Source organism: Mytilus trossulus, chromosome 11 (assembly GCF_036588685.1).
Source record: "Mytilus trossulus isolate FHL-02 chromosome 11, PNRI_Mtr1.1.1.hap1, whole genome shotgun sequence".
Classification (NCBI taxonomy): domain Eukaryota; kingdom Metazoa; phylum Mollusca; class Bivalvia; order Mytilida; family Mytilidae; genus Mytilus; species Mytilus trossulus.
This window is the reverse complement of record NC_086383.1, coordinates 49373737-49442582: the sequence shown is the minus strand read 5'-3', so window position 1 is coordinate 49442582 and position 68846 is coordinate 49373737. Positions and strand designations below refer to the sequence as shown.

The 68846-nt window shown below is 31.7% G+C and overlaps 3 protein-coding genes across 3 annotated transcripts in view; 1 reads left to right on the top strand and 2 right to left on the bottom strand.

The window, feature by feature from the left end:
* Window positions 1–11593: 11593 nt before the first annotated feature.
* Window positions 11594–36585, bottom strand: LOC134690117 (adhesive plaque matrix protein 2-like). Its single transcript, XM_063550089.1, has 16 exons — window positions 36259–36585; window positions 29246–29333; window positions 27750–27860; window positions 27041–27148; window positions 25514–25621; window positions 21944–22051; window positions 20898–21005; window positions 19557–19772; window positions 18723–18830; window positions 17979–18086; window positions 15047–15154; window positions 13678–13785; window positions 13301–13408; window positions 12972–13079; window positions 12339–12452; window positions 11594–11767 (listed from the first exon to the last, which is right to left on the bottom strand). The coding sequence occupies exons 1-16, from the start codon at window positions 36583–36585 to the stop codon at window positions 11763–11765; spliced, it is 1941 nt and encodes a 646-aa protein (XP_063406159.1). The 3' UTR covers window positions 11594–11762.
* A 9831-nt stretch (window positions 36586–46416) lies between these two features.
* On the bottom strand, window positions 46417–51583 carry LOC134690444 (uncharacterized). The gene is made up of 3 exons (XM_063550412.1): window positions 50563–51583; window positions 49349–49672; window positions 46417–47854 (listed from the first exon to the last, which is right to left on the bottom strand). The coding sequence occupies exons 1-3, from the start codon at window positions 51574–51576 to the stop codon at window positions 46640–46642; spliced, it is 2553 nt and encodes an 850-aa protein (XP_063406482.1). The 5' UTR covers window positions 51577–51583; the 3' UTR covers window positions 46417–46639.
* Window positions 51584–62362: 10779 nt separating this feature from the next.
* Window positions 62363–68846, top strand: part of LOC134690443 (von Willebrand factor A domain-containing protein 2-like) — a 9090-nt gene continuing 2606 nt past the window's right edge. The window contains exons 1-7 of the mRNA XM_063550411.1: window positions 62363–62415; window positions 62635–62698; window positions 63909–64054; window positions 65573–65684; window positions 66057–66170; window positions 67471–67584; window positions 68267–68550. Coding sequence (XP_063406481.1) covers window positions 62635–62698; window positions 63909–64054; window positions 65573–65684; window positions 66057–66170; window positions 67471–67584; window positions 68267–68550 — 834 coding nt within the window. The 5' untranslated portion in view covers window positions 62363–62415. The remainder of the gene's footprint in view (window positions 62416–62634; window positions 62699–63908; window positions 64055–65572; window positions 65685–66056; window positions 66171–67470; window positions 67585–68266; window positions 68551–68846) is intronic.

Sequence of the window (68846 nt, the reverse complement as noted above, 5' to 3'; positions counted from 1 at the left end):
GCCAAACCTCCCTCTTTTATGACCATGTGAAATATAACATAAAAAAGACAAAACAACACCACAGGACTAAAATATAAATCAATTGAAGAACACAATTGACAAAGAAACACACGAACAACATCCAACAAAAGGCAACAAGTTCAACATTTTAATACGCCAGAAGTGCATTTTGTGCACACAAGACTTACAAGGGACGCCCAGATACAAAAGTTTGAAAGCCGAAACAAGTACAAAGCCGAACAGCATCGCGGAACAAAAGATAAAAAAAAAGTTGTGCCAAAAACGGCCAGGGTTTTCTGTTAGTTACCAGAACATCCCTATTATTTAGAATAATTCATACTTTTGCCAACAGTAAATTTTATAAAATGACTATACAAAAGATGTACATGATAAAACTGAAGTATTAACTAATTACAGGAAATATCTGAAATACATTACATAACTAGACATTTGAAACACAAAAAGTAGATACATTCGAATCAGTTTAAGGTCAAGGAACAGTAAATGCGCTATGTCGCAGATTTTGCTAAAAATTGCATACAACCTTGGCTCGTTGAACTACAACTCAAAATCGAAAAAATAATACCTTTATCTCTTTTATTTTCTGAAAAGTTGCAGATTGATTTCTCTTAATATGGGTGAACATTTGTATAGAAAGCACATAAAATCGTCGAAAAACCTTCTAAAATTTGTCTTTAAATCGCCAAATCTCTAATTCTACACCATAGATTTTTCTCAAAAAACTATATATTGTTGACACATAAATTTCTGTTTTAATGATATAAAATAATCATAGGGTCACCGACTTCGTTTTTTGTCTAATAATCAATTTGTTACCTTACTGGTAGTGAAAAACGTCAAGAGTCAACGTTTTACGGCCTGCTGCGCGATAACGTTACGATTATTTCGACGTTTTGTAGGATTTTTTCACAAAGAACGCAACTTTGAATGATGTATACCGTGAAAACGAAGTCGGTGACCCTATCTTTATTTTGCATAATTATAACGGAAATTTATGTATCAACAACATATAGTTTTTTAAGAAAAATCTATGGAGTAGAATTAGAGATTTGGTGATTTTAAGACAAATTTTAGAAAGATTTTCGCCGATTTTATGTGCTTTCTATACAAATGTTCACCCATTTTGTAAGAATTCAATCAATAATATTTAAAATGATAATTGAGATAAATGCATTATTATTTCGATTTTCAGTTGAAGTTCATCGAGCCAGAGCTGTATACCAAATTTTACTGAAATCTAAGACATATCCCATTTACTGTAACTTGACCTTAAACCTCAACACCAAGTGATGTCATATTTGAAATTATAAAAATTGACAAAAAATGACGAAAAAATTACGTCATTTGAATTTGTAAAACAGATCATCAAAAAATGAAAAAGGACGTCATTTGAATTTGTAAAACAGATCATCAAAAAATGAAAAATGACGTCAATTGAATTTGTAAAACAGATCATCAAAAAATGAAAAATGGCGAAATTTTACAAAATCATCAATCTGTCCTTCTTTCTTTTGGTATCAACACCAAAAAAAAGGAAGAAAACTTGCCTTCATTATACTGGATACCTAAATTACACAAAATTCCAAATAAAGAACGATACATAGCTGGGTCTTCAAAATGTTCGACTAAACATCTTTCTAAAGTACTGACTACTATTCTTTCGACAGTTAAAGATGGACTTCAAAAATATTGTGAGGAGATATATTCTACCAGTGGTGTTAACCAGATGTGGATTCTCAAAAATTCGAAAGATCTACTGCTTAACCTTCGATCACAATCTTTGCAATTGTGCACCAACATAAAATATCTTTTTATTTTTCTACGCTATATACTACTATTCCCCATGCTAAGTTGAAAGATAGACTACACTATCTCATAAAACAGAGCTTTTTTCTATAAAAATGGAAATCGTAGATACACATTTCTTGTTTTGGGTTACAATAATTCATATTTTGTGAAGAATCACACTGAATCGTCCAGAAAATATACTGAAGATGATATTATCAAACTGCCGGACTTTTTGATCGACAATATACTTCTTGAGTTTGGAGGATTTATATTTCAAACAGACAGTGGGTATTCCAATGGGTACTAATTGTGCACCTCTGCTGACTGATTTGTTTTTGTACTCGTATGAAGCAGAATTCAATCAGAACCTTCTAAAAGACAAAAAGAAAAAGCACCTTGCGAAATTCTTTAATTTTACTTTCCGATATATTGATGATGTTCTATCATTGAATAACCCATTATTTCAGCCAATGCATCCCAGTGAACTTGAAATTAGGATACTACTGATACTAAAAGGACTTTTCATACCTCGATCTTTTTCTCAATATTGACGTAGATGGACGACTTCACACGAAAATCTATGATAAACGGGACGATTTCAACTTCCCAATTATCAATTTCCCATTTCTCAGCAGTAACATGCCCTCTGCCCCTTCGTATGGTGTTTACATATCACAATTGATACGTTATTTTCGTGCTTCTTCACACTATACGGACTTCATATACAGGAGTGTGCTCCTTACGCAGAAACTGCTCCAACAAATTTATGGGGAGGACAAATTAAAATTGACACTCCGTAAATTTTATGGACACCATCACGAATTGGTGGATCCAAACGATGTGTCTTTGACCAAACTAGCTAATGACATTTTTACCACATGGTAGATTGTGGTTTGTCATTATGTCGTCTAATCTTTAAATTACCAAACGTAACTTATTCCCGATTGTGACTGTTTTGCTGAGTGTGAATTCGCATTACTATAAGACGCGGTACAGTACTTGTCTATCCCAAATTCATGTATTTAGTTTAAATTTTAATGTTATATTTGTCATTCTTATCGGATTTTGTCAAATGTGTTGACGTCTTTTTTCTATTATATTAATGTGTTATGGTAAAGAAAATGAAGGTGGTGATTGATTTTCATTACCATAACACATAAATATAATTGAAAGACGTCAACACATTTGACAAAATCCGATGAGAATTACAAATATAACATTAAACATTCAAACTAAATACATGAGTTTGGGATAGACCGTAACACGTCTTATAGGAAAAGCAGCTGATTGGTAGAACTCCTCTGACAAAGCACATGCAATTAAATACCCTAGCACACACGAATTCACTGTTTAGAGTAATTTCATGAATTATGCCGAACTCATTACAAATCTTAACGTTTCTGTCCTCTTGAGTTTTTTGTTTTGTTTACAAAACAGTAAAATCAAAAGGCTATCTTTTAAAGAATACTAGAAAAATGTTGCTAAATGACATTTGACAAACATTGATATACAAAATAATGTCTGTGATGATATAATCATGTATTTTTATTTCAGTGGTTTCTGTGTTGAAATGAGTGCTGTCTTCACAATATTTACCTACTCACATTTATTCATGGTACCAGTTAGTATCACATATTGTAAAGTGGTCGCCATGGCAGCAGTCGGAATTGTGAATAATATATTTAAATGGAGTTTGTTTAAGAAAATTATAATTCGTTGGTTGTTGACCATTCCAGTAACTGGATTAATCAGTGGTTTGATACTGAAAATTATGTTCTAAGAAATAGCATGTTTCTGTTTTAAAACACTAACGTTTTATGTGACATTGCTTTAAACACCTCTTTGCAACTGAAAATGTAAAATAGTATTGGATTGAACGAACAAATATTCAGGCGCGTTAATTTTGTGGCAATTAAATCCTTCAAAATAACAACATTAAGCGTCTTACCGTCTGCGCATTACCGGTAACCGTGCATAGCATATCATGTCATATCTTGCTACCTCTGTACAAAAACTAATGCTTAATATAAATGTGTAAATTATTAATCTGTTTAACTGATGTATATATGTTTGTTAGATAAACAATAAACCAAAGTTTTCTAACATTCATTTTGTATTCATCAATTACATGGTTCCAAAAATCTAAAGTATGACATATGATATTGTCAGCCACAAAACATGTCGATTTGTATTTGAGATAAGTTAAAACCGTCAGCCATCAAACACGTATCAAGGAAAAACGTGTCTTGCTACAAGCTAAAAGCGATAGTAACACTAAAGCTAGCATGTTCTATAATTGACTTTAACATGTTTAAACCGCCAATTCTGTATGCATATGCCTGTCAGGAGCTTGTAGTTCAGTGGTTGTCGTTTATTGATTTGTTACATATTTGTGTTTCTTTCATTTTTTGTACATAAATAAGTAAGTTAGTTTTCTCGTTTTTGAATTGATTTAGAATTGTCATTTCGAGGCCTTTAATTTGCGGTATGGTCATTATTGTAGGCCGTATGATGACCTATAGTTATTAAGTTCTGTGTCATTTGGTCTTTTGCGTAGAGTTACAATTGGAGACAATTATACCACATCTTTTTTTTGTGTATTTATTGTAATTTTAAACTCAATAACAACAAATTAAAAAAAAGAAAGCTAGTATTGGTCCCCATGGCAGCTTTGGCGCTAACTATGATGTTATAAAAAGAATATCGATTATTAGAACGTTTTTATATTTTTGCGACATTTGGCAAGAAGGATGGTTAGGAAGGGTTGTTTGAAAGAAGATGCGGAATATATCGATTATCGATATTTGAGTAAAAGATGACAGTGCCATGACAAAAAAACCTTCTAAATAATCTACAAAACAAGAACATAGAGAACTTTAATTTTAGGATTCTCATAAATTCTATGTATAACTTTTGGACTAGTTTGAATCTCGGTCTATTTCTGTAATTTATTCTTACATACTTTTGATTTTTTAACCCTGTATGCGTACATTGCCAATGTAAATTTTAAAATTGTTTGTATGCACATTGAACGACAAATTTATGTGACGTATATAATTTTTCTGACGTCAGACACTCAAATCAATCCATGTGTTCGTAGAAAGTAGATGTCTTTGTGTCCTGTTAAATTGTTCCTTTTTAAATTTTTGGATTCTCATAAATATCTATGTATAACTTTTGGACTAGTTTGAATCTCGGTCTATTTCTGTAATTTATTCTTACATACTTTTGATTTTTTAACTCTGTATGCGTACATTGCCAATGTAAATTTTACAATTGTTTGTATGCACATTGAACGACAAATTTATGTGACGTATAGAATTTTTCTGACGTCAGACACTCAAATCAATCCATGTGTTCGTAGATAGTAGATGTTTTTGTGTCCTGTTGAATTGTTCCTTTTAAAATTTTTGGATTCTCATAAATATCTATGTATAACTTTTGGACTAGTTTGAATCTCGGTCTATTTCTGTAATTTATTCTTACATACTTTTGATTTTTTAACCCTGTATGCGTACATTTCCTATGTAAATTTTAAAATTGTTTGTATGCACATTGAACGACAAATTTATGTGACGTATAGAATTTTTCTGACGTCAGACACTCAACTCAATCCATGTGTTCGTAGATAGTAGATGTCATTGTGTCCTGTTAAATTGTTCCTTTTAAAATTTTTGGATTCTCATAAATATCTATGTATAACTTTTGGACTAGTTTGAATCTCGGTCTATTTCTGTAATTTATTCTTACATACTTTTGATTTTTTAACCCTGTATGCGTACATTTCCTATGTAAATTTAAAAATTGTTTGTATGCACATTGAACGACAAATTTATGTGACGTATATAATTTTTCTGACGTCAGACACTCAAATCAATCCATGTGTTCGTACATAGTAGATGTTTTTGTGTCCTGTTAAATTGTTCCTTTTAAAAATTTTTGGATTCTCATAATTTCTATGTATAACTTTTGGACTAGTTTGAATCTCGGTCTATTTCTGTAATTTATTCTTACATACTTTTGATTTTTTAACCCTGTATGCGTACATTGCCAATGTAAATTTTAAAATTGTTTGTATGCACATTGAACGACAAATTTATGTGACGTATATAATTTTTCTGACGTCAGACACTCAAATCAATCCATGTGTTCGTAGATAGTAGATGTCTTTGTGTCCTGTTAAATTGTTCCTTTTAAAATTTTTGGATTCTCATAAATATCTATGTATAACTTTTGGACTAGTTTGAATCTCGGTCTATTTCTGTAATTTATTCTTACATACTTTTGATTTTTTAACCCTGTATGCGTACATTTCCTATGTAAATTTTATAATTGTTTGTATGCACATTGAACGACAAATTTATGTGACGTATAGAATTTTTCTGACGTCAGACACTCAAATCAATCCATGTGTTCGTAGATAGTAGATGTTTTTGTGTCTGTTAAATTGTTCCTTTTAAAATTTTTGGATTCTCATAAATTCTATGTATAACTTTTGGACAAGTTTGAATCTCGGTCTATTTCTGTAATTTATTCTTACATACTTTTGATTTTTTAACCCTGTATGCGTACATTGCCAATGTAAATTTAAAAATTGTTTGTATGCACATTGAACGACAAATTTATGTGACGTTTGGAATTTTTTTGACGTCAGACACTCAAATCAATCCATGTGTTCGTAGATAGTAGATGTTTTTGTGTCCTGTTAAATTGTTCCTTTTAAAATTTTTGGATTCTCATAAATTCTATGTATAACTTTTGGACTAGTTTGATTCTCGGTCTATTTCTGTAATTTATTCTTACATACTTTTGATTTTTTTAACCCTGTATGCGTACATTGCCAATGTAAATTTTAAAATTGTTTGTATGCACATTGAACGACAAATTTATGTGACGTATATAATTTTTCTGACGTCAGACACTCAAATCAATCCATGTGTTCGTAGATAGTAGTTGTCTTTGTGTCCTGTTAAATTGTTCCTTTTAAAATTTTTGGATTCTCATAAATATCTATGTATAACTTTTGGACTAGTTTGAATCTCGGTCTATTTCTGTAATTTATTCTTACATACTTTTGATTTTTTAACCCTGTATGCGTACATTTCCTATGTAAAATTAAAATTGTTTGTATGCACATTGAACGACAAATTTATGTGACGTATAGAATTTTTCTGACGTCAGACACTCAAATCAGTCCATGTGTTCGTACATAGTAGATGTTTTTGTGTCCTGTTAAATTGTTCCTTTTAAAATTTTTGGATTCTCATAAATTCTATGTATAACTTTTGGACTAGTTTGAATCTCGGTCTATTTCTGTAATTTATTCTTACATACTTTTGATTTTTTAACCCTGTATGCGTAAATTGCCAATGTAAATTTTAAAATTGTTTGTATGCACATTGAACGACAAATTTATGTGACGTATATAATTTTTCTGACGTCAGAAACTCAAATCAATCCATGTGTTCGTAGATAGTAGATGTTTTTGTGTCCTGTTAAATTGTTCCTTTTAAAATTTTTGGGTTCTCAAAAATTCTATGTATAACGTTTGGACTAGTTTGAATCTCGGTCTATTTCTGTAATTTATTCTTACATACTTTTGATTTTTTAACCCTGTATGCGTACATTGCCTATGTAAATTTTAAAATTGTTTGTATGCACATTGAACGACAAATTTATGTGACGTATAGAATTTTTCTGACGTCAGACACTCAAATCAATCCATGTGTTCGTAGATAGTAGATGTTTTTGTGTCCTGTTAAATTGTTCCTTTTAAAATTTTTGGATTCTCATAAATATCTATGTATAACTTTTGGACTAGTTTGAATCTCGGTCTATTTCTGTAATTTATTCTTACATACTTTTGATTTTTTAACCCTGTATGCGTACATTTCCTATGTAAATTTTAAAATTGTTTGTATGCACATTGAACGACAAATTTATGTGACGTATAGAATTTTTCTGACGTCAGACACTCAAATCAATCCATGTGTTCGTAGATAGTAGATGTCATTGTGTCCTGTTAAATTGTTCCTTTTAAAATTTTTTGATTCTCATAAATATCTATGTATAACTTTTGGACTAGTTTGAATCTCGGTCTATTTCTGTAATTTATTCTTACATACTTTTGATTTTTTAACCCTGTATGCGTACATTTCCTATGTAAATTTAAAATTGTTTGTATGCACATTGACCGACAAATTTATGTGACGTATATAATTTTTCTGACGTCAGACACTCAAATCAATCCATGTGTTCGTACACAGTAGATGTTTTTGTGTCCTGTTAAATTGTTCCTTTTTTAAAATTTTTTGGATTCTCATAATTTCTATGTATAACTTTTGGACTAGTTTAAATCTCGGTCTATTTCTGTAATTTATTCTTACATACTTTTGATTTTTTAACCCTGTATGCGTACATTGCCAATGTAAATTTTAAAATTGTTTGTATGCACATTGAACGACAAATTTATGTGACGTATATAATTTTTCTGACGTCAGACACTCAAATCAATCCATGTGTTCGTAGATAGTAGATGTCTTTGTGTCCTGTTAAATTGTTCCTTTTAAAATTTTTGGATTCTCATAAATATCTATGTATAACTTTTGGACTAGTTTGAATCTCGGTCTATTTCTGTAATTTATTCTTACATACTTTTGATTTTTTAACCCTGTATGCGTACATTTCCTATGTAAATTTTATAATTGTTTGTATGCACATTGAACGACAAATTTATGTGACGTATAGAATTTTTCTGACGTCAGACACTCAAATCAATCCATGTGTTCGTAGATAGTAGATGTTTTTGTGTCCTGTTAAATTGTTCCTTTTAAAATTTTTGGATTCTCATAAATTCTATGTATAACTTTTGGACAAGTTTGAATCTCGGTCTATTTCTGTAATTTATTCTTACATACTTTTGATTTTTTAACCCTGTATGAGTACATTGCCAATGTAAATTTTAAAATTGTTTGTATGCACATTGAACGACAAATTTATGTGACGTTTAGAATTTTTCTGACGTCAGACACTCAAATCAATCCATGTGTTCGTAGATAGTAGATGTTTTTGTGTCCTGTTAAATTGTTCCTTTTAAAATTTTTGGATTCTCATAAATTCTATGTATAACTTTTGGACTAGTTTGATTCTCGGTCTATTTCTGTAATTTATTCTTACATACTTTTGATTTTTTTAACCCTGTATGCGTACATTGCCAATGTAAATTTTAAAATTGTATGTATGCACATTGAACGACAAATTTATGTGACGTATATAATTTTTCTGACGTCAGATACTCAAATCAATCCATGTGTTCGTAGATAGTAGATGTCTTTGTGTCCTGTTAAATTGTTCCTTTTAAAATTTGTGGATTATCATAAATATCTATGTATAACTTTTGGACTAGTTTGAATCTCGGTCTATATCTGTAATTTATTCTTACATACTTTTGATTTTTTAACCCTGTATGCGTACATTTCCTATGTAAAATTAAAATTGTTTGTATGCACATTGAACGACAAATTTATGTGACGTATAGAATTTTTCTGACGTCAGACACTCAAATCAATCCATGTGTTCGTACATAGTAGATGTTTTTGTGTCCTGTTAAATTGTTCCTTTTAAAATTTTTGGATTCTCATAAATTCTATGTATAACTTTTGGACTAGTTTGAATCTCGGTCTATTTCTGTAATTTATTCTTACATACTTTTGATTTTTTAACCCTGTATGCGTAAATTGCCAATGTAAATTTAAAAATTGTTTGTATGCACATTGAACGACAAATTTATGTGACGTTTAGAATTTTTCTGACGTCAGAAACTCAAATCAATCCATGTGTTCGTAGATAGTAGATGTTTTTGTGTCCTGTTAAATTGTTCCTTTTAAAATTTTTGGATTCTCAAAAATTCTATGTATAACGTTTGGACTAGTTTGAATCTCGGTCTATTTCTGTAATTTATTCTTACATACTTTTGATTTTTTAACCCTGTATGCGTACATTGCCTATGTAAATTTTAAAATTGTTTGTATGCACATTGAACGACAAATTTATGTGACGTATAGAATTTTTCTGACGTCAGACACTCAAATCAATCCATGTGTTCGTAGATAGTAGATGTTTTTGTGTCCTGTTAAATTGTTCCTTTTAAAATTGTTATACGATGATGACTATTTTATTAATTGTGACTGTTTATTTAACGCATCATGTAAATGTAGCGGAATTTGATGAGACTGTTATAAAGTGAGAGGGTTAGCGCTATAGAACCAGGTTTAATCCACCATTTTCTACATTTGAAAATGCCTGTACCAAGTCAGGAATATGACAGTTCTTGTCCATTCGTTTTTGATGCGTTTTGTTATTTGATTTTGCCATGTGATTATGGACTTTCCAAATTGATTTTCCACTGAGTTCAGTATTTTTGTGATTTTACTTTTTAAACTTGGTAACGACAAAAAACCGGGTGAGATTTCATATGCTCCAGAAGGGTATGTAGATTTTACACCATAAAAGGCTTTCGCCCTGTTACTCCTTTAAAATACGTTGAAATGGTAAATCAATTGATTATACATCTAAAATGAGCAGACTGGTAATCAGTTTAGATTAAACTCTTAGACATCACCAAAAGACTATATTAGTTTGATTAACTTGAGTCTCTTCCCTTTTGTATAATTAAGTAAATAAAATATGTTTAAACTTAAAACATTAACACATTAACACATCAATAAATCGTCGATAATGCAAATTTTAAAACTTTGAACTTAATCGAAGGTGAAATTTTAAATTTGTGACGTGCTATTTTTTTGTCATGGCACAGGATTGATACTTCTTCATCTTGACTGTTAATTTCCGGTGATATCATCTTCTCAGTAGTCAGTACCTCGGTACTATCATGATTTGAACACTATTTTTCTCAAGTTTCCCGTTGATATATCTAGACATTATTAAGAAACAAATGCTTCCTTAGGTAAAAGTTACCTAAAATAAGTTTTAATAACGCCGCTTCTACACATTTTATCTAATATTTGGCTTTTTAAGTGTTTGGATTTGAACGTTCATGATGCCGGTAGGTCAAGAAAATCAGTAGAATCCTGCTATCATCATCATTGGAAATTTAAAAGAGCCTATACTAGATTTTTGATTGATTTTTATATTTTCTTTGGTATGCTGGATTTCAAAGTAAATGTATAATAATTAATTTCTTTTTCAAACAGTTAATGTAATATGAGTTACTAACCAAATTGATAATTTGTGGTCGTTGTCTGTGAGGACAATACTATTTTTGTCATTGAGTCACTGGAGCTAAGCAACATTTTCGTTTTTAAATAGATGTACCATGCTGGTTATGCATCCATTATTTTTTTCAAATTTTGAACTGCATTAACATTGTCACAATCATAATATATACTTCTCATGTAGACGATTTATGAATGGGGAGTGAGTGAGCATGGGTGTAATTTGAATTTGAAGAAGTCAATAATGTGATCCTGCAACGCGTGATTGTAGTTGAGGCTTCACAATAAGCGTGGTATAAAAAAAGGAATAATAGAAACAGAATACTCAGTAATGTATGGGACTGGTTTATAATAAAGGTCAGAGCCAAAATTGAAGGAAACTATGATAGTAGTCCCAACTTACATCGAAACACGTATATTAGGTAGGAAAATTAACATATTCCAGGTCAACTCATAATTATAAATGTTTTCATGGATAATCTTAAACACTCAATAGAGAAAAATTACAATCGTAAAACCTTAGAAAAGTTTAAAGAGTGCAACTCAGGAACTGAAATGTGTGCTTTTATTCACGCATGAACCAACAGAAGGTTTACACACAAGTTGTAAAATGTCACTGAATGCACTGCGTGGCATACTCATTCATGATCGCATACTGCCAACAATGATTTATCGTCTTAGATGGTCTTCTTCTATGGAATAACACAATTGTAGTCTTTACTAAGCTGTAATATAAATACGCAATGTAGTTTTTGCAAGACTTTCAGTTTTGTGTATTAAAATTTTATATTTTTTCCCAGTTTTTCTTTATTATTTCTTCTATGCATGAAATGATTTAGACCAAGCAATTTTTTAACTTTATTTTATTCGAGCGTCACTAACGTGTTTCTCATTTCTCTTTTCTATCATTTTTAGCGGATAAGATTATTATATCTTCGCAATTATTACCCAACAATCAAAAATCACATGTGCATTTATATATTTATATATGTATATGACAGTAAATAGTGCATGTTAAATAAGTCAAACTGCAAAGTTGAACTACGAAAAAAATAAACTATGCCATTTTTTCAAAACATACCATTAAGGTTGATGTATATCACCTGATCAACTTAAAATTGTTATAGCTTTATTCAAAAGCAAATCAATTAAAAAAAAACTTTGTTAAAAACTAAAAAACTTTGTTAAAAAATAAAAAATATATTGTTTTAAAATGACGGGACCATAAAATAATGACGTTTTTAAAATCATTGAATATGATTTTTTTTTATACAAATGTTATTTTGGTTAAATTACCTTCGCAGTTAGTCCCAGAAAAACCATTTGCACACGTACAATAATAAGTAGAACCGGAACCAGTTACTGTACATGTTCCATTATTCATACACGGATTTCCGCTGCAAGGTGTAACTATATAAGACAGCAATAGAAGAATTAATAGTTTTAAAAACATGTAAGACAATGGAAAGAAAATAAGCATCATCATTATTTAGATAATTTTTCAAATTTTTTGGTTGACAAGCTTTCACAATAAGTCATATAAACACGTTCTGGATAACACATATTCTCTGGTATTTAGAAAAAAACCAGTTACTGTACATGCTTCATATTTTGGACCCATCTCTTTATTGAATAGGGTAAGTTTAAACAATACTTAGTATTCATATAAATCATCATAATAAAATGGAGAATGGAAATGGGGAATGTATCATCAATAAACCAATATAATACACCTTCATAAATATCTAGAAATCACAAACAAGCAATAATGCTTTTACAAATCTTGCCCTCAGTACACAAAACAATACACTTATTGACCTTAACATCAATATGAATATTGGCATGCTTTGCAACAAATACATGAAGATGCAAAAGGTGAAAAATGAATATAAACATATTTTTTTTCTTATTATTGTAGATTTTATTTACCTTCACAGTTAGCTCCAGAAAATCCATTTATGCATGTACAATAAAAGCTGGAACCGGAAACAGAACATGTTCCATCATTTAAACACGGATCCCCACTGCAAGGCGTGACTATAAAAAAGAAAGAATACATTAAGAAGTTGTATTTCCATAACAGTTTTAAAAAGGGTAAACATTTGAAGATCCTTCCGTAAATACTCTGAGATTAAATGCATCATGTGATTTTATATTCATGTAAACAATTTTAATTGATGATTAAATATTTACTAAATCTAAACTTAAAACAAAAGATTTATATTTTTTACATTCAAATACGTCATCACCAGAATTACCTTCGCAATTAATCCCAGAAAATCCATTTACGCATGCGCATTGATAGCTGGAACCGGAAATAGTACATGTTCCTGCATTCACACATGGATCACCAGTACAAGGTGTAACTGCAACAAAGAAATAAGAAAACAAGACATATAAACACAGTATAATAACTCATGTTCCGTTCTCATCCATCAAACTAAGAAAATGTAGAAAGACATTGATTAAATCTTGACCTATTTCCTTACATTGCAAGAAGAAAATGCGGAACAAAATTGAAGAATTAAATCTAGTACTTTTGTATTAGAGAAGTGTGTTTTTCGGGTTTTGTTTAAAACTTTTAACATGAATGTTTCTACACTATTTTTTTTTATGTATTAAGCAATTTGTCTACCTTCACAGTTAGTTCCAGAAAACCCGTTTGCGCATGTGCATTGGTAATTTGAACCGGAAACACTACATGTACCACCATTTGAACACGGATCCACACTGCAAGGTGTTACTATACAGAAACGAGAAGAAGATACATGCATTTATAAAAAAATTATATTGAATTTAAATTTATAAAATACACATTTAAGAGAAACAAATTTTGTTAATGAAAAGTGAGAAATTGACCTTTAAAATTATATTTCGTGTTTTTAAAAATCCTTTGGTACAAATGTGTCATTGTAAATGTTTGTTTAACATTTTCCAAGTTAATAGTTTCACGGTTAGTTCCCTGGAATCCCGAGGAACGTATCTAAATGCAACTTTAACCAGTTCATGTTCATTCATTCCGACATGTACATCGCTGCAAGGTGTTGATTTAAGAAAATAATAAGTGAAGTAGATTAAAATGAGGGTTCTTTATGTATTATTACGCAATCATCTTCGTCATAAACATTATAAAACAAATACATGTTTTTGTACGTTGAATGAGGAGGAATGAATAGAGCGAAATTGAATAAAACATCGTGTGAGTTTGTTTTTTGATATTTTTTGTTTATTTTCTTTAATTTGTATTAAAACTTTTTCTTTAATTTGTATTAAAACTAAACATCTACCACAATTGCTGTTTGGATTTCCAAATTTTTTTATACAGGAATTAATACACGGATCCCCACTACACGGTGTTACTATAAAATAGAGGAATCAAAATAAAATTTATATAAACGGAGCATAAATCCTGTTCCATTCACATTCGTTTATACAGTGTGTTGTTTCATTGATATATTTTCACAATGCAAGACATTACTATAAAGAAAGCATAACAGTAGTCACATATTGGTATATTTATACGTTGTACTATAAAATAAACAATAAATCATTTGAATGGGGAATACAATTCACATTATCTCTTTTGAACTGATCTTAGTCCATATTTTTTTTTGGTATTTAACTTGAAAAGTAATATAACAAAATACCGAACTTCGAGGAAAGTTCCAAACAGGACACCCAAAATCAAATGGCAAAATGAAAAGCTCAAAAAGAACAATAGTTATCAAAAGTACCAGGATTATAATTTAGTACACCAGACGCGCGTTTCGTCTACACAAGACTCATCAGTGACGCTCAAATCGAAAAATTGATAAAGCCAAACGAGTACAAAGTTGGAGAGCATTGAGGATCAAAAATTCCAAAAAGTTGTGCCAAATACGGCTATGGTAATCTATGCCTGGATTAACAAACGATGGATAACAACTGGCACATTCCTGACTTGATATACTAATTTTCATTTGTAGAAAACTTTCAGCACAATAATACTATGATATTTGAAATACCTTCGCAATTGGTTCCAGAATATCCATTAGAACATGTGCATTGATAGCTGGAACCGGATATAGTACATGTTCCTGCATTAAAACACGGATCCCCACTGCATGGTGTAACTGTTAAGAAATAAATAAAAAGTAAAGATGTATAGATTTTATTACTACTCCTTTGATTTATTCATCGGTATTCAGTGTGTAACTTTATAGAAACAAAGATCGCGATCAGAAAGAGATTTTTCGGCTCCTCTAGCCTTTTCTCTATATAGTACATTCTTGTTTTGTTGGGTGTTATAACGAATACAATTTGCGTTATAATATGGGCAAAAGGAAAACACTGTAAAAAGGGTACAATTTGAAACAATCAGTCTAATAAATACATTCAAAAGTAAAACCTCATGAATACAAACTGACGTCCACAAAACACTTGACAGGAAACTTAAACTGTCGGACATAATTGCTTTGTGTTTATTGATGCTACTTTATAGCTTAACTTGGAATGCTGGTTTTCTGTTTTCTGCACATTTAGTTTCTTGTTGGGATGTAATTTATAGTATCGATTTATCTTGCTATTTGCGGAATAATTTAATTTTGGATGTAACGCGTCTTCTGATTGGCTGACGTTATTTTGTTATGAGCCCATAAACATAATTTAGTCATGTGACCGTGACGTCATTAACGTTTTTCCATGGCTTTCTACGGTTTAAAATGGAATTTAGAATTAAATTATAAGAAATTACTGTAATATTTTTTCTGTCTATTCGAAATAACATAAAAAATAATACAGTCATTCCTTAAAGATCTTAATGCTGCCTGTAGATGATCACATCATTGGTTATCTTAGACTCTTAGTGTCATTTACAATAACCCACATCTTTTTTAAATTTGTCAAGGGAAATAACCTTTAAAAGAATGAAATCCAATTCATTCCTGTTCTACAGATGGCATCTTTCGTGTTACCAGTAACAAATAAATTTTCTGGCATATCATATCAACTGGTTGATAGATATAGGAAGATGTGGTGTGAGTGCCAATGAGACAACTCTCCATCCAAATAACAATTTAAAAATTAAACCATTATAGGTTAAAGTACGGCCTTCAACACGGAACAACAAGCTATAAAGGGCCCCAAAATTACTAGTGTAAAACCATTCAAACGGGAAAACCAACGGTCTAATCTATATAAACAAAACGAGAAACGAGAAACACGTATATATTACATAAACAAACGACAACTACTGTACATCAGATTCCTGACTTAGGACAGGTGCAAACATTTGCAGCGGGATTAAACGTTTTAATGGGCCCAAACCTTCTCCCTTTTTCTGAAACAATAGCATAACATCACAACATATAAAAACATACGATAAAATATCAATTGGCAGACTTAACTCAATCAGAAAACGTATGATTACACAATGAACGAATAAATTTGATCTGCGATATCTGAATACAAATGCACAGTTAATTAAATATTAGAGACAAACATTCATGACCAAAAGGCTAACAAACAAATTCAAACACACTGAGAAATATATAACCAATCAATGTTCACTTTAGAAAAAAACCCGTTTTTTTATAATCTTGAAGTTTATACAAATGTTGTAAGAATAAGTGAAAAATTGAAGATATTACAAATAATCAAAGCTGGTATACAGCCAAGATCCATATAAATAAAAAATGACAAAAAAGCATTATAAACAGTATCAACAGGTTACTTACAGCTAGTTAAAAGCCAAAACCAATTAATAGTAAAAAATCATGCATCAGAGACTAAAATCGACTAAAACACATCACAGGGATTTAGTATTTTAACGTCATTAATAGTCAAAGAAGACATGACTTGTGCAATGCCAAAAATAAATGTATCGACAGGTAGTAGTATGGTGAAGAGCGACTTCTATAGAAATAAAAGTTAACGTGGCTGTGTCCCCTATACATCTCGCCTCAAAAGATAATGAAATTTAGTTATGTTTTAATTTGCTAATGACAAAATCAATATTAGTGCCAATGTGAACTATATTCAGAGATCTAATTACAATATTGGTACGATAACCCTTACTTATAAGTTTGTTTAAAGGTTCGATGAGTTTACAAGGATCACATAGTGATTTCCTCGCTTTAAGTACAATATTACCATAAAATTTAGGATGAGAAATACCATTTTTAATAAGCTTTCTACAGGTATAGCCAAATTTACTAATCAAATCTTTGTATCTATGAAAGAATTTAGTAAAAGTTTTAAGTAATTTATGGTATCGAAATCCCTGACACAACAATTTACCAGTGATGCATTGATTACATTTGTACGTTCGTTAAAATCTATGACATCAGAACACACACGGGCAAACCGAACGAGTTGCGATATATAAACACCGTATGATGGAGCCAAAGGCACATCGCCGTCTAAAAAAGGAAAATTAACAAAAGGAAATGAAAAATCGTCTCTTTTGTCGTAAATTTTAGTGTGAAGTTTCCCGTTTGAAATTGAAATCTCTAAATCTAGAAAAGGACAACTGCTGCTGTTTATGTTAGATTTAGTTAAAGTAAGTTCGTTTGGGTAAATTTCTGAGCGTCACATAAAAGTCTTTGGTAGATATATAAGAAAAGATAAAATTTAAATTTGTCTAAATTAAAATTATAGGACTGTAACCAAAACATCAAATACTGGCTATGCATAAACATACAATCATAATTATGTCTGTCCACAATAATATAATTTTATTATATTTATACTCTCTGCTAATTAGGTGGTACCACAAAGTTATTTATAACTCAATAAAGTATTTCTTGAATTGTACATATCGCTTATGAATTGGTAGACGAAACGTGCATCTTGTGGTCAAAATTTAAACATGTTATAAATGATAGGTGAACTCATCAACGGATACTTTCAAGTATGAACTGTATTTAATGCATTAATAAAGCTATTCAAAGAAATTACCTTCACAATCTGTTCCAGAAAACCCGTTTGAGCATACGCATTTGTATCCAGTTGCAGTAATAGAACAACTACCACCATTTAAGCATGGATCATTACTGCATGGGGGATCTGGAAATCAAAATACTATAATAAGACTATTCTAAAATCGTTCATTAATACCACTCAAACTTGGAGCATTTTTTTTCGATTCTTCAATAACATTCATTTGTAAGTTAGTAACGTCATACGTGGTCATTAGTTTTTGTATATCTTTAGATTACACCTGCTTTTTATTGATAAATGAGTTTACTTAATAAAAAAATATTTCAAAATCAATAAAGGACATAAATCGTAATAATAAAAGGTGTCAAATCGGTCAAAGTTATACTTCAATCAGTTTTTGGTGTATGCCATTATGTTTAAATGTAAAGAGGATTCGGCCAATCGGTAATTTGGGTTCAAAAATACTCTCCTTTGACATGTATTTATTTTAAAAACATAATCCTCAAACAGGAACGTGTCCTATAAAATCTCAGCCGGCCTAATGATATTTAGACCTTTATACTTTATCAAATTATAATCATGTCTCTGATCAAACGAACGACTGCAACAGCATACCATTAACATAAAATCGTAATCGTCATTTTTAAAATTATCCAAATTAAACGAATTTTTTTAAATGAAATATTATGTTTTAATTTTAACCATGCAGAATCAAGCACAATTAAGCATTTTGCAAAATAATACATATTTAAAGATACAAACCTGCGCAGTTCACTCCCAAATAACCATTCACACATGAGCATTGGTAGCTTGAACCGGATATTGAACAAACACCACTGTTAAAACATGGATTGACAGTGCATGGCGTTACTGCAAAAACAATCAGTTAAAATATCAAGACAGAGATAGATGGTTTCTATGTACCTGTTTGTTTCTTGAACATGATTCATATCGAATTGTAACACGAGTTAAAATTAGAGGCAGTCAGACACATCCTACTATTATTCATGATTGTCAGCAAGTTGAATCTCTTGTGCAAATAAAATAGAATACTGGCAGTATGATTAAGTTAATAAAGAGAGAAAGAGAAGAAACAAAAAAAATAGATTAATGGAATTATATAATTTAACTAAAAATTGGAAATCATCATATTAAAATCGAAATATTCAACGGAGTATAAATCATTTTAATGCGATTCATTTGTAATAATAATTTTTTTTCAGGGACGCTCGAATCCAAAAAAGTTAAAAAGGCAAAATAAAGTACGAAGTTGAAGAGCATTGAGGACCAAATTCCTAAAAGTTTTGCCAAACACAGCTAAGGTAATCTATGCCTGAGGTAGACTTATTGAAGTTAAAATATTATTCTAAATATGTGGCATTAGAATGGAGATAACTGTATTGCATTTTAAGCTTGGAACTCGTAAAACTTCATTTTACTGTTGCAAATATCCGTTCACATAGCACTTCTATACGTCGCTAAGTAACCTCAATTTGCGACAGTAAACTCTACATTTTACGAAGGCCAAGCTTAATATACAATACAGTAATAAATCACGTGATTTAAAGAAATAAGTGAATACCAATGTTCACATACCTTCACAGTTTGCGCCAGAATACCCATCTGCGCATGAGCAAGTGTAAGCAGCACCGTTTATATTGCACGAACCACCATGTAAACAAGGGCTGCCACTACAAGGAGTAACTTCACAATTTGTTCCTGATATTCCAAAGGGGCACGCACACAAATAGTCAGCTCCATTAATGGTACAAGTTCCCGAATTTAGGCATGGAGGACCGGTACATGGAGTCACTGTTATAATAATATGAAAAATGCAAACAATAATACGTGAATGGATGACATTTTCTTATTCTAAGTTGAAAACATTTGAATATCGAAATTAAAAAAAAACCAACATATATGTAGCATTAACAATTCGAAAGAAACAATCAATAGGCCTTTTTTTATATTACCGATAGTGTTTGAGTTGGTCGGGTTGTTAATGTTGTTGTCTCTTTGACAAACTCCCCGTTTCCATTATTAATTTTATTTTGACTCCACAGTATATATTGTTTCGATATAATCAGTGTTAAGAGATTCTGGTACTCGGTCAAGTAAGCAACAAAATAAATCAAAATCAAGTTAAAAATCGGGGCAATTTCGGAATCAAATTAAATCTTTTCTGGTGATTTTTTCGAGCATGTACAACACGAAACAGTTTTTACGTTTATTTTAATTTGACGTTTTGCATATCATCAAGTAGTCCAACTAATTAAGACGTCTTAGAAGGCTATTTTAAATTTTTGCTTTGACGCCAAAGGCGTCAAAAAAATGTTTTATAATAACCTTTCAAGATGTCATAATTATTTGGACTAATCATCAAGTTAATGTATAAGTAATTTAATAAAATTCTCATTTAGCCGCAAATAACAACAGCGTGAATGGAATATTGTTAATATGCATACCAAACTTAAAGAATATTGTATGCAACAGTTCCATAAAGTGTTAAATAAACTCTACGCTAAAGACGAAATGCATGGCGAGTCAAAAATTACAAGGCCATGTTCTTTCCCGAAATAGCTACTCTCAATATAGATAAAATCTATTTAAAATTGCTAAGATAGCTAAGATAAAAAGTTTGTTAACGGTTGACTTCTCAGTCTTACTGACAGCATTGACATTCTACTTGGAAACTATTTTTATAAACAAGAAAATATTCAACGAAACATGTCTATTTAGGTTTGATTTCTCCCTTACAACATACGGGTATCTGACTCAATATTGCCTTCAGAGTTAAAAAGATAAAGAACAGGGAACCCGTTCAGAAACATGGAGAGGCTTGTATTCTCCCTTGCAACATACGGGATTCTGAGTTCCCCTTAATATCGTCAGAGCAAAACAGATAAAGGAGTGATCCAGGTAAGGGGCATAACTTACCTTGACAGTGTTTACCAGAGTAACCATCTATACAGGAACAGATATACGAGACTCCAGACAGTGAACATGTACCGTTATGTGTACATGGATTTACGTCACATGGTGTCACTAAAAAAAAAAGAACAAACACAGGTGTATACAAACATGGTCTTCGTTTGTAGCTATTATGCCTTTTTTCTATTTTGTTAAAATATTTGGCCGTTGTTTTCTTTTTTTTTTAAATTATAAATTTTACATAGTAAAGGCTCTGTGTGCAACCTTTCAGACAAACATCAATAAAAAACGTAAACGAATTTGCATTTTATAAGTTTTTATGTGTGTCATCATAAAAATGTAAAATATTTGGTTAGTTTTAAATTCTCTTTTGGAAATAACAGTGTGTACAAAAGGCTCTGTTTGATATCCCTTTTAGACCAAAAACCAAAACAGATCGAAAATCCTTAAGTTTTTATGTGTTTCATTATTTTAAGAGTTGAATGCTTCTTTTTGTAACTTCATTGGGGTGTAAAAGCGTTGCCCGAAATACATTTTGTATCATTCTTAAAATGTGCACACGGTCAACGCCCTTACAACCCTATGAAGTTACCCAAAAAAAAAGCATTCAATACTTATAATAACATTTTTTAGCTAGGATCATCAAAACACGAATTTTATATTTTTTTTTTATTTAATTCACCTTAAGTGCACTTTATTGTCGGACCTCTTGTTATCATGAATGAAAGGTTTTATTGAGTAATGCAATTGCTTTGGGAATAACACGTGATTTACAGTAAGCCAATCATAATAACGTATGATAGTGAAACATTCATCTAATGTAATTATAATAATGTAAAAAGTGCGGTTAAATTAAAATTCGCTATTGGACATAATAGTGATTTGTGATACTAAATATCATAAAAATATCATGAAACCTTCAAGAAACAGCAGGAAAGAAGAACCAATAAAATATGACAATGCAGTCATATCATTACCTTTATTTTCATTTATAGAACGTTTTTGTGAACGTTTTTAAAAATATTACATAGAATGCATATGAATATGAGTACCTTCACAAACCGATCCTGAAAATCCATTATGGCATCCACAATTATATCCATAACCATCAATATTGCAGGTTCCACTGTATAAACATGGCTGAGAAGTGCATGGTGTAACTAGAAAATAATCATTTAATTGTGTTATACATATAGAACTTTTCAAGCAATATACGTTAACTGTTATTCATTGTGTCATTATAGAATACCCAACATTCGGTTTATAACGGTCGACTTACTTTATATATGATATATTAGTAAGATATAAGAGAAGAATTATTTCTTTTCAGGCACAATTGTATATTAATGATGTTTATCGGTGGAGACTTTATTTATTGTTGTGTGTCTGTCTTCTGAGTTATTGAATCGTTGGATAGCTGATTAATGAATGTCTTCACCTCATCGCATTTTATTCACATGTTTACTTTATCATCACATAACGAATATAGTCCCTAGTGTGAACAGTGTATAGCTAGGTTTTTAATTTGATACACTTTCCTAATTTATTTCTTGATATTATATGCATGTAATATTAAGTAAGGGGATGAAATGTTAAAAAAATTTGTAGGTCCCTCTCGGATTAATGTTTTGTATTAGTCTTGTATTATTATTCTTAACTTAAGTTTCTTGTGTATAATTTGGAGTTTAGTATGGCGTTCATTATCACTGAACTATATAGTATATATATTTATTTAGGGGCCAGCTGAAGGACACCTCCGGGTGCGGGAATTTCTCGCTGCATTGAAGACCCGTTGGTGACCTTCTGCTGTTGTCTGTTATATGGTCGGATTGTTGACTCTTTGACACATTCTCCAATTCCATTCTCAATTGTATTTGTTAATGTTAGTATCTGTATTGTGTTTAATTAAGAAAATTGGCCCTATATATTTAAGATCTTGAATCTTTATTTCACAGCAATAACTCCTCAGATCGTATTAATGAAACTAGAACACACCCGCGAAATCGCAGAATTCAGAGCGTAGTTTAAAGTATGTAAAGTGTTGTTGGAAGAATTTTGTAAAATATTGAATGACTGGAGAAATTCAGCAAAAGTATCATAAGTCATAGGTAATTGGGGACAGGAAAATGCTTTTTTTTTTATCCTCCTTTATTTCCATTATTCCAATTTTTTGGTTTTCTATCAATTTCGATATGAACATACATTTAGTATGTTATAAACATTCAAGTAAGGAGCCTGTAATTTAGTGTTTGTTGTTTGTTTATGTGTTACATATTTGTTTTTCGTTCATTTTTTGTACATAAATAAGGCCGCTAGTTTTCTGGTTTGAATTGTTTTACATTGTCAGTTCGGGGCCTTTTAAAGCTGATTATGCGGTATGGGCTTTGCTCGTTGTTGAAGGTCGTACGGTAACCTATAGTTGTTGATATATGTGTCATATTTGTCTCTTGTAGAGAGTTGTCTCAACGTGGCAATCATACCACATCTTCTTTTTTTTTTGTAATCAATGAATTTTGTAAAAAATTTAATGACTGGAGAATTTCAGAAAAGGTATCAAAAGTTCACATGAATATTTTTAGCGCTTATCTGTATATTATGAACATTCATTACTATATAAATATAGTGTATTTACTTTTAATTCTAAGTTTACTAATCGATCCATAGTGGTCATTGATATAGTATACAGACCCTCTCTATTTAATAAACTCTGTGACTGCCGTGGATAGTAAACTTGAAAATGATAGCAGATAGAATGAAAATACACTTTATTCTTTGTATATGTATGTTCAAGCTTCAAAGTATACAGAAAAACGTAAACCGGTAGTCTAATCTTACTTAAAATTTTGTCCAATGACGGGACAATATCCGGATGCCTTTTTTCTCGTTTTTCTCCAAAAATAACTCAATCTGAATAATCATATGAATGGATGACAAATGGCACTATGCACTGTACCTATAGGACACAGAGGCGTGTTGATTAATTTATTGTGGAAAGAAGAGAAGCGACACCCAAAATGAGGTCTTCTCGTTTAATACTAATCGATCCATAGTGGTCATTGATATAGTATACAGACCCTCTCTATTTAATAAACTCTGTGACTGCCGTGGATAGTAAACTTGAAAATGATAGCAGATAGAATTCTGAAAATACACTATATTCTTTGTATATGTATGTTCAAAGTATACAGAAAAACGCAGACCGGAAGTATAATCTGACTTAAAATTTTGTCCAATGACGGGACAATATCCGGATGCCTTTTTTCTCGTTTTTCTCCAAAAATAACTCAATCTGAATAATCATATGAATGGATGACAAATGGCACTATGCACTGTACCTATAGGACACAGAGGCGTGTTGATTAATTTATTGTGGAAAGAAGAGAAGCGACACCCAAAATGAGGTCTTCTCGTTTATACTTAAAATTTTGTCCAATGACGGGACAATATCCGGATGCCTTTTTTCTCGTTTTTCTCCAAAAATAACTCAATCTGAATAATCATATGAATGGATGACAAATGGCACTATACACTGTACCTATAAGACACAGAGGCGTGTTGATTAATTTATTGTGGAAAGAAGAGAAGCGACACCCAAAATGAGGTCTTCTCGTTTAATAGTATAGATGCTTTATCTCCTCCCATGTTTTAATTGTTCTATGACAAGCTATTGCAGGGTATATGATAGTGCACTAGCATAATATAAGTTTATAAATTTATTTTAAGTGGGTTGAAGTTGAGGACAAACAAAAATAAATCATATTACCATGACTTTTACTGTGAATAAAGTGGAAAATGCAATATGGATAAATGATATATATATATATCGTCTAAACATCAACCCAACAATGTTAGGTCTGTAAATTTGCTTTCGCAAGTTTTTTGTTCTTCTCTCGCCGGGATTCGAACCCATGCTACTGAGATATCGTGACACCAAATCGCCTGCACTGTATCCGGTGCGCTAGACCACACGTCCACCTTGGCTTCACAATAATAAAGCTTTCGGTAGCCGGGTGTTACCTTTCCTTGTCAGTTTTAATCTAGCGACGTAATACTGTACATGATATATAAGGCATGGAGATGTTATTGTTACAGATCAGCTCAATTATCTATAGTAAAGGATCCTACAAATTAATGCAAGATACAGTCACAGAAAATAATTATATTTATAAGTACGTCTGAGTCAGTGACATCTCTACAACAGATTTATCCATCCGGTCACCAGCAATGATGGTGATACATGGCTGTGTACATATATATTGATAATTCCTTAACGTTCTCGCTGTGTTTAATGCAACATTGAGAATATCTTACCAACATATATTTACACAAAGGCAGTGGTTTATTTTACATTAATTTTTGTAATTTTCGTTTTTTAATTGACTGGCGGCAATCGCGGTATTTTTATGCATCTAACGATAGAATGACCTTGCTATTACTCAAGTAGAAAAAGTTACCAAAAATTAGCTCCTGAAAGCAGATATTTAGACGAACAAATGGCATATAACAAAACGTGTTAAATTTATTTATATCTAGTTCAATCCGTATTTTTTGTTTGGGAACTGTTCAGACATGGAAATAGAATGCTTGGATCAGTAGACTATCTTTCTGACATGATGAATTACCTTCACAATTAGTTCCATTAATTCCTGCAGGACACGTACAATTATATGTTGCTCCGTCTATTGTACAAGTACCACCGTTTAAACACGGCACAGATGTACAAGGTGTCCCTGGAATTACAATTGTATAAATAAGTCAATGTAAGAACTTGAAAAAAGCTCGTACCAATAATATTCCTTGAATTATATAGAAGGTATGATAAATATGATATTACAACTGCGCTTTAACATTTGTAATCTGGGATGAATATATCTACCTAAAGGTATTCGTTTACATTATACAATATGCAAATCAACGAAACTAAATACCAGCTTACACTTCGTGGTAACCAAATATACGAAACTAAACAGCTAAATACCAGCTTAGAGTCGGTGATAAGCAAATCTATGTAACTAAATACCAGAATACAGTCTATGATAAGTAATCCAACGAAAACCAATGCCAGATTTCAGTCTGTAATAAGCAAATCTCCTAAACTAAAAACCAGCTTGATACTAAAATATATCGAAACAACAAAACTAAATACCAGCGTACAGTCTTTGAAAAACAAATCCAAAGAAAATGAATACCAGCTTAATCAAATGTAATTAACTAAAATGCAGCTTGAGAATGATATATCGAAACAACGAAACTAAATACCAGATTACAGTCTTCGATAAGAAAATCTGCGAAACTGAATACCAGATTATAGTCTTCGATAAGCAAATCTACGAAACTAAATACCAAATTATAGTCTTCGATAAGCAAATCTATGAAACTAAATACCAGCTTGATAATTATATATCGAAACAACGAAACTAAATACCAGCTTATAGTCTTCGATAAGCAAATCTACGAAAGTAAATACCGGCTTATAGTCTGTAATAAGCAAATCTTTAAAAACTAAAAACCAGCTTGATAATGTAATATCTAAACAACGAAACAAAATACCAGCTAATAGTCTTCGATAAGCAAATATACGAAACTAAATACCAGCGTATAGTCTTCGATAAGCAAATATACGAAACTATAAACCAGTTTATAGTCTTCGATAAGCAAATCTACGAAACTAAATACCAGCTTATAGTCTGTAATAAGCTAATCTATTAAAACTAAAAACCAGCTTGATAATGTAATATCGAAACTACGAAACTAAATACCAGCTTATAGTCTTCGATAAGCAAATATATGAAACTACATACCAGCTTACTATAGTCTGCGATAAGCAAATCTACTACACTAAATACCAGCTTGATAATACATTATCGAAATTACGAAACTAAAAACCAGCTTAATTATGTGATATCGAATCTACGAATTTGAAACTAAAAACCTGCTAACTTAACAAACATATGAAAACAATTACCGGCTTACATTCTGTGATTTACAGAACAACGAATATGAATGCAAAACTATTCGATTTCTGGTTGTCTTGTATTTTGTGTTTTACTGTTACTGTTATTTGTTATACTGTGTATAACAATCGTTTTAAGATATATAAGTTAATAGCCACCATCGCTAACCATTAATGTTCGAGTAATCACACTTACCACCACATCTCAGACCATAGTATCCCGAATGACAGGTGCACGTGTACGAAGATCCAGCTAGTACACATGTAGCATCGTTGAAACATGGCGCACTGGTGCAGGGTGTAACTACAAAAAAGCTCTTACGTGTAAATAAGATGCATAATAAAATTGAGAATTGAAATGGGGAATATGTCAAAGAGATAACAACCCGAACAAAGAGCAGATACCAACCGAAGGCAACCAATGGGTCTTCAACGGGTCATAAGAATACATAAAGTTAGTTAAATCAACAAAAAGTGTCTTTTTGAGAGCGCAATTGAGAATAATTAATTTGTAGAGGAATTGATTTGTGATATAAAGTTGTTCGGAGTTGCTTTATAACACACAAAAAGAAATTTGATTCTATATGCTCTCATTTACTTAAAAAAAAATAGTAACTGTAAATTAAACAACAACAAATATTAATATTGTATTGTAAATTATTGTTATTCGGAGCGGACTTCATAAGTATGGCGTTCTTGTGTCCAAAACCATTTTACTTTGAGTAGATAAAATAGTTTGAAACTAAAACAAATATTCCGTATGTGTCAAAGAGAAGAACTTTTTTTTTCTGTGATACTGTGAATTTAAATAAAGGATGCTAGATTTTTCGACGGTGGTCCTGGTGTGAGATATATTCAAGGAAGATTATGAACAAACAGATATGAGGCTGTCAGTATTCTATTACCTTCACAATAATCCCCAGAGTATCCGCTAGGACATATACATCGGAATCCATCACCGACAGCATTACGACAAGTACCGCCATATAAACATGGATGAGGTTGACATCGGTCATCTATCGGGGAACAAAGGTATTATATGAATAAAGTGTAAGAATGTTAGATACTTTGATTCAAAAATAACTAGCTTATTATAAATTGACAGTTTATAAATAACAGAACTAAAATACCATTAAAAATGTGCCGGAGCTATTAAATCAAGATTTCAAAAATGGTGAAGTTAAGATCACCCCTTCGTAAATTTTACGAACGCCATCACGAGTTGGTTGACCGTTATGGAATAACAGTTTCACTGGTGATATCGAATGTGTTCCTTATGTCGTAACTACAATCCCCTTCCCTTTTAACGAATATCACCTTCCGAATAAGACTATTTACTGGGTTTGTAATTACACGAGCAACACGACTTAGTACCCTTCCGGATCACATGAGGTCACCCCAAGTTTTGTGTGGGTTCGTGTTCATGAGTAACACCACTTTGCCACATGTGGAGCAAGATCTACTTAGTTCCCTTCCGGAGCACCCAAGATCACCCTAAGTTTTTTGTGGGTTCGTGTTGCTTAGTCTTTAGTTTTTAAAGCTGTATCTTGTGTACTATTATTTTTCTGTTTGTCGTGAATTTTTTTAGCCATAGCGTTGTCAGATTATTTTCAATCTATGAGTTTGACTGTCCCTCTGGTATTTAAATTCGCCCCTCTTTTACAAGATTTTAAGCCATTGCATATTTGACAGGAAATGATACTCTCTAGATTTCCGTACTTTTCACAATGGCAAGAATATGAAAAACTAACATAGATTTTATAAGATTTTCCTCAAATATGGATTTTAAAACTATATGTTAAAAATTATGAAAAAAGAAGGGTTAGCGGGCTGAATGTTTAATGGCACTTCATAGAACAAAATGAAGGATTTCGAATATCTGACAAAAAGTCTAAAGCAACTGTCCTTTCGACAGGTTAAGCACAACGTTTTGGAACTTTTGGTTTTTAATGCTTTAAACATCGTTATTAAAAAAATCTGTTTGATTCGGCCGTTAATTTGTCTCTTGTAACGGAAACGAGAGTTTGGTGTTGTAAATTATAAGCCTGGTATATTTGTTGACGATTTATTTTGCAAAATTTACTGTTTGGTAGATTCATTAATATATTTACTGTATGGAAAAAGGTGGATTGAGAATTTCACGAATAAATAGAATAACGATGCTTGCTATGTTCATTTGTTTAACATCATTGTTCCATTGATTTAGATAAAAACAAAAAAAGTTATAGTACTTGTAAAATAAGTTGTCGTCATCAAATTTGACAAGTTTTTTTTTATATGTCCAGTTATTGACAAGCAGACGATCGATCGAAACATGCGACATGGTTACAAGTAGGACAACATTCGATTAAAAAACCCCAGTTCAATTTAACCATTGGAGCAAGTGTAAAAAGCAACTTACCTACAGGGATACAGACATGATAACCATATTTGGCAATAACACATTCCTCTCTATTAGAACATGGATTCGGCCAGCATTGATTAGGTTTCTGAAACATGAAATTTAATCGTTTAATAATTACATTAGATGTATGTTTCATTATAATACGTTATTCTGATTGGCTAACTAGCAATCTCGTGCTATTCCTTAATCAATTGTATTACACAATGCAACTTTTCATTCATTATGACACGAGGTCCCACAATGAAGTGCACAGGTAAATGAAATAAAAACTTGATAAAAGGCGTGTTTTCATGATCCTATAGGTAAAAATGTAATTATAAGTATTGAATGCTTTTTTTTGTAACTTTAAAGGTTGTAAAAGCGTTGACCGTGCGCACATTTTTAGTATGAAGCGCTTCCGCGCTTCATACAAAATGTACAGTGGAGATCACTTCTAACCTCTCATTAGAACTGTCAGGAGAACTGTCATAGAACTGTTCTAACCTGTCCTAGAACAGTTCTACCTAGAACAGTTCTACCCTAGAACTGTTCTAAGTAGAACTGTCAGAATCAGTTCTAGGTAGAACTGACTAAATCAGTTCTAGGTAGAACTGTCAGGATCAGTTCTAGGGTAGAACTGTCTAAATCAGTTCTAGGTAGAACTGTCCAATCAGTTATAACCGTAGAACTGTCAGCAGAACTGACTTAATCAGTCAGGACTGTAGAACAGTTCTAAATGACGTCACTGAAGTAAGGGCACTTTAGAATTTAGAAGAAATAAATTACTTCCAAATACTTTGCTATATAATAGGAGATTTTCTATATTTTTTACTGATCAAACGTTACATGTACAAATATCGAAGTGAATAGGAGGTTATCCAACTCATCGGAGAAATATTTTTATAAGATTGCATAGGAAACATCATTGTTTACGTTCCTTCGTTCCCCGTTTTTAACAGTCTCTATATAAATATAACTCTGCATTTAATTCATGGAATTTTAATCGTAATTTATCTTGTTTGCCTTGGATTTACATTCATTTAAGATTCTGTTTTGACAAATGTTCATACGAAAATTGTACAGTGGATGAATAATGAGATATGAAAAAAAGTGTTGTATTATAACGTAAAAAAACTAAGGGCTATGTTTTTTTATGGAAAAAAAGTTTGTTTCCAGTTTTTGGAGAAAAAAATTATTTGTTTTTGACCCTGAGAAAAAAAATTGTTTGTTTCACCCTTAGCTGCCACTATATGTAATGCTAAAATTGAAAGAATTTTTTTTTTTCATCTTGTTGCCAATAAATAGATTGTTTTTCGCCACAGGCGAAAAAAAAAGTTTGCTTAGAAAAAAAAAACCATAGCCCCCATAGAAAATCAAATGGTTGCTGCCTTAGTGACGGTTCATTATTATGGATACAGAGAGGAAATAACGGCGTTCTAAATTTTAGATATGGTATAAATACACCTTATCGCTATTTGTTTGCCATTACTGGATATCACACAGGTTTCCGTAAAAATTTGACATCATAAAGCAAAATATCTGACGCCACAATGAAATTTAAGTGATTGTTGTACATGTATGCTTCAAAAGTTCAAGAGGCCGGGTCAGCCAGGATTAACAATATAGGTGTATTGTGTTCCAAAGTTGGTGTCATTTTTATCATACAATCCGTCCTGACATAGAAATATTATTGGTTTACAATGAGGCCATATATATATTTGCATGATAAGTGTTAGTCCAAATAATTATGACGTCTTGAAAGGCTATTATATTTTTTTCTTTGACGCCTAAGCCGCCAAAGAAAAAAAATATAATAGCCTTTCAAGACGTCATAAACTCATAATTATTTGGACTAGATAAGTGTAAATAAGTTCAGTTTTGGTTGATGTGGCCAAATAATTTTGTAAAAACGACTGTCTGATACATGTATATCGAAACTACTGAAATTTGTTTACAATTCAATATTTTAAATAAAAAGAGGACTTGCAGAAAATTGCTGGTACTCTAAATTGAAGTGAAAAATTTTGTTTAGCCAATGTGTTACAATATTGCTGTCATTTGAATTATACAATCCATCGTGATATGTAACTATATGTATAAGTGGTTTACTATGCGGCTATATTTATGTTACAGTAAATAGGTGAAATTAGGAATTACATGTAATTACTAAAATTCAGGAATTACAGGTAATCCCCGATGCACTTAGTTAATACAAGTAATTCCTGAAACGTCCCAGTTATTACCAGTAATTACTAATATTAAAATGATTTTTTACACCTATTTACTGACTGCTAAAACAATGTTGTATTATGGTCAGGTGATCAAAAGTTATGGTTATACTAACTAAAAGATCAGTTAGTACAGTACAGTAATTCTTAAATGGTTGATTTCTATAAAAAAAATATCTTGAATAAATATGGACTTTCAAATATTTGGTTAAATCCGAGTAACTTTAGTTTTAATCCAAAATGGTTCAAGTTGAGCATTATACAGATAATGTTGACCAATTTCAGCAGACATGGAAATAAGAAATGGAAAATTCTCCTAAAGAATTATGTTTTAATTTTTTAAAGAAAACTTTGAATTTTAAGAATATTTAGACTTACTACCTGATACAGATAAGATAACGTTATGTAGGTTAAGAACTGGAGTGAACTGTTATGTGCATAAGCTTCGAGATATAAAAAAAATAAAAATATTCTTTTTGTTGTTAAATCATTAATAAAAATGATATAGTGAAATTACAATTCACTATTAGCAGCCAATCTGGTTATATTTTGTTAAAATAGCTGAGAAACAAGGTTGATGAGTTGTGCACTTGCGAGTGAATATTTGGAGATCTTTGAATACGTATTCATGTGACCTTCAATTCAACCTCTAGCTGGAGATGGGTTATCGATGTATTAAGCTATTAAAGTTGTAAGGGTTTTACAGAACAAATAGCCTACTTTTGCTGTTAATTGCAGGCTCAACAAAAATGAGGAAATAATATTAAAATTTCCTCTAGATACTATCTTTTGACTAGAACTGTAAGAAGCTTCTGTCAAAATTGGGTAAAAATCCAGGATGGTTTATAAAACCTTATGTTTTAAAAACTTTAACTGCATAGTGTATGAAATGTTAACCGGGAAAAAAACTCCATTTATAAGTAATACGAAAAAAAAAGGATTCTTTTTACAAACTTTACTTTTTGATATTAACTTATGATCATAAAAATTTTGCTTCTATTCATGTTTGGTAAAAATCCAGGATATTTGGAGAAAGTTATTTTAAAGTTCTAAACCACAGTGCATGATAGAGATTTTAGTTTAACCAAATTATGAAAATCAATTTGAGATAGCTATCATTGTCTTGCATGCATATATTTACAGAGTTACAAGACCTATAAAACAACCATTTTCCAGTTTTAATTTACAAACACTAAAGAGTATGCACTTTTGATGTGCCTTATATTCCTACATCCTTAAATAAGCTCCCTTAAAGTCCCTATTCCTTCACTTTCTTATTTGGTATCTTCAATTATGTTTTTAATTTTAAAACAAAACATCAAGTTAGTAAATAGCTGTAAAAATGACCAAAAAAATCAGTGATTACCAGTAATCACTGAAACAACTAGTAAATACATGTAATTACTAAATTGGCTAGTAATTACAGGTATTTACTGAAACGTTCAGTAATTACATGTAATTCCTAATTTCACCTATTTACTGTAACATATATATATATTACTGATATTAAGATTTACATTATAAAGTGTATATATGGTCAGTTTTGGTTGATGCTGTCACATATGGTCAGTTTTGGTTGATGCGGTCAAATATGGTCAGTTTTCATGGTTTTGGTTGATGTGGACGAATAATTTTGTTATATCCATGAGTCAGTCTGAGATATTAAAAATACTGAAATTAGTTTAGGATTCAAAATTTTGATTAAGAAGAGGACATGCTGGCACTATAAACTGATGCGAGCATAATTTTGTTTTCCAATGTTGCTTTCCTTTATATTGAACAATCCATCCTGATACATGTATAAAAAATATAAGCATGCGCAATATAAAATTCTTCTCGGAACAATATTCCCCAATATTCATGCAATAACCCAATAATATAGATCATCTGTATTATAATGATTATACACTCCATCCTTACATAAAAATATTACAGATTTACTATGTGACTATAAGAGTTGAATAAAAAAGAGCAAATATGGTCAGTTTTAGTTGATGTGGTCAAATATGGTCAGTTTTGGTTGATGCTTTCAAATATGGTCAGTTTTGATTGATACAGACAAAAAAAATTGTTACATGAGTTAGTCAGAGGTATGAAAACTACTGATATTTGATTCTGATGCTATATTTTGAATAAAAATAGTAAATGCTGGCACCCTCAATTAATGCGAAAAAAAATTTGTGGTCATTGATTTCCAATATTGCAGTTATTTATATACTACAGTCCCTCTCGAACTAAAATTATAACTGAATTGCTGTGCAGCTATATAGATTTACATAATAAAAAGCAAATATGGTAAGTTTTGGTTAATGCAGTCAAAAGATTTTTTTACACGACTCAGTCTGAAGTATAAAAACTACTGATATTTGTGATGATTCAAAATTTTGAATAAAACAAGAACATGTTCATTGGAGGATCAAGTGGAGGGGTCCAGGGGCAAATAATGGCAGTTTAGATTGATGCGGTCAAAAGATTTTTGTTAAAAAGGTCGTCCGAGGTATGAAAACTACTCGTAAACAGATATTATATTGGTTAATGAGGTCCGATAATTTTGTTATATGATAACGAACCATCCTGATTCCCGGAATAACAAATGTAAAACAATTCAAATAATAATGCCTCCCCCCTTCCCTCCCCCAATACTAACGGCCTAATTTATGTACAAAAAGTGAAAGAAAAACAAATTATTTATGTAAATAAAAAAGAGAATGTGGTATGATTGTCAATGAAACCACTATCCACAAAAGACCAAAATGACACAGACATTAACAACTTTAGGTCACCGTACTGCCTTCAACAATGAGCAAAGCCCATACCGCATAGTCAGCGATAAAAGGCACGATAAGACAATGTAAAGCGATTCAGATGATATAACTAACGGCCTACACATCAACAAATCACTGAATGAGGCAGCAACCATTAGATTTTCTAGGGGCGGGGGCTATGGATGTTTTTTTCTGGACAAACTTTTTTCTTCGCCTTCGGAGAAACATATTTTGGGCGACAAGTTGACAACAATTTTTTTCTTTCAATTGTAGCATTACATATAGTAGAATCTGAGGGTGAAACAAACAATTTGTGTTCTCAGGGTTGAAAAAAAAAAATCTCCGAAAACAGGAAACAAACTTTTTTTTCCAAAATAATCCATAGACCCCCAATGAAATCAAATGGTTGAGGCCTTACATGCTCCTGACTTGGAACAGGCACATACATGCAGAATATGACGGGGTTAACAGGTTCAACATGTTCTCTTGCCGATTATAAATCTGAAATAAAACCGACTCGCAAAATAGCAAAACTCTACATAATTTAAATCGTTTTTTTACCCAAGCCTTTATATAATTAAGGCAAAGAGTTCTTAAAACTTATAAATCAACTCTAGCCGTAGGATTTTAAATCAATTTTACCCGTAGAATTTATAATTTAATTTTAGCCGTAGAATTTATAAATCAATTCTGACCGTAGAATTTTTAAAAATCAATTCTAGCCGTAAAATTAGAAATCAATTCTAACCGTAGAACTGTTCTAAATATTTGGTCAGTTCTAGCTAGAACTGTCAGGATCAGTTCTAGGTAGAACTGTTCTAAATATTTGGTCAGTTCTAGCTAGAACTGTCTAAAACTGTTCTAGGGTAGAACTGTCAGGATCAGTTCTAGGTAGAACTGACCAAATCAGTTCTAGCTAGAACAGTTCTAACCTAGAACTGACTAAAAGTTGTCAGGCTGACAGTTCTACGTACTGTTCTGGAACAGTTCTCCTGACAGATTTAATGAGAGGTTAGAAGTGATCTCCACTGTACTTCGGTCAATGCTTTTACACCCCAATAAATTTACAAAAAAGAGAATTCAATTCTTAAATAAATCTAATTCATGGAGATTTTTACAGTGTTCAACAAATGTTTGACAAACATTATCATTAGCAATATACAGCGAAAAATAAGAAAAAGCTACAGACTGAAGAAATGTATTTAGATCAAATACTCAAGAAGAAATGAATTACTAAGTTCAAGGGAAACACTTATTAACTAAAACAGTCGATAACTTTTTAATTATCGCAAATGATTGAAAAAAAGTATTTTTTGATAATCGGTTATGGTTGATACATGTAACAACTACTTTTTGAAAATCATAAATGATCATTTTTAAGTGGAGATTAAACATAGCCATGTCATGACATAAAATAACTTTAACCCTTTTTGTAAAACGTCATTAACATGTAAACTCTGATGCAGAGTTGTGTCAGTCGTTTCTTTTCCTTTTGTTTATATATTTTTTTAAATCTTTTACTTTATATTCTTAAAACTAATAGTTTGTTGGCCGTCATCATAATGTATATGTTTTAAGTACTGTAGTACTTTTCCAATTACTATCGTTTGGTGAGGTAAATATGTGATTTGATTGAGATTCTCTTAGGCCAACGTCAATTTAACTAAATTTTTACAGAAAAAATATTCCGAGACAGGACATTATGTATGTAATGACAATTATTTACCAAAAACAGCTATGCATCAAACGATTTTACCATAATTATACACGTAAAAGCGCGCGACGTTTTGAGCGTGGTGAATATGCCGTATTATTCAAAATCTAATTCAGCTATAAAAAAAAACTTGTAAAGGTCGCATCAAGATGGAATAAATCATAAATATTCACGAAATAACATACAAAAAAAAAATATTCAGAGATTTGATCAAACTTAAAAATACAAAAGGTTTCAAAGAGATACATATAATTATGAAATGTATCATTTTTACAACATGTGCGTGTCTTTTCTACCCATATAGTTCATAAAAAATAGTCTTACCATAGTCCATTTTGTAATCGATGAATAATAAAAACCTGCTTGTACCGTCGACTGATCCCCTCCTGAAATGGATAACAATTCACACGTCCAGTCGGCTTTTTTGAAATTTACGGCATTGCAATCTGATTGTAATAAACAATCCCTAATACACATTTTCGGCCCGGTACCAGAGTGTGCCCTTATGACATACGAATCCATATAGATACCACCAGTGAAGGCACCACCGGTAACATTTTCATCGTTGTTGCAGTAACAGTTGCAGATTTTGAGTATTATTGATATTATGCAAAAGAAGACGATTGGCAGCATATCCTTTTGGTTGTGCATTATTAGAAGTGATGAATGACTAAAATCCAAAATAAAACTGAAGGATTCTTTATTGTTTTTAATATTTAAAAGTTAAATGCTGACGTCGTTACACGTTTTGTGACTAGATTGTCGATTTGTACTGTGTTTTTAACCTTTTGAAAATTTAATGTTGACTCGAAAAACACCCATTAAAATCTTTTGTATTACTGTCATTACAGAATATTCTGAATCAAGGGAAATCAAGAAATCAAATTGCAGAAATAATTAAACAGACAAATAATGGGTTGTTCTGACGGGGGTTTACGTATGTTTACTTTTAAGTAACAGTTTAAACAAATAGAAAAGAGCTTTGAAATAATGATTAACAATAATGTAAGCAATAATTTAATGACAGATAGCACTCATAAAACTTTTAAAAGACACAACAACGTATTAGTAATACAATTAAAATGACATCATGCAGCACAGTCTGTTTGTATTTGACCAGAAACCGGAAACGTATAATGTATACCATAGGATTGAGTTAGTGCTGATGTGAAACTCATTTTGTTGTCATTTATTTTAAAATGCTTAAAATTAGGTTGAAACATATTTGATGATGTTTAAAGTCACCTGGGAATGAAAATGTAATCATTGAATTAGAAAGCAAAATGTAATTTGTAACTTATTATTTTAATGCTTTCTATTAGACTAATTAAACTACAATTTAAAACAGACCCAAAGTATCCAAACATGAACAAAACCCTTTATTGATATCTAAAATAGGTAGCAAGAAATCAGCTAACTTAATGCAGTTATATTATCTCGAAAAAAATAGAGTATTTGATTCCAACCACCATGATGTATATACGAAAGCCTATAAGGGTCACACAAAAAATATATTTATCGCGTAATTACGAGATAATATTTGTTTCATCTCGAAATTACGAGAAAACTATCATGTAATTACGAGAAAAGAAGTGTCACGATCCGTTAAGCTTTGGCAACCATATCAAAAAGTAAGAAATAGTTATCCAAGGTGGTTGCTGCTCACAAGGAAGCTAATAAACCAAGAGTTCAAAATGGTGAATTTGAGATCATCCCTTCGTAAATTTACGGACGCCATCACTTGTTGGTTGACGGTATTTAAATAACCGCTATCAAGATGATATCGGATATTTTCCTTATGTCGTAACTACAATCGCATTCCCTTTTCACGAAGGTGACCTACCGAATTAGTCTTTTTACCAGGTTTTGATAACACGAGATACACGACGGGGACCACATATGTAGCAGGAAGATTACCTTTCCGGAGCACCCGAGATCACCCCAGTTTTCGGTGGGGTTCGTGTTGCAAAAGTCTTTTGTTGTGTCTTGTATACTATTATTTGTCTGTTTGTCATTTTCTTTTTTAGCCATGGCGTTGTCAGTTTATTTTGATGTATGAGTTTGACCATCCCTCTGGTGTCTTTCATCCCTTTTTTAAAGCAGCAATGGCAGCAAACGCAATATTTTAATGTCGAAAGCCATATCACCAGAGAAGAATCAACGACTTACGGCAAAAAAATCTTCGTCATTTGAACTCAGCATCGTAGATAGTTGTCTCATTGGCAATCATACTACATCCCCATTCGGCAATCCTCGGTACAATCCGCTAAATGAGGGTACGGAATCAGCCGAGTTGAGACGAAAGACGTTATCTCATTTTATTCATATCTATGTCACTAACCCTGAGTATCAATTTGTCAAATAACTAGTTTAAACAAACAATACGGTCAGTTAATGTATAATACATTACTATAATTGAATCTCATTTGTTTTGTAAAGTAATGTTCAAATGAAGGGCATTATTTTGAAATTTACGTATTAAACACATTTCTGATCGGAAAAATAACAAATTATAAATTCCAATTGAAATATATCGATAAAAAATAAAATTCAATAAACGATTATATCGTATGTTTTTTTTTTTTTATTCAAACCAATCATAGAGAATGTACTGTAATAATAGTAAAGATCTATCTGAAAAAAAATTGCATTGAAACTTATTAATCCCGTTGCAAACAATACCTTCTAACTACAGGACAATATAAAAAAGAAGATGTGGTATGATTGCCAATTAGACAACTATCCACAAAAGACCAAAATGACACAAACATTAACAACTATAGGTCACCATACGGCCTTCAACAATGAGCAAAGCCCATATCGCATAGTCAGCTATAAAAGGCCCCGATAAGACAATGTAAAACAATTCAAACGAGAAAACTAACGGCCTTATTTATGTAAAAAAATGAAATTTACTTGCCGGATTTACAACCTTAGTTATTTTAAAATTGTTTGTTGATGTCTAACACTACTTTCAGTACTCTTGACTATATCTTTGCAACAAATCTTACTGGTTAAGGAAATTTTCCCCACTTTCGTTTGAAAAATTAGTTGATTATATATCGAATCACTTTAGCGTGACTGGTGCGGCCCCCTTTAGGTCAGTCAGCAACCCTCCTCATCACTTTGCAAAATGTTCGGGTTCCGCCACGGCTTCGGGAGGAAAACTTGAATTCCTAGGCAATCAAGTTCGAATTCGAACAAGTATTATACATAATGTTCAGTGCCGGGCAGTTCTTGCAGTTTAAGAAGGACTATAAATTTAAACTGGAGTCTCCAAAATGGGTCGTTAAAAGAAAGCAAAAAAAAAAAAAAAATCTTGGTCAAGCTAAAGATTACATAAGAAGTAATTACACAACTCGTTCTCATTCCGAACGTGTGGCAATATAATAAAAAAGATGTGTTACAGTTGCCAATGAGACAACTCTACACAAGAGCCCAAATGACACAGACATAACGACTATATATAGGTAATCGTAAAAGCCTTTAACTATGAACAAAGCTTATACAACAGATCAGGGCCTCTCCAAACCTCCACATGGCAAAAAAAACCCAGATACCTTTTTAACAAGCTCAACAAAATACATTTACTTCAATTGGCACGAAACACCGTATTGTGTATATGGTGGATGAAATGCTAATTCATATAATTGAGCTACTGTAGTTTTTTAATCATTGCTCTGCTGAACTAGTATGATACCGTAATTTTCAATGCAATTTGAATATATATTTATAAAAAAGATGTGGGATGATTTTCACTGAAAAAAATCTTCACAAGAAACCAAAATGACACAGAGATTAACAACTATAGGTCCCCGTACGGCCTTCAACAATGAACAAAGCCCAAAGTGATTTCTTATGATGCGACGCTCTTTATCGTAATTGTGAATAATCATGCCATAGTTTCTTCTTAAACTCTAATGTATAAAAAGTAGAAAGCAAAACCTTTTTTCTACATATGCAAAAGAGCGGCCAGGTAGAATCAGAGACATATTACACATGACATTCTGTATAGAGTTATTATTATTCTGTAAGTGACAGTGGTAAATGTTCACCCCACACTCAATCATTGAACTCCAACGAGTTAGAGAGCGGAAAGTCAAACGAGTTGTGAAGGACAGACGACGGAGCTCGAGAGACGCAAAGATAGACGATCACAAAACTTGTTGTTGAATGATTAATCAGTGAATCCTTTAAATGCGTATATCTTTGACATATTGTGAAATTGTCATTTAGATCAATTTCACAACTAAATATTGGATATTGATAAAATCTGATTTATTGGTTGACGAGTTAATTAACAAATAATGTTTAGAAACAAAATACACTGTATAATGTCGATATAGCTTCATATAATTTGGTATTGACCAGTTTAAATAACGTGTTGAGGCGTAAGCTGATAAAGACCATACATTGTGAACCTGAGTAAGATATATCATATCATTGTATATAATTATCCTGAATGGGATCGACAGATAATGTATCAAGTTAATTTTCCAAAATGTGTGAATCAAAAATGGTATTTCCGTTACTGATATCATGTGGCAGATTGTATTTCTAGCACGTGATTTTCAGCAGTCCGTTATGTTACGCGTTAGTAACCAAGGTTATATCTAAATGTTGTATTTGGCAATTCATAATTAAATATTAAACTGATATATTTATTATTAATTGTAATACACATCCATTGATATATCCTGGACAATGTGTGTCGGGTTCGTAAAATGTAGAGTGTACAAAACGCAGATGGCAGTTAGGTCCGCTGCTGTATGCCCTGAGGTAATCGGTGCCCTCAGGTAATCGTGGCAATAGTGCAGACAAAATAGGTCGACAGTGTCTTTATAATTTACAGTCCGAAGACGGTGAGATTAGAAAACAAGTTTTATTTCAACTTTGGTGGATAGTTGTCTCATTTGCAATCATACCGCATCTCCTTAATTTCATATTGCATGGTTTTGTAACTATTATTTGATAATGGCTCGGTAACAGTGATGCCCACGATGAATTGTCGGACAGCCCGTTAACGTTGTCGCTGTTAGCTGGTAGAATAGTCATTGGTAACATCGATGACCCTTAAGTACAGTAGTGCGTGTTTGTTTTTTGTTCGTTTCTTTTTTTATAAAGAACAGTATGAAAGAGCCAGAGCATGTACATTGATGTTTGTTTACCAGCAACGAAACTACGCCTATCAGTAAGACAAGTTAAATTTAGAAATAAAAAAAAAAAACGATAATGCATCCAACATTACTCAATTTTGATTTAACAGAGATAAGTTCATGTGATGTGTACAATAAAATAAACAATTGACAAAAGAATCATTCAAGATTTAGGTTAGACAAAGTCATTCTCTCGACCAACCATTCTTGAGACGTTTTGAACGATTTAAATAAAATGAAATTCATAACAGTGTCGGCGGCCGTAAATCTTTTGTTAGTAATACTAAAAAAAATACCTATGACTTGTTTGTCATCGGCGATGATTTTATGCTCACTCAGTCTATCAGAGGGCTCAGATTGGGCATTTTAATAATCACTTGTTACATATTTCTATAGTCTTATCATGCTTTTTGTGGAAATATTTGTCTTATTTTAAAACATTTTGTTATTCAATATTCTTAACAATATTTGCTCTGAATAAACCTCTTTAGTTCAGAACATTGGTGAAAACGTGTTTTTTGTATTACTTAATCGGAATACCTGACTTGCTACTGAATAAAAGTGATATTGGTAGTTTACAATAGCTCTTCGATCCAGGATTCTGTCATATAATTGTACAATAGCAAACATAAAAAAAACGATGGTCGTTATTGTCATTGTGCTACAAAGCAACAAAACCAAAAATGGCCGCGTGCACTTCCTGTTTGTCAGTACGCAGCAATGTGATGTTTTCTTGTGGATCCGGTTATATAATTGTGTAAAGACAAAAACCACAAAACGATAAGAAATAATTGCTATTGCGAAATAATACATCGAAATCGATTTCTCGATAATAAAACTTGTTCAAAATTGACAGATAAAAGTGCACTGAATAGCGCACTTGAATTAATTTCAGGTAGTTAAGTTACTAAATGTTATATCTGTTTATGAAGATTAGGATTATAACACAATGTTGACTGTTGTATCCCTTTTTTGGACATTTTTACTTATTATATCATTTTACTTTGTTCTCACATTCTTGTCAATATAATTGAATGCATGTTTTTGCAAGTGAGAAGTTTAGCTAGCTATAAAACAGGTTTGATCCACAATTTTCTACTGAAATAAGCCTCTTCAAAGTCAGGAATATAACAGTTGTTTTCTATTCGTTTGATGTATTTGAGTTATTGATTTTGCCATTTAATTAGGGACTTTCCGTTTTGTATTTTCCTCGGAGTTCAGTATATTTGTGATTTAACTTTTTATAGGAGAGCATGGCACAATAACTAACTCTCTAAATGAGGTACGACCAGTTTCGTGGAATTAATTTTACATAATGAGACATATTCTACAAAATCTTCAATCTTTAAAAGAACACGGTACTAAACCAGAGACATATAAATATATCTCTGACTGAACATAGCATTGTATCAAAAACCTTTTTTGGCGTTTTTTCGATTAAATCATAGTTATATTTTGTATGCATGTTTTTAACTTCTGTGTAACATTTGTATTTTATGGTTTTATGATAAATGAACTATATGTCTATGTAATCAAGTTGTAAATACCACACGATTCTGAAAACTGGAACCGTGACAAAATAGATGTACAAAAAGATCATCCCTTATCAAAACCAAAATTCTGTTAAAAGTAAACGATCAATGTTCTTACAAAAAACACAAAAAAATCAATTAGCTTATATCATATACATTAAGCATTATCATTAACATTCTGATCGATCGTCAGAAGGTTTTAACAGCTAGAACTATTAGATTTTGACCTTGCAAGTGAGATAAAAATTAGAATGAATAAGAAGATGTGGTATGAGTACCAAAGAGACTCCCCAAATCGCATTGTATTAATACTTACCTCTTTTGCATATAAGGGTGTCATGAATCAAGCGTGAAATTTATCAATAAGGGCTTTTGAATATTTACCTGTTTGGAATATTTTTATGACTTAAATATTTCAAAAGCTTTGGAAATTTTAAGAAGTAGTTATGATTTGTTTTGTTATTCAACAGATGTGGATTAGGATTTTAGCTGATTGTCAAAATGGTTTATAACTGGCATGTACTTACATCAACTCTAATGAGTTTGACTGTCCCTCTTCACTGATGAGTATTTTGTAGACGAAACGTGCGTCTGGCGTTAATATAAAATTTAATTTCGGGATCTATCTATGATGAGTGTATTTGCAAACACTGGGTCGATGCCACTGCTGGTGAAGATTTATTTTCCCGAGGGTATCAACAGCCCAGTAGTCAGCACTTGTGTGTTGACTTGAGTTATCATTGATATGTTCATAACTATATATTAACTGTTAACTTAACTTTGAATTTTTCCAAAAACTAAGGCGTTTCTACATCAGAAATACATTACCTTAGATGTTTTTTGGCAAAACTTTTTGGAACTTTTTGTGTTCAATACTCTTCAACTTCGTACTTTATTTTGGAGAGAGGAGGATTCTTGTGGCTGTGCGGTGTGTATTAATACACTAATACGTCAGGTATGAATAGGGTATGAAACCGGTTTAAAAAAATAAATTCGACATTAATTAAAAATATCGGTATATGAAGACGGCCTTTGCAAAAATTGTCTTTCAACATAATCTTTTCAAACGGGAGTACAAATCCACACCCCGGTCGATTATCCTTGCATAATCTATTGATTGGTTCTCCTTAGTGCAGTCATTTCTTTGTAATTTCACATGTCATTATCTTTCTATTTGTCTTCAAAAACAAAGTAATGAATACAATTAACTCTGCTTATGGTTAACTGTGTTCTTATATTACTTTATATCAACATCGTATATCGTATTACTTTTTCCTACTTTGGTTTTGCAATTAGTGTATGTCACATGATCGGAATTTGACAACTTATATTACACTGTAAAATGTCATGACGATATATGTTACAACTTCTGGTGCTATGCTCTTACATGTATTCGAAGGTACATATTTTGTTTTTACATATCATGTATTACATGTCATTATCTTTCTACTTGTCTTCAAAAACTAATTAATGACTACAATTAATTCTGCTTATGGGTTAACTGTGGTATATATTACTTAGATTAACACCGTAACTCGTATCATATTTTCCTACTTTGGTTTTGCAGTTAGTGTATAACACATGCGCGGAAATAGACAACTTATATATTACACTGTAAAACTAAATACAATGTACGATATACGTTACAACTTCTGCTGCTATTCTGTCAGACATATTCGAAGGTACATATTTTGTTTTTACATATCATGTATTACATGTCATTATCTTTCTATTTGTCTTCAAAAACTAATTAATGACTACAATTAATTCTGCTTATGGGTTAACTGTGGTATATATTACTTAGATTAACACCGTAACTCGTATCATATTTTCCTACTTTGGTTTTGCAGTTAGTGTATAACACATGCGCGGAAATAGACAACTTATATATTACACTGTAAAACTAAATACAATGTACGATATACGTTACAACTTCTGCTGCTATTCTGTCAGACATATTCGAAGGTACATATTTTGTTTTTAAATATCACGAATTATTGGTGTAGATGATAATTCGAATGTGCACCTATAGTATATAAACTTTATTAATACAGATTTATATCTATCGACAGAAGGTTCTTTGTGATTTAATTTCTTTCTGTAACGACGAGCCTTCGTAGATAAGTTTTTTTATTGCCAATTCTTATATGTGCCTAAATAAGATGGGGTCCATATAATTATGGGTTACAATAAAACCCTCCACGTGTGTCTGTGTTTGTATCATGTCGGCTACCTTGACAACGGCTTTCTTCAACTACATTCTTGTGTGTCATAAACTTGAGAGCATTTAGTGTCGATGGCATAAATGATATGGTCTCTATTGAACATTTTCACCTCTGTACTTATAAAGCCTTTATAGATTTCATGCGCGGAGGCAACCAATTTCAAAACGTTCTAATTCCTGTTTTGAAAATGTTATAACTCCCGTTTTGTTTTGCGTTTGTTTTGATCAATAAATGATTTTAATTTTGATATCAATCAAATAGAATAAGATGTCTACATCAATAAAATCGTGTTGTTAACCTCCCTTCTCATTGAAGAATTAATAAAATTATTGTGATATCTGACCTGTTGTCTGTCAATTTTGTACAGATATTCACAACCAATGGAAAGAAAATAAATTAAATAATAGAATTTGCCTCCAACCCCGGGATTAACTAAAACAAGGATATGCACACGTGATAATCTTGAATTTGTATTAACAACCTGTAAAGGTTTATAGTTTGACACACGGCATTGCAGATACAAGTGAGAGGTTAAGCTAGCTATAAAAGTAGATATTATCCAAAATTCTCTATATAAGAGAATGCATGTACCAAGACTGGAATATGACAGTTGTTATCAATTTGTTTGATGTGTTTGAGCTTTGGACTTTGTCGTTTGTGTAGGAACTTTTCGTTTATAATTTTCCTGGAATTGTGGTATTTTTGATATTACACTTTTTGACATTTATCAATTGTCAAATAAAGGCAACAGTGGTATACCGCTGTTGGAAAGTCATAAACCGATTGAGACACAAAACAAATCCGGGTTCAAACTCTGTACATGTATGCATTTTTGTTATGATAATATTGTTTAAGTGTAGTCTCTTTGACACTTATTATTTTCAAGCAAGGAATGAATAAGCTAGAAGTTTTATTTTACATCTTTAATCATGAACAACATAATGGATTTTCAGGTTTGATTTCAAGTACAAACTATTCCGAATTTCGCTTCACATCCGGATAAAGAAATAAGATGTGGTTGCAAAGGAGACAATTCTTCGCAAGAGACCAAATGACACATACATTAACACTTATATGTCACTATAGGCATTCAACAATTAGGAAAGCCCATACCACATAGTCAGCTTTAAATGCACTAGGAATTACAAATGTAAAACAATTCAAAAAAGAAAACTAACGGCCTTACTTATGTATAAAAAAGGGAAAGAAAAAAAGTCGTTTTAGTATTTTGTCTGTACTTTTGTATGCCGATAGCAATGCATGCTACAAATATAAAGAACAATGTGTAATTTAAAGATTAAAGTAGACAAAGGGAGGACAAGCTATAAATTTGTACATACCTATTCAATAACAAAATATGGATCAAATAAAAAAAAAAAAAAACTATAGGCCTCAGTAACCTTCATTTAATATGTTGGTAAACAATTATAACAAACAACAATCAAAGACAAACACTGTAGCAGATGCTCTAGGTTTGGGGTGAGTATCAAAGGAATTTGGAGGAGTAATACGATTTTTAAGTTACCACAGGACTTTGCATTGGGTTGCAAAACAAAACAAACAAAAAAACAAAAAAGAACCATTTATTATTTAACATTCATGTGTACAACATACGCTTCTGGATAAACAATCATCAGATATGCGTGTGACAAAATAAGTTTGAAAGCATGATAACCAAAAGGATGTTACCAGAACAGCCAAAACGTTTTAAAGAATTCGTTCGCTTTTAACAATAACTTGAACAACGTGTTTTTAGTATCATATCAAACAACTACATTATATATTGAACGAACTAGGACAAACTGGCAACAACAAGAGTGTTGGAGGAATTTTGACTTAGCCTCCTTTTTTCAAGTGTTTTGCGGGGATAACCTGTGGGTTTTCTAGTTAGAATTCTACTAGATCGACTTAATGTTCGAGTTGATGTCCTGAATGATGACTTGTTTTTGTTTCTGAATACACGTTTTGTAGTAAGATTAGCTACAGCAATGAGAAACCCTTGTAGACTACAAGTCACAACAAAGATGTAATCTAAAACCTCACTTTGAAGAACTGAACTCAAGGTGCCCGTTATCCAAAATAGTCCCGAAATTACACTCAAACGTAAAAAAATACCAATTTGTTGACTGTAATTTCCTTCTCTTATCTTACTTGCCTCTCCTTCTTTAATATTGAAATATATAGTTAAAATTGTAATACAGATTATGTTTAAACCGACAGAAATCATTAAAGGGCCAGAGACAAAGAGTAAATTGGCAGGGTAAGCTGTTGGAAAACAGATCGCTCCGCCATAGTTAGGCGAAAATTGTGTGGTCGGGAAAATAAATTCTAAAACCATTGCAGGAACAACGAAAACGAATGGTAACAACAAACCGGCCATAGTTAGAAAGTGCTTAGCACAAACACAGCACCTTTTGTTTGTTGTTGTGCTAATGCTTATTCTCCTGACGTCATAGACCAAGTAAATTACTGATATAGACATAAAGGAGAAAACGAGCAACCACAGATAATGTAAGACAATGCCTATCACTGTGCAAACATTTTGATACTTTTTAGCTCCTATGCCAGTCAGGAATAACAGATTAGCTAGAATAAGGGCAACTGAAAGATTTTCTAAGTTTGAACCTGGAATAGAAGTCGACAGACCAGAACGCCTGCACACAACGACAGAACAGATTAGGCTTATGACAGACAAACATGTTCCGGTATAGGTAATATAAGTAATATACTCATCATTCTCGTTTACGAGATTTGGTGCGTGATTTTGTTGCATTTCATTCTGTTCATCTTCACATGAAACGGTATTTATACTCAGAATATGTGGATGTCTACTATCATTAAGAAAGCTATCGATACTTATATTTGTACAAGGAAAGTTTTCCAAGAATATGTGGGACTGTAAACTGTACTCTTGTATGATTGAGCTAACGTCTGTGTCGTAGATTTCATATAAATGATTGAAGACACTACTCTGTTGCACATTCACATCGGTGATCATTTCAATAACCTACAAAAAGAATTAAAACAGACAAAATAAGTAGAAAAAACGTGAGTTTTAAAAATATCAATGTTTTAGGAAACTTGTTTTTATCTTTAACATACACACGGAAATCTAAACGTACATATACTAGATGTTTATTTTTCTGGTAGGTATTCATATTAATTTAAAAGTACTTATTAAAAGAAGTAGATGCGGTGTGATTGGAACTATACCAATTAGTTTACAATGAACGATTTTCGGTTTACCTTATTTAAGCTACAAACTATTAACAAAAATCATTTATGACAACAACCAAAGATTATTATTACAATACCTGACTTAGGACATCAACTTCAAAGTTAACAATTAATTTTTAGTCACCAGACACCAGTACTATAATAGGATATTAATGGAAAACTAAAAGTACGATCATTGTTACATTAAAGGACAACTAGTTTCTACTAACTGAATCTAGAATGTTACAATGAAGTACTGTATATGACGGTTTAAGATTAATTATTATTGGGGCATTTGGTATTTTGGAGTGATCATCTTTTCCGATTTTAGACTGAGAAAAGAACAAAAGTAAGGGTATATGGTACTTTTCAAATGTCCTACAAAAGTCGAAGTCTTTTGCATTGAAGGTAAGTCGGTTAAAAGCTAAAATACAGCATTACTTAATATGTGCTTGTTTTGGTGTACTAAGAAACTGAATAACTAATATGTTAAACTATCATATTTTAAAGACTTTCAAATAAAAATCAACAAAAACGAAACAATTAGAAGTAAAAAAATAATGAAGTACCATAGATATGACTTTTTATAATTTCAAATGTTGTCATTTTATATCATTAACATGAAGTGTTCCTTTAAGAACGAATGAAATAGCAACATAATCTATTTTTGTATTATACATTTCCTTTGGAATACATGTATTTTGCAATTAAGGCTAGCTATATAGTGAATGCAATAGGAAACAAACAATGAAAAACAAAAATACCAACAAAAGAAAACAAGAGTCAACACAAAAGGGTCTGGATTTGGCAAACAAAATAGAAAATAATGCCCAGATTGTTTTTAAAGTAAAATCATTCACATGAGGATTTTACAAGAATGAGCGTTATTCATATAAAAAAACCTTGTAAATAGAGAAAATTAAACATCCCACACCCCATCCAGACCTTGATACAAAGTTAAACATAAAAGAATACTTAACGTTTTGGATTTGGTATGAAGATGTTTTCACATCGTGTCTTATAAATGGAAACACATGGTAGTTCTAAATACTTAAAATAACAAACGTTTCTGAAGTTGTAAACGTGTAAATTTGTACGTTATATTTATTTCTAATGGAGAGTTGTTTCATATGCAATTATACCGCAGTTTTTAGTTTTTCATTATATGCGTTGTTTTTGTTTTAGGTATTTTCCCCCATGTTTTTTTGTGTCCTTTCTAGATATTATTATTCCCAAACCCCACTTTTATTTGTGTGTCTTCTTATATTATTGACTATATGTTTACCTTGCCTGATTTTTCCGAAATCATGATCATTTTCCATTTCAAATTTTGCAGTGTCTGCGGGAAAGTTCGGTACTCTTCTAGAGTCAACTCCGACTTTATAAACAAAATGACCTTGACCAGGGGAAGTGTCGATACATTTTGGCTAATCTTAGGTACATATATGTAATCCAGGTATGTTATGTTTGGAACTACGGTCGATAATACCATACCGATAGCAATCTGTCTAAAAGCGTCTGGTTCTACGGTGTCATTTGCTATGATAGAAAATTGGATTTCTACTCTTGCATTGGTGTAGGTTTCTTCAGATTGACATAACCCTTTGATCTATAATGAAATATTTGTGTAAATGCTTAGAATAAGAAAATGACAATGTAAACTAAAGAAAGCTATATAAAAACAATAGGGTTTTTTCACTTATAAGATGTAAACTAACTACTATTTTGCAATGGTTGACTTCTGGTAATGGAAAATAGTTACCAAGACTGCTTTCAGTCGGCAATAAATCCATACAAAAATATATAATCATAAATTTATCATGTGGTGTTACTTATTCTTTTACCTTTCAAGCTAATGGAAAACAAATACCAAAAAAATCATCTTAGATTTAAACCAATCATTATAACATGTTTAACAATGTATTTTATGGTAATTAAAACATTACCAATGTGAACAATTTTTAATTTACAGTCATAATTTGAAACAATCACCACCACATATTCCCTGTAAAAACCCCAATAATGAATGATTTAAGAATATGTATAGCAGTATTGTTAGGAGTGATATTATCATCCAGAAAATGCAATTTTTATATTATTCACTCACATAAATGAAAATTTCAGGGTAAACATACTATTGCACCTAGTAAATCTTATAGCATGAAGAAACATAACAATAAAATTAAAAAAAATGTATTTTGTCTTATATATGCTACGTTTGTCTTGACTAATCGACAAAATTGAAATGTATTAATCCTATTATGACTCACGTGTTGTACCAAAGTATACATACGATAATTTGAAACTGTGCAAACATTTTCATAATCTAAATGTCCGAACAATTCGAGATGTACAGGAAAGTACAAGAATTAAGATCTAGATGGCAACATAGATAAATATCAACTTTCGATGAATTTACTATTGGTGAATATAAAGACGGTAAAAGATAGGCGCAAAATAGATATCCCCAAAAATACACTATTAAATATATCAGTTTACCTGAGTTTGGCAAGCATCCTTTGATTCCTTAAATGAAAACAAGACTGTGAGTGGAAGCATCAAATCCAAACCATAACCATAACCATAATCGCGAGTAAAATCAATTCCTGGTCCTAAACAAAACGAATAGGTGTAATCAGTAGGAACACAATACATATTTTTGTAGGTTACCATATCGGCTTCTACTGGACTGGTCCCATATTGTTGGCATTGAGAGGATGCCTTCGCACTAATTTTAGTAGGTAAACAGTATCTTTGTTGCACTTCCGGTGGTATTACATATTTTACGTTAGTATATTTACCATAGTACAATTCAAACAATTTCTCATGTGCTGTTAAATTTTCAAATTTTACTCTAAGAATTTCACTTTCGACGTTTGTAATCTTGACATCTAGGAATGTCAATACTGATACGCCATTGCAAATGGCGCAGTGTCGGTTTTTGTAGAGTCTTCCTTGTTCGTCTGCAACCCATGGTCCAACTTCTAGCAAACTGCTGACGTCACACAAAGAACTATCTGCTGAGTTGGCGGTCTTCGGACATTTCGTACTTACGTAAACACCATCAAACAGCAAGTGTCTATTATTTTGTAGACATTCGTATCTCAAATAAGCGTCATTAACAACATGTGTGGCATTTGGAAATATTACCCCGTTACAGCAATCATTAAAGTCTATACAGTCTTCATCACATTTACAGAATTTTGTTTTTGTCTGAGCAATAAATGAGCAAGTTGAAAAATTAGCACAAGGATCATTCATAAAAAGAGCATCTAATTCTTGTGATCCTGTTTGATTTTCCACTGACGCAAGCTCAATCACATTTGAAGTTCTGGATTCCGAAAAGTCAGCATCCATGTTAATGTTACTGGATACAGATTGCGGTTCTTTTTGTGGTTCATTTTCAATATTAGAACTTGTTTTGGTGGCTGAAAAAGACACAATTCCGGTCGACAAAAATACACAAATGAATAGAACGCATCTCACAAAGACACGAATTGAAGGACGTTCCATGTTTCAATACTTGTTTTCCATTTAGACATATAAATGTATACCCTATATAATCTTGATATTAAAATAATATAGCATGTGGCATTAAGTTACACGCGTAATTAATAATACGGTAGGTGGTCATTTGAGATAAGTGTAAGTTATTCATTAGGTGTAATGCAACACCCTTCTCATGTATCTACATGTTTTTGATAATTTTTCATCCATTTAGATGCTGTTTTTAATCAGAAATTTACTTTTATTATAGATATACACATATAATGATATCCAATTTTGAATGCTAATTTTAATGCATCCATTCTTTTGTCAGACTGCCCATGGTGTCATAAATTTTCACTTAGAGGTGTAATGATTAATAAATTAGACAAGGGGAGCAAGGTTGCATTATTTTGAAATACATGTGTGAGAGTGCTTATCCATGTTGTCTTGTGTATAGTTCTTAAGAATTCTCAATAAAATTCGTATGTGTTTGAAATCAAACAATAGTTTTTGGAAGAACAAACATTGAAATATGGCCTATCCGAACCACACATTGTCTTTGGTAACCATAACTAATTTCATAGTTAATGAACAAAACAATGAATTTTCATACAAAATCAGATTCCCGTAGAAAATTAAGAAGCCTGTAAATAAACTCTTCATAGATACCAGGACTAAATTTATTGTATATACGCCAGACGCGCGTTTCGTCTACAAAAGTCTCATCAGTGACGCTCGATTCCAAAAAATTTAAAAAGGCCAAATAAAGTACGAAGTTGAAGAGTATTGAGTAATTAAGTGGTTGTCGTTTGTTTCTTTGTTACACATTTGTTTTTTCGTTCATTTTTTGTACTTTATAGTTATCAAATGTACCAGGATTATAATTAAGTACGCCAGACGCGCGTCTCGTCTACATAAGACTACTTAAATAAGTCCGTTTTAGTTTTCTCGTTTACATAGTTTTACAATGTCATTTCGAGGACTTTTATAGCTGACTATGCGGTATGAGCTTTGCTCATTGTTGAAGGCCGTACGGTAACCTCTAATTGTTAATTTCTGTGTCATTTTTTCTCGTGTGGAGTATTTGTAAATCTCATGTTCTTGATATTTCTCTTTTCGTTTTACTTCTTACTCTGTGTCTAGTATAGTTTATACAATCTTTGTTTGCTGTAATTTCTTATACCAAAAAAATATAGGAAGTATGGAAACGTGTAAACATACATCTTCAACAACAATAAGGTATATTTTTAATCAACTGATGTATCCTGTTTTATTTGTAAAAAAAAAAAATGCCTATAAAAATTGCTATTCAAAATTTCTCTCAGTTAATGGAAAATGAATATAGACAAAAACCCTTGGCTTTGGTGAAGTGTAGTCATGGAAGAGCAATAACTCAAGTTAGGGGTAGACTGACGATTTCACCTATAATGATTAAACGTTCTTGCTACTCATATCTTCAACAATGCACAAAACCCATCAGGACAGTAAGGAGTAAAAGGTCCCGATACGACAAAATGTTAAACGTTTTAAACGAGAATATAATAAACAGAAAGGAATGACAACAACTGGTCGTAACTAATTACATACTCTTGACTTATAATTTGGACAGTTACGTAAGAATGTACCGAACGGACAGTTGTACGATAGGGCATCAGACAAAACTACACAATTTATCATATTGACATGAATAGTGGGAAAACACGGAGAACAATTGGTGACAATTGGCAATTGATATTTGACGTCATCATTTTGATAAACATTTGCTTTAATTAGTTTCCGTCAGATTTTGATATATATACAAAGTTAAACAATGCTTTTTAGTCGAACTGTTACTTTGTTATTATGTATAAAACTTTTTTATTTGAAGATATAAAACATGCTTAAAAAAAGAGTGACGCATCTCTTTCGATTTGTCAATAATTCAATAATTTTATGCATTAAGGAGATAAAACATCGCCTTATATATCATACTTTGTACTTGATTCTATTCGAAAAGCTTAATGGAAAATAAACATGATGTATCCTCCTTGAATCACATAATGATTGTATTCACTGGGATATATTTTAAGTTCAGTACATGATAAATACAAATCTGATCTTAGTATCACGCATTGGCCATGAGTACATCATCTGAATTATGTGTGGAAAATCGTACTTGTTTTGAAATTTTCTTAAATGATCATGAACGATATTTATTAATTGATTAATTTGATAAACAGGTATTTTACCTAGGTTCAATTTTTAAATTAAAAAAAAAAAAACCCGGAATTTCATTGTTCGCAGTTTTATGAAATTATTAAAAATTCAAACGTATTTTACATTACATATTTTCAAAGGATTGCTATTACAGCCAACTCAAAGAAAAACCGGAAAAATGAACTGATAGCCACTTTTACAAATTAACTGCCATAACCAAAACAAATTCACGGTGGGTATGGTTGTCCTGCGAGAGAACGTACTGTGCTGGTGATTTGGTCCTGACGGGTGCTGGTGGGTCCTGATTCTGTGCTGGTGGGTTTGTTTACATTGTATCAGAACGGCAATAAAACAACTGTTTTGTTGCTTAATTTTTTTCTGATGTGTTATAAATACCATGCAAAGTATATTACAACAATATTATATTGCAAAAGTCGTGCAAGTTCGTTAAACGGATTTGTCCTGACGCTGTGCTGGTGATAAGAAAAACGGTCCTGGTTCTGTGCTCCTATGTCCTGGTTCTGTGCTTTTATATTTTAGTTAAAAGTGGCATATATTCAAGATCATTGATGCTGTACTGTTATTGACATATTAGCTGTTGAATTGACATTGTTGTGAATCTGTTTATTGTTATTATGAGAGAAAAAAATACCCCTATTTTTTAATTTTGTTTTTAAACTAACTGTAATCTTATTTATTGGCATGTTAATGGAACCCTTCTTGCCCCCTTTTGAGATAAGAAAATATGTTTACAATTTTCGGGATAACGATCATTTTGCAAGATCACCAAAATACGTTGTAATTTATACAATACTTATATAAAGTAGATGATGTGGTATGTTTGTTGTCAATGGACAAATTTCCATAAGAAACCAAAGGAAGTATGTGTTAACAACCATACGTCATCATACGACCTTCAACAATAACCCATAAAATAAAAATGTAAAAGGTTTTGATTAAAAATGGAGAGCAAAAATATAGAACAAAGGTGTTTCTGAGCGTTTGAATCATGTCTTTAGCAGCTTAAAACACATTTGTTTGTGAACAATTGAGTGCTGACTATAAGAATGACAATACTTTTTAGTATTGCGGGTTTGTTTGTTTGGTGTGGTGTTTATTTTGGGTGGGGGGAGGGATGGGGATAAGTTAGAGCGAGGTTACAGTGAAAGAAAATTGTAAAAGAAAAATGTATCTTATAGCTAGTAGTAAGGCAGCAACCATTTGATTTTCTGGGGGGGGGGGTATGGTTTTTTTTTTCTGTGCAAACTTTTTTTTTCGCCTTCGGCAAAGAACAATCTATTTTTTTAGCGACAAACCGAAAACATTTTTTTCTTTCAATTTTAGCATTACATATAGTGGCAGCTGAGGGTGAAACAAACAATTTTTTTTTCTCAGGGTCCAAAATTATTTTTTTCACCAAAACCTGGAAACAAACTTTTTTTTTTCCAAAAAAAAATACACTTTTATTTTAATATTGGTAATATCACTAAGCTTTTGAGTTTTGTGTGTCAAACACACCATCTCTGTAGTAATGACTCCTTACTAAGATATTTCACTTCATTCATTTTTTTTCTGCATTTTTTTATATTGTGAATTCATATAATTATTATATTAAAATGTAGCCTTAATTTATATTTTAAAAAAATGAATCTAAAGCCATTTATATCAAACATTTTTGTTTCCATCTATCCGTTTTCAGGACTTTAACAATCAACAATAACACGCCTGGAAAGTAAAATGCGTACTCGGCTGTCTGTAATCGACCATTTTTAGACACTCCAGGCTCCTAAAAAAACAAGCCGGGTTGGGGGTTCAAAGATGCAAATTAAATAATTATATCAATATTTTATCTTTTCGTGTACGTTTTATGACCCCTCCTGTGGCCTGTCAATTCCGGAATGTGCAAACTGCAATTGTATCAAAACAGCACAGACAATGAATAATAGAGATATAATTTTGTACATATATCAAGGGGAAACTTCTTGCAAAGCATTATTATAGTTCATTATTGTATTTAGTAGAAAAAGAGAATTTAGTGAAAATAAAATCACTATTTTTGTAGAAAATTCACAGACCTTTGTACAGAGATTTTTGTTATGTTTAGCATGGGATCAACACAATGGTTCATTACCGAGTAAAAATATCAAAATGTCTATCTACCTTCCACATTTCAGAAAATTCAGATCAGATAACGAAACTGGTTCCAGCAACATTTATAAGCAATTTAAGATTGTGACCCTCACAGTTTCCATTCACTACAAATATTCTCATTACAACGAATCATTTTAAATACAAAAATACGTGTTGCATGCAGCCTTTTGTTTATCTATTAATATATGTATACGGATAAAGTTATGAAAGGAAGCAGGGTCATCAGGGTGAGTAGTCCATGTCATCTGAAATAAATGCGACATATAATCATGACATTAAAAAAAGTCTCTTCTTTTCGACTTTTTTCGAACAAATTGACACATAAAATGAATTATATAGTATTGTGGAATTTTTAACTTATTTTAGATACTATATATTGTTATCTGATATTGGACGAAAGATGTTGCCCTTTTATGTTATTATGTAATACAAGTTCAGATCATTTGAAAACACCGATTAAACAGCCAAATGGATGCACAAGAGCTAAAATAGGAGTCATACATCCTGTTGGCAACAATTATCTGGCTAATTTTATTGATTTTGTAACATTTGTTTCAAATATGACCAACTTCTTATCCAAAATCACCAGCACCGTATCAGGACCCACCAGCACAATGACAGGACCCACCAGCACAGTATCAGGACACGAATAAATTGAGAAAATGCTAAACTTTAATAAATTAGAATGTTTTTTCACAAAATTGTTTTGTCGTGTGGATTGCGGTATAGAAAGCGGACTCTATGAGCATTTTTGTTTTATTTTTTCAGTTCGAGATTTTCTGAAAATGAGCATTTTTGTGTTAAGCTTACTGAAACAGGTTATTTTTTGAATGGTTTATATATGAACCCATAAGAAACGAAATTGAAAAATCTCAACTGTTTTCTTCCATTTTTTAAGAGTGAAAACGTCAAAAATCATCATTTTCGTCTTTGTTTACATTTTTTCATTGATCACCAGCACCCGTCAGGACCGAATCACCAGCACAGTACGTTCTCTCGCAGGACAACCATACCCACCGTGAAATTTGTCTTTAACTTGTTTGCAATAAACAAAAAATCATTGGAGAATTACAGTGTTCATATTTTATTAGGAGTTGTTATGAGATGCATTCAAACGTATTTTAAAAATACATATTTTCAAAGAATTTCTAATACAGCCAACTCAAAGTAAAACCAGAAAAATCAACTGATAGCCACTTTTACAAATTAACTGCCCTAATAAAAAACAATTCTGTCTTAAACATTCTGAAATAAACAAAATATCATTGGAGAATGTACAATGTTCATATTTTATTAGGAGTTGTTATTAGATGCATCCAAACGTATTTAAAAATACATATTTTCAAAGGATTGCTGATACAGCCAACTCAAAGTAAAAGCAGAAAAATCAACTGATAGCCACTTTTACAAATTAACTGCTTGAAAATGTTCTGTCTCTAACTTGTTTAAAATAAAATAAAAGAACCATTGTACAGTGTTCGTATTTTATTTGGAATTGTTTTTAGATGCAAAAGTTTACTTATAAAAAGTACATAAATATCTCACAAAAAAAGCCAGTGAAGTGTTTTCTCGTTTGAATTGTTTACATTGTTACATCGGGGCTCTTTATAGCTGACTATGAGGTATGGGCTTTACTCATTGTTGAAGGCCGTACGGTGACGTACAGTTGTTAATGTCTGTGTCATTTTGGTCGCTCGTGGACAGTTGTCTCATTGGCAATCATACACATCTGATTTTGAAATTCTACACAACTTCGATCGGTGAGATGCCACCAAATGTATCATGATATTTTTTTGGGTCATTACAAAAATATTACTCCGAATGTTGGTATACCAATATAATAAGACTAATATAATAGAGCGGAGAAAAAAATAAGACAGTAAATAATGTTTATTGATAAAAGTTACACCCGTATGAAAAGGTAGAAAAGAATATCCTCAAAACTAAGTTATGTAAACTTTTGCATTCAATAACAAGGGTTGGCGCTATTGAACCAGGTTTAACCCACCATTTTCTACATACGAAAATGCCTGTACCAAGTCAGGAATATGACAGTTCTTGTCCATTCGTTTTTGATGCGTTCTGTTATTTGATTTTGCCATGTGATTATGGACTTTCCGAATTGATTTTCCTCTAAGATTAGTATTTTTGTGATTTCACATTTCCTATCAAAACATTCTTTTTGTTTGTTTTGAAATCCGGTCATTTGTTTTCCTTGCAATTAAGCTATTAAAGAGGCTTTAGTTTGATTTTTCTTTATAATTTACTTAGAGTTACCTGTTTTTAAAATTATCTTGAAAATATTAACTTGAAATTCTTTTGGATTTTCTGCGAATTTTATAACCATCTATAAATCAAAAACTGCCTCCCAAATTACGAAACCTACGCAAAATATCAATAAAATCACTTTGTACGTTCATAACATGCATTAAGAGTATTTATGAAAATTTCAAAACGAATTAGTTTTTCAAACATGATCCAAATGTTAAAGACTTATATTTACATTTATTTAAATCAATAGTTATACAAGTATTCATGTCGAAAACATTATATGTTAGTGGATAAAATGATTCAACACATTATCGGATTTAAGTACGATTCGTCGTATTATTTCCAACAAATTCAAGCTTTTTTTTTATCATCTGAAGTAACAATTATGATACATTAAGACATGGTATCTCTCTTTTATGCATAACATGCCGCAATTATTGTAAATGAAAAAGGTTAGTCACTGTATTTTTCCAATGAATTTAAATAAAAGAAAACGAAGGTTCCACCATCAGCAGTGTCGGTCTTGTACAGGAAAGTATCAGAAAATGTCAAAAGAGAGGTTTTTGGACCTTAAAATGGTCTGCTTTATTGACGTTTTAAAAGCAATTATTGAAACCGTCAAATAACGGTGTCCCATAGCCTCTAGAGCTTAAATGGTACTTAAATGGTACGTAACCGCCAATACGGCGCTAGCGATGACCCAGAGAATCATACACAAGAGCCAGGCTCAATGACTCAAGCACATCAGATAATCAGTATTAGAAACAACTCATCACATATTATTCCAACAGGATAACAAGTAATTACAGTGAAATAGTTATACAAGAGACACAACATACAACCAATTCCATCGAGAAAGTAGTCACACCAAAATCGTCAGAAATACATCAATCAACAAACAAATGGCAGCCATAAAAAAACCGAAATACTTACCAACCAGAAATATCGTCATGTATACTGTTTGATTTTAATTTTATAAACAAATCGAACATGCATTATTTGTCGACCATCTATGGCATTTTTTTTTATAAAAAGAAAGGCGTGCAGAAATCAATATGCAACAATTTATCTCAATGATGCTTCAATAAATATTTGTTTAGGAGCCAGCTGAAGTACACCTCCTCTGCCACTGGTTAAGTTTTTCATTGCTGAATTGTTGTTTCATTGAAATTTTCGTGTACATGCATTTTTTTATACATGTACTTTCAACTTCATTTTTAGGGCGTTTACGTTTTATTTACTATATAAAATTGAGAATGGAAATGGGGAATGTGTCAAAGAGACAACGACCCGACCAAAATAAAAAAACACAACAGCAGAAGGTCACCAACAGGTCTTAAATGTAGCGAGAAATTCCCGCACCCGGAGGCGTCCTTCAGCTGGCCCCTAAACAAATATATACTAGTTCAGTGAAAATGAACGCCATACTAATTTCCAAATTGTACACAAGAAACTAAAATTTAAATAATACAAGACTAACAAAGGCCAGAGGCTCCTGACTTGGGACAGGCGCAAAAATGCGGCGGGGTTAAACATGTTTGTGAGATCTCAACCCTCCCCCTATACCTGTAACCAGTGTAGAAAAGTAAAAGCATAACAATATGTATAGATGATATAATATTTTTCTATGTCTGTTGGGATTGATCTGACTGTCACTACCGACGTAACAGGTCGTGAAGAGCTCGCTAAAATATACATGCTTATAGTGATTTTCTGATTCATACTCAACGATTATATAATTATATTCAAATAGATAGGCCCATTGACCAGAACCCAATCTTATCATTCAATTACTTGCATAATTGTCCTTAATTTCGTGAACAGTTGCCCTTTGACTTGAAACAGAGCAATCAAGTCATTGATTAAAAGCACGAAGGCAAGCGGATCGTATTTGTCTTATGTAAAAAACACCAACTATCTAATGCAAACAATTTATTCTTATATATAACCGGCACCCCTCCCCCTTTCCTCAGGCTAACAAAACACAATATTAATAGTCCAATTAAAGATACCACTGTTTGAAAAGTTAAAATCAGAGTTTGTTATATTATAAAAATCTAAATTCGCGACATTTATTCGATTTTGTTATTTATGATAAAAGTTTTACTAAACGCTAAAATCCATTATTGGTTAAAGTATTCATAACATTGAAGTTAACGATATCAATTTGACTGCACGAGCTGCGCATTTCGATAACAAATGTTTCTTCGGTGAAACTCAGGCTCAAAACATTACATTTCAATTACTCTTATTATAATTAATCTAACATACGAACTATGGTAACACATACCGATTAGTCCTTGACATACTTTTGATTGTAAAGGTTCTGATGATACTGATATCTATAATAATACAATAAATAAAATTGAACCAATTTAAATCTATTTTATAGAATTAACATGTTAAATCCATTGAGGAAAATTCTGATTGATGTTATTAAGGAGGTAGACCTAGGTTAAGGGAAATAACTCTTAAAATCATCAGTACGTTTGTCTCAACCATTTTCCTAGATATATTCTAAGCTTCTAGGTTACATAGATTTTTCCAATCTGTTTCAGGTAAATGCTTAAGATACTTTGATAAAACTTGACTTTTACAAACGCATTACTGATGTAAAGAGTTATCTCCCTGAACCAAGGTCTACCACCTTAAGTCACACAGTGCATATCGAAGTATTGTATATCTGGCGGTAAAACTTATCAAATATAAACTAAACATCCAATAATTTCTCTGTCGTTATCACAGATTGAATTAGGTAGCGTTTATTCAATAGATAATTAAATCATTTGTTTTTGATGTTGATCAAATCCGAATAATGTCACTCGTTATATTCCCCCGATCTCTGATGGTCTTTTTAAAGGCCTCTAAATTATTCAAGTTAATGTCAATAAATTTGAAATTAATTTGTAAACATCAATAATCTGATAAAAGATACAAAGCTTTGTTAATGAGACAACCCCTCAATACAAGGTTTCTCCTATATCAAACAGATGATATCGTAAAGGAAAAACCTGACCTTTTTGTCATTTCAAGGTTGTTCGCGTTGAAGTACCAATCACAGCCTTATTATCTAATTCTTTCGGAGATTCATAATTTGTTTCCGGTTGGTAAATAGAGCTATTAAATAGCAGTTAATGTATACATGATCGTGTAGACTATGATCGTGATAACAGTAAAAATTAAAACCTAAAGTTAAGAATACTCTTTTAAAAAGTTGTGTAATTCGACAATCAAATGTTTAGCCCAGACGCTTTTTGTTTGATTGTTCTTTTACTGAATTTTGAAAAATAATTATTCATTACATTTCCCGCCAAATTTCGGTTCGGCACTTCCTTGTGTCAAATGTTTAGATAAGGTCAACATTTTTCATCACGAATAAATGCTTTAAATTTTTATATCGGTAGACAAAAACGAAATCGAATATGTCACTGATAAGAGTAGGGTATATTTGTTTGGTCTATTTATTTAATCTGAATGATTGAAACTTTTAGTATTTTTGGTAAGGTATGTTTAGATATTCAAATGTTTCTGTTAAGGTTTTTAAAAGTGTATTAGATAATGTACTGGATTTTGCAATATTTTGTAAGGTTTGATACTATAATTATATGATAAACCATAATGCTGATAATTATATAAAAGTAAAATGCATTATTGTCATGAACGCTTTACTGTTGATTTATTTCATATGAAACAATCCATATTTGAAAATGTGTTTTAGATGGGTCGAATTATTAAGAAGATGATCTGCAATAGAATTTTGATATGCATAATGCTATGTTTAGGTAAGTAACACAAAAATAACTTATTCACAAATATGACTATCATTTATTGTACTTAAACCTAATCGTTTTGTTTGAACTCTTAGATAAACTTCCTCATTTCTTTGTTACCAAATCAATCGGTACAAATCAACTCTTCGTATAAATATAGATTTCACAACTGAAACAAGTGTATTCAGATATTTCTCCACTCGAGATAGTTAAATTTTAAATATTTGAAGCGCGAGGCTTGCTCTTTTACTGAATTTTGAAAAATAATTATTCATTACATTTCCCGCCAAATTTCGGTTCGGCACTTCCTTGTGTCAAATGTTTAGATAAGGTCAACATTTTTCATCACGAATAAATGCTTTAAATTTTTATATCGGTAGACAAAAACGAAATCGAATATGTCACTGATAAGAGTAGGGTATATTTGTTTGGTCTATTAATTTAATCTGAATGATTGAAACTTTTAGTATTTTTGGTAAGGTATGTTTAGATATTCAAATGTTTCTGTTAAGGTTTTTAAAAGTGCATTAGATAATGTACTGGATTTTGCAATATTTTGTAAGGTTTGATACTATAATTATATGATAAACCATAATGCTGATAATTATATAAAAGTAAAATGCATTATTGTCATGAACGCTTTACTGTTGATTTATTTCATATGAAACAATCCATATTTGAAAATGTGTTTTAGATGGGTCGAATTATTAAGAAGATGATCTGCAATAGAATTTTGATATGCATAATGCTATGTTTAGGTAAGTAACACAAAAATAACTTATTCACAAATATGACTATCATTTATTGTACTTAAACCTAATCGTTTTGTTTGAATTCTTAGATAAACTTCCTCATTTTTTTGTTACCAAATCAATCGGTACAAATCAACTCTTCGTATAAATATAGATTTCACAACTGAAACAAGTGTATTCAGATATTTCTCCACTCGAGATAGTTAAATTTTAAATATTTGAAGCGCGAGGCTTGCCGAGCTTTTTAAATAATAAAAATCTAACCGTTGAGAGTGGATAAATATTGTAATACACGAGTTACAGTGGTGGAAACTGTTTCTCTAATGATTTTTATCCTTCCTTTTGAAAGAAAATTGTTTACTTTTGATTAGACGTCATCAGACATTGTCTCTCTTTTTCATGGCGTCATAATAACATGATTAAGAAAATTCAGAAGAAAACAAGAACATTTAACGTCAAAATTAAGTTTCAAGCAATCATTTGCCGAGAACAGATTTTTGACTAGTGAGAAGAAATGTTTTTCTCACAACGGTCAGGAAATGTGAAATAGCACAAAAAAAAGAGAACAGATTATTGCTAAACAATACCTTCTTTAGCCTTGTTGTTGCATGAGAAATATACCTCATGTTTTTTTTATATATATTTACACGAATGAAAAATTAGAATATGAGAAACAGGAATTAACTTCTGAAAAGGATTATGAGATATCGTATTTTTAATTCTAGATATATGTTTTCGTGACAAGTAATTACTCCTTGGAATTAATATAGCAAACAAAAACAAAGAGGTTAATACATTGTTTAATGATACGTTTCGTGCAGTGCCCTTTTCGTCAAATATAGGTTATCTGTTCATTACCCAAATATGTCTTGAAGTTCAATAAAAGAGGGATGAAAGACACCAGATTGACAGTCAAACTCATCAATTGGAAATAAACTGACAAGGTCATGGCTAAAAGTGAAAAGGACAAACAGACAATCAATAGTACACCTGAAACAACGTAGAAAACTATAGAATAAACAACACGAACCCCACCAAAAGAAGGGGTGATATCACGTGTATCAGGTGCTTCGGAGGGGTAGGTAGATCTTGCTGCACATGTGGCACCCGTCGTGTTGCTTATGAGATAACAAATCCGATAAATAATCTAATTCGGTAGGTCACATTTATGAAAGGGAAGGGGATAAATTTGCATTTAAACTATCCTCATTTTCAGCAACAAAAGAGGTTATTTCGTCCAAAGTTTCATGGAATTTACCTGCTAGTGTTGCTAAATCATTCCTGACAAGTCGACACAAAAGAAGTGATCCTAGATGTGACGATGTTGAAGGGTATTGTGAACACAACAAACACATATGCATGGTATATCTTAAAATATATATATATTTATATATGTAGATAAGTGGTATTACTGTGGATTCATTTATTTTCGTTTGTATCAATTTTCGTGGGCTACTGACAACTTGCATATTCGTGGAGATTTGATTTCGTGGTTTTGCCAAATCTCTGCAAACAAAGCCTAGGGAAAATATGATATTCGTGGTACATTTGATATCGTGGTTTACCCGTACCCACGAAAATTGGTATCCAACGAATAATAATGAATCCACAGTATTTCAAATGAGATATGTATCAACCAAAAAGAAAGAAAAATGCGTGTTCCCTTCTGACAAACGATTTTATTTATACTCAAATCGCAAATGTCAAGGTCAACCACATACTTGAATTTATTAAAATGACATCTTAAGTCAATTGTCGTCTGCTAAACGTCATGTACTTTCTTTAATATTCATACATACCGTTTTTTATGTATGTTTTCCCCAGTTATTGACTTTTGCACAAATTTATGTTTTTTTTTTCTAATGCTTACGACAGATTCACACATTTGAAAGATTAGTGTATATGGTTGTAATGGAACTTTTATCAATAATCTAAGTTTGTTTTGATGAATCGAGCCAAAGCGAACGGTAATATATGTGCAGGCGGTATTATACTTCTTCTATTTGTTTGTTTCTAATTGATGTAAAGAGTTAGGAAGAGTTCTGTTTGAATTGACAATCGGTGACATGCATCTTGTACTTGTACAATGTTCGCTGCTTACTATCGCATAGAATAGGAACGGTTCACACTGCTTATAAACACAAAGAAATAAGAGGCAAAGTCAACGAATTTTCCAGATAGAATTATTTATACATATATTTTCAAATTAAATGCTTTTGAACCAAAATTTCAGCAAAATGTAAATGAATATGTATGACGGACAAAAAAAAATTAAAATCACAAAAATGCTGAACTCAGAGAAAAATCAAATCGGAAAGTCCCTAATCTTGACAACATCAAATGACAAAACACATCAAAAATGAATGGACAACAACTGTTTAATTTATCTTTATAGATGAAAGCTGCGTAATCAATAATGCAGATATACACATCCTTGTAGACTGAAAATTGCTACAGAAATATCAAAAGGAGAGTAAAACAAATGGAGAAATGAAAGATCAATAATTTCCATTATTGATTTGTAATCTAAAGGAAAAAAAAGAAATGATAAACAAGACAACAATTGAATAATTTTATAAAAGAAATGATTTAATAAGTGCATCAACATTATTGTGTTCACATGGGTATATCCGGTCACGTGACTAGATCATTGTAGGGACAATGTTCGTGTGACTGTTTGATGAACAGTCCATTTTAATCAGATTGTTAACATTCCTTGAATATCTGAATTTGCATTCTGAGAATGTGTAGCACCTTCTTATATGTTTAGTTGTCCCACTTGGCCCGGTGTAACGGCAGAGTAAAACAAAGTTGATACACTATTAAATATGATATTGTTCCACAATACATTAAAATATATATATATTTTAATTGTTTTAGCAACACAACGAAAACTCAAGAGAAATCCGATGTACAAGTTCGTCATGTTTACCAACACAAACTTGCTATCTCGCTACTCCATGCCCTGGTCATTGGCAAATAGGATGCACAGGTATGTTGCAAAAACAAGTAAATAGTTGTGTGTAGAATTGAATAGATAACACATGTAAAGTGAAAATACACAAGCTAAAAACTTATTAATGACAAAATTAAGTAGGTTCCAACTTACTCATTTAATCTTTTTAAGTATCTCCAAAATGAAAACTGACCGGCACAAAATAGCATCATAGTTTTAAAAGTGGCGTTTTACACTAAAAAAAATATAGTTATATTAACATTGCTGTTTAATATTAATGAATTGAAAATATGACATATATGTAAAGGTCCAAGAGAAAAGTCTACGGCAATTGCTCTTTATAAATGATTCAACAGTAATTTTGATAGGTAGCTGTTGACATTAAACATGTTAAATCTTACTTTGAAGATGACCAGTGCTTATCCTTTCCATGTAGTAATGGAGGATCGTGCCATGACTTAACCGGAAATTACAGATGCAATTGTATTCCCGGATGGGATGAAGCAACAAGCTGCAGTACTGGTGAGTTAAAATTGATCAATTAACAGACAGTATATTGAAAAGTGCTGCAAAAGACAATTACAAATTATTTTATGGTTAAGTTTTTAACTCTTGGTATTGGTTGTCTTTTATGGATGCAAGAAATGACATTTTAGAGCCATTTTAAACCATACTTTGTCCAACCAAGGAGGTTATATTAGAAGGAGAGTGAACACTCTGCTTGATACAAAATTAGCATCCCCCGGATAGCAGTTCGATCAGAGAAAAATGATAAAATTATAAAGAAACCGACATGTTTATCACCCACTTGACATGGCCCTCTGATGTACCGGGCTGTTACCGCGAGTAGTTCGGACTATTAGATAAATCGCATGTGTCACGTGATTGTTATCAGTGACTGGGTCATTAAAGTTCAGGTATATTTCAGTTACAGTGCAGTGCATAGGTGTTTATGATTTGGAAAAAGATTTGACGGGCAATTTCAAAATCAACCGTCTGTCTACGGTGAAAAAAGATAAAGAAATGACAAAGTTATGAGGGTTTAAAGGAAAGTTAGTGAGCGATTTTTATTCAACACTACTTTGCTTTAAACAAAGATTTTCGCTTCACCGGTCAATTCCTGCTTATGAGAATTGGCAGGTAATAATCATAGAAAATATACGAATATGCAAAGTACTTTAGTTACGGTGACCGGTAACGACCGGAAGGAATATTTGCAATTGAAACATAGAGAAATTTATCGGAAACAACGTAAAAGTGACTTTCTGTTATGACTGTTGATATTAACATTGATGGCAATGAGACGGATATTCGTTTTATTTCTATTGGTAATAAGTTTACTTTTAACATAACATTTTACTTTTTAATTACTTAATAAAAAATATCACAAAAAACTGATTAACATTTCAATAATTGTATATCCGGTCAGTTTATGACACCTCGGGTGTTTCCGTTCTTACTCGGGTATGTAATTAGGACAAAATCTCCCTCTGTGGCAAAGTCGATCTCAACTAATTAACACCCACTTACAGAAAAGTCGGTAACATTTTATGTGTAATTATCGTCTTTCGTCCTCTCTCCTTCTAATATAACCTCCTTGGTCCAACCATCTAGTTTCCATGACCAACTAGGCTATACAATATATCTTTCGCTTGTCGAATAATGTTTTTCATCGTCAGTTTTAAGTAGTAAGTAGTGTTATAACACAGGCATGCAGATAGAATACCGTTCAGATCAGTTCTGTTTCTCAGGCGTAACGGATGATATGAGTATAGGGTGTTTTCTTTCATTGCTTTGAAAATTAATACCATTGTATTCACAGATAAGAATGAATGTTTAACAGTACCTTGTCAAAACGGAGGATCTTGTACAGATAAATGGGCTGATTTTTCTTGTCACTGTACAAAGCGGTTTAATGGTACAACTTGCGAAAAGGGTAAGCTGAAATATAACTGAAAAATTGAGGAATTGCAATTCTATATACATAAATAAAAAGACTCTAGCACAGATAATAAATTATTGCAAATATATTGTCAAATTTATAAGAGCAATCTACGACTTTACTTTGTCAGAAGTAATTGGGTCTATTGCATCTTTGTCAATAAGGGTATCGTTGACATCGCTGGAATGTCTGTATATTCAAGTACTAGAAAGCAATTTGCACATTTAAATATGGTAGAGCTTTGAATATATATATTAATTAAAGGATTTCACAATCATATGGAAAAGTACACAATGTTAATAATTAGTTTGTCTTTGTTTTTAAGTGAGGTAAAGTTGTCAGTGCAGGGGAAAGGAGGTCAATACGCAATTACATTGATAAACGCAATCATAACGCAGTGTTATACATTTATAGTTTGCAATGCACATCGTGCTGTAATCTTACAATATCTCATATCTGAAAAAGACTGGTAAACCCCAATGAGATATCAAGACCCAAGCGTCATTGCATGATATCTTGATGATAAATGTGTACAAAACAAAACAAATGCCGACTAAGCAACAGGTGATAATAACAACCTCTCCCAAGAAAAACTCTTTCGTCTTCCTCCTTTTTTATGAATGAAATTTTCATACCCCAGATATGAATAGATACATTAGAATAAACTCCTTTACAGACTGTAGACCAGGACATGCAGATATAACATTTGTTGTCGACAGTTCAAGTAGCCAGGAAACCGACATTAATCGTACAGTAGAATTCATTTCTAAATTTGTGAACAAACTTCCGATGGGACCGAATGACTATCAATTTTCTGTTATCACATACGGGTTTACAGCACAGGTTTTATTCGACTTCAACGACTTCTCATCGAAACTAGATATTCTTCATGCATTGAAACAAATCCATGGAATTCATTCGCCAACGTACACCAAAGTTGCCTTGTCAAAAGCCGTTGAGGTATCTGAATCAATTAAAGTGTTTATGTGTCATCTTATTTATTCTTTAAATGTTGAACGTCAATGAGCAAACATTGGACCAAGAGGGAAAGCGAAATAAACAATTAACCAGATGAGAACACTGTAGATAGTGAAAGTCGACATTGATAAAGGAAAATTTAAATGGAACTAAAAAAACAAGTTGTTTTATAACCTTTAAGGCGATCATTTGGTTAGATCGGCCTAGTAGGAAAAAAATACAAAATAACGAATTGTACATGTTTCAAAAATACTTCACATCAGTACGGAGGCCACAGA

Excerpts from the sequence above, each read along its gene's own strand:
- LOC134690444 (XM_063550412.1), bottom strand. The coding sequence starts at position 51,576 with ATGGAACGTCCTTCAATTCGTGTCTTTGTGAGATGCGTTCTATTCATT. Across the intron at positions 49,673-50,562 it reads AGGATGCTTGCCAAACTCAG|ATCAAAGGGTTATGTCAATC; the intron begins GTAAACTGATAT and ends ATTTCATTATAG. Across the intron at positions 47,855-49,348 it reads TTTCGGAAAAATCAGGCAAG|GTTATTGAAATGATCACCGA; the intron begins GTAAACATATAG and ends TTCTTTTTGTAG.
- LOC134690117 (XM_063550089.1), bottom strand. The coding sequence starts at position 36,585 with ATGCACAACCAAAAGGATATGCTGCCAATCGTCTTCTTTTGCATAATA. Across the intron at positions 25,622-27,040 it reads CTATGGTCTGAGATGTGGTG|GGACACCTTGTACATCTGTG; the intron begins GTAAGTGTGATT and ends TTGTAATTCCAG. Across the intron at positions 18,087-18,722 it reads TTTGGGAGTGAACTGCGCAG|ATCCCCCATGCAGTAATGAT; the intron begins GTTTGTATCTTT and ends TTTGATTTCCAG.